Below are 70,597 nucleotides of genomic sequence, written 5' to 3'. Positions count from 1 at the left end.
ATAACAGCTGTGAAAAAATATGATCCTACACATCCAAATGATGGTAGAGGAGTGGGGTTATTGTTGGCACTATAAAAAAAATCAAAGTAACTGGGGTCAGTCTTGCAGAAAGCAGTGAGTGAGACAGAGACTGTTTTAGGAACAGGCTGAAGTTCCTCTGATATTTGCGCTTCAGCAGCTGGAAAAGGAACAGGGTAGGAAGTGAGCAGGGAATGGAAAATGTTTGCCATTTAGCTCAACTTTAGGAAGTTCCCTCTTAGTTTTGTGAGGAAGGAAAGCAGTGAAATCACAGTGAAAGCAGCAGCAATCTCCCAGACGTGTGCAGGGTGGGAGATTTCTGTATTCCTCATCAGTCTGGGAAGGAGGTGACAGTTTTAAGTCAGTGCCAAGAGGAGACTGTTTGGTTTGTTTTTTTTTTTTATTTTCCACACTGCATTTAAACCTCGTGCACCAGGCCATGCCTGCTCTGTCTGAAGAGGTGTGACAGCTGCTGAGGGGCACACAGGGCACATCTGGCAGAGCTGAGCTGGCACAGTGAGGGCACAGGAGCAGAGGGGTGATGCTTTCCAAGGCAGGGCAGCTGGGGGGACCCAGGGTGTGCTCTGAGCACAACCCTCTGTGCCCAGGGACAGTCAGGGCTGGAGACTGGACCCCTCTTTGGATCAGGCACTTTGAACAGGTACCCACAGGAAGATTGTTGCAGACATCTTTTCATGAAAATCCTTTCCTTAGGATTTTTCCTCCTGAGAAGCTGGGAGGCCACAGGAACAAAATGTAAACAATGATTATCTGCTGCTGTGGAATGCAACAGGTGCATCAGGGATTGGTCTCATGTGGTTGTTTGTAATTAATGGCCAATCACAGTCAGCTGGCTCAGACAGAGAGTTTGGGACAGCTGCCTTTGTTATTCATTCCTTTCTATTCTTAGCTTAGCTGGCCTTCTGAGATGAAACCTTTCCTTCTATTCTTTTAGTATAGTTTTAATGTAATATATATCATAAAATAATAAATCAAGCCTTCTGAAACATGGAGTCAGATCCTCATCTCTTCCCTCATCCTTGTACCCCTGTGAACACCATCACACCTGAGCTCCTTGAGTATTCTGAGTGGTGTTAAAGTGGTTCTGTGTGGATGCTTGGGAGGCACCCCCACATCCTCACTTAACCACTTCTAAAGCAAACCAGAGTAAATGGCATGGGCAGGGTGGCCTTAGGAGGAAGGAGTGCTGCCTCCCAAATGCTCAGCTTGTGACTGTAGTCTTGCAGTTCAATGTAGCAGTCAGTGTAAATCACTGTCTGAAATTCCTGTACATGCCTTATCAACCGGTGACATCTTTATTTACCCTGACTCCTTATTTATCAGAAATCCCAAGGTCAGAGAAGAATCCTGCATGTTTTCCTTCAGCAGTATAAAACCCCTTCTCTCCTCCCTCAGCTACATGCTTCCCAGTGGGCTGTAGGTCCGCAGGGTAATTCTGGTGCTTTCTGGGGTACTAGAAAATGCTCTGGTGCTCGTGGGCATCCTGCAGGGCAGGGTTTGCCACCAGCAGCTTTCCACAGCACCCCCCTGCAGCCAGAGCTCTGCTGTGCCCCTTGAATCCTGTACAGCACAGGGAGCAGTCCCTCCTGGTGCCCAGAAGCACAGAGGATGTGGCAGCACCAGGGCACATGTATAATCTGACCAGCAGAGCCTGCACTGTGCAGGACAGTGGGAAGAGGGAAGGGTTTTGTGGATCCTGGCCCACAGGTGTAACCTGTAGAACCTAGAGTTCAAGTATTTTATTTTGGTTACTTTGATGCCTGGAGAGGCTGCCTGGAACAGAGGTTAGACGGTGTTAAAGGAATAAAGTAGGGATTTATTTAAAGGCCTTCAAAGGACACAGCTTGGGCTGCACAAGAGCCTGGCCAGGGCTCCACCCAAGGTGGATCCAGGGTCAAGAGTTTTCACACTTTTAATAAGTTTTGGTCCATTTCCTTGTTGGGGTTAATTGTCCAATTACAGCTGCAGGTTATGCAGTCCTGTCTCAGACATCTTTTATGAAAAATCCTTTCTTTAGGATTTTTCCTCCTGAGAAGCTGAGAAGCCTCAGGAGCAAAATGTAAACAATGATTATCTGCTGCTGTGGAATGCAACAGGTGGATCTTTGATTAGGCTATCTTAGATGTTTGTAATTAATGGCCAATCACAGTCAGCTGGCTCAGACAGAAAGCGAACCCACAAACCTCTGTTATCATTCTTTGCTATTCTATTCTCAGCTAGCCTTCAGATGAAACATTTTCTCCTATTCTTTTTGTATAGTTTTAATGTAATATATATCATAAAATAATAAATCAAGCCTTCTGAAACATGGAGTCAGATCCTCATCTCTTCCCCAATCCGAAAACCCCTGTGACCATCATCCCACAGTCCCATCCTCCCAATTTGCTCTCCTCAATTTGCTGGTTTTTTACACTTTTTGGGCCTGAAGCTGCAATGGTGTCCTTGGTTCTGGGCTGGAAAAGGATTGTTCTGTGTGACTGAGCTGTGAGGAGAACTGCTGACACTTCATATGAAGTTCAGAGTCACACACCAATGCAGTACAGAATGTGGAAAATATGAAAGCTCAAACTCAAGGCATCAACTCTGACAAGTTACACTGCTGAAGTTTCACAAGGAAGTGCTGGCTCTGTCCTGCACCATGTGCACAGCATGGGGGGAGCCACACTTCCAACAGCAGGGCTAAAAATCTATCTGGGTGTGCTGCTTTTCATTCTGTTTTTGCACTTTGTGAAAAACAGAGTCCACTCCTTAGAATTTCTAAAAGCTTAATAATAGAATAAAAAAAGGACAATATTCCCAGCCCTGGGGTGCTTTTGATGAATGGCCAAAGAGCACAGCAAAAAACTTAAAATCATGTTCTCTATATACAGTTACATTGCTGGGGTTACATGCATATTCATTAGCTTATACATTATTTAAACATTCCTGAGAGCTTTTGATGTTACTAGGACTCCTTGTGTTTAGGTTTCCCATGTGACTCATCTGCATGACATCCTGAGATCAAGTCAATAAATTTTATTCCTTCCCGTGGTTTCATCCCCATTGTTTCACACTTTTCTGATAAAGAGGAGTTAATGAGCTCTTCTCTGAGTCTTCTCTGGTCTCAGGTCACTGTTATCACTTGGAGAGGTTCAGTCCATGGCTGGATTTACACTCTTCTCTTAATTACACAAAATCCTTTTCACACCTTATGTATTGTGGTGGTGTTGGGTCCCCAGAACGAGGTGAGAGATGAGAATTTGACTGCATGTTCTCAGAAGGCTGATGTATTATGATATGATATTATATTAAAATAAATTATATACTAAAACCATATGAAAGAAAGAGAAAGGATACACCAGAAGGCTTAACAAGAATTTTAATAAAATTAAAAAAATTTAAATAAAAACCTGTGACAGACCAGAGTCCCAACACAGCTGGACTGGAATTGGTCATTAATTAAAAACAATTCACATGGAACCAATTAAAGATGCACCTGTTGGTGAGCAACCTCCAGACCACATTCCAAGCAATCAGATAATTATTGTTTTCTTTTCTGAGGCTTCTCAGGAGAAAAATCCTGGTGAAGGGATTTTTCAGAAATGACATGGTGACACTAATGTTTTGCTGAGGTCTATAGTACAGTTTGTTCATCACACCACTATTTCTATAAGTGATACATAGATATCATATTCATTACACTACTATTTCTATGAGCAATACAGGGCATACTTAAGCTGATGGATTATTATATTATATTATATTATATTATATTATATTATATTATATTATATTATATTATATTATATTATATTATATTATATTATATTATATTATATTATATTATATATCATATCATATCATATCATATCATATCATATCATATCATATCATATCATCATATCATATCATATCATATCATATATCATATCATATTGTTATTAAGCAGCTAAAAAAAGTTATAATTTTTACCATATCTAAATACTTATGGTGAATGACAATACATAAATGCTAAAGCCAATATTATCTGGTCATTTTTAACAACCTTTTCTTTCCTGTTTTTGAAATGAGAAATCAGAAGTCACCTGTACTGGTGCTGCTGGGTGAGTCCACCAGAAGCATAGTGAAGGACAGCAGTTTCTCTAAAACAAGCATCATGCTGTGAATTTTAAAGACAGAAAACAGCGACAGACTGTGCAGCGACAGACAGCAGTAACAGACTTTTCCCCTGAAAGTATTTTGGAAATCATCCCCCAAAAAGTGCATCTTGATATTCAATTATAGTAATAGACTGACAAGCTTTCCTGACTACCAACCTCCATGGTATGCCTCTAGCAGAAGAAATTCTAGATATTTTATTAAATCATGAAGCTGTGGGGCTCAGGGTGAGCATGGTCCCAGTCCCCAGTTTGTCACGTCGGGGCTCGTGTGGAGTAAATTTTGCTGTGGTCCTGCCAATGCAAGCAAGCTTCACAAGCATTGTCATTCCTGGAAAGTGCTTTTTCAGGCACTGCTGAAGTGGGTGCTGTGTGAGCGCTTTTTGGGCCTATTTTGGACACAGTTGAAAAAGTCAGCACAGCAGAGAGCTGCATCCTGTTGGATACCTCCCCTATTGTCTTTTCTCAAACAAGAATTCAAAGCATGGGCACAGGACATGCTATAATCAGTATTTACAGCACCCTTACAATAACTTCCTCCTGCACTTCTGGAGGAAACCAACATCAAGGCTGAACATGAAATAATTTTATTTGTTGATCTTAAAATTCCCTGAATGGGAGGCTCCAGAATTTGGAGGAAGTACACTTGAATTTCCTAAGAAATGTCATAAGATGAGAAACCAAATACGTCTCACCACTCCAGACAATTCTCTGGAAGTCTTAAAAGTGCAGAATTTGCACTTTTTTTTGTTAAGCAACATCTTGCTGGGACTGTGGGGTGGAGCTTCTTGCCCACAGGAGTGTGGATCAACAGGGTAAGGGCTTTAAAATGTGTCCCTGAACTTGCACATTTGTGACTTGAAAGTGCAGTTATTTATTTTGCATACCTCAGGACGAGGAATTCAGCATCCGAAGGTGTAGAGTGTATTAAGGAGCAGGTACATATATGAGAATAAAACTGTACCCAGGGGAACCAAGGGGAAATTGCAGACTTTTAATGTGAGTGACACATGGCAAAAATGTCCTGCTGCCTCCCTGCTAGGGGTGGTGGAAAGCCTTTAGCCCTACCCTTACCCTTACCCTTACCCTTACTCTTACCCTGCACAGGGTTGCTCAACATCAGGTAGCTGATGACTGCAGGAAGAAATGCCACCCTTCCATCATTCAAAGCACAGTTCTGATTTACAGGAGGAAGGCATAGTGCAGTGTTTGTAGAAGCAGGTGGGGATGTGTGTACTTGGACATGAGCTGGCTTATCACGAGTTCACTAAAAGGGAAGGTAAGCAATAATTTCTCAGGTTTTGCCTAACAGAAGCTGTAATTTCACCCTGCTGTGGTGAGCCAGCCAGATGGGAGCACCCTGCCGAAGTGAGCATGCAGCCTGTGCAAGGCCCCACCAATGTCTGTTTGCCAGGGCCAGGCAGGAGCTGTCACAAGTGTCACCCTCTGGTCAGCACAGCCCAAAATCTCTGGCCCAGCCCAAAGCACTCCCTGCACAAGCTGGGGTCACAGGGTGGGTACAAAAACACTTCATGGACCAGAGGACACTGAAAATGGCAGTTTCTGCTGAGGCCACCTTTCTCTGTTCCGTGTGTGCTGAGTTTTGGTGCATCTTTAAAGGTTTATTTGAATTACTGGGCCGAGTTCAGCTAAAATAATCCTAATTCTGCAGCTCCACACAAACATACAACAGATAGGGTATGAAACAGGGAGTCTGGACATGCTGTTTCTTAATTCTGGCCTGGACTGGAACACCTCTGTAGGAGATGTTTTATCTGTCCAGGATTCTGAGGAGTTGAATGTCCTGATGAGAACGACTTTAAAATGTTTTCTTGAATTTATTTTTCCAATTAACTAACCTTTTGCTGGTTGTTTAGGGTGGAGTTTTTTTTCCTAACAAATGTAAGAAAAATATTTTTTTATTAAATTCCATCAATAAAAGCACTTTGAATTGAGTGGTTTTCATGTTGGAGTTTCTGGTTTTCATTAAAATGTTCTGTTACCACTAATGGCAGGTGCTGACCAGAGTGGCTGAATTTTTTTTCAGGGTCTGACTCTGGACTGCCTTGTAATGAAATGTTTGTTTTTTGTGCACAGCCTAATTACTATAGGCTGACAATCAAACAGGATGACTCAGCCAGCCCCAGACCAAGCTCATTGGATTTTTGAGCCATGTGGATTGTCTGCATGTCACAGGGGACAAAATTATAATATTCCTGTAAAAGCAACTTCTGGCTCAGAATATTCCTCTGGACAACAAAAGAAAGACCCTGCCCAACTTCAGGGCGCTGTGACCTGTGATGGATTACAGTAAGAGAGGAGAGGGAGAGGGAGAGGGAGAGGGAGAGGGAGAGGGAGAGGGAGAGGGGTTTGGTGTGTTACTATTTCAGGACTGTGCAGTTCACCTTCATGGGGAAGGCAGTTGCCTCCCCCATCACTCCTTTCCCCACCCCTACAACCCCCAAAAAATTTAAAACAGAAGTGCCAAAACACAAACCCAAACCCTTCAGAGACCCCAGAGAGTGAAGGACCAGAGCCTGTGGAAGCTCTTCACTTAAATGCAAAGTCAGACAGATTTGGGTTGACTTTGCAGAGAAGCAAACTGCCACTCTCAGAGCTGGGCAAGGGGGATAATCCAGAGCTACTCAGAGTCTGGATTGCCACGAAGACAGCAAAATTTTGGGACTGTCTTCAACCAAATTCTGACTGGGGACAGCTGATGGTGGTGTCTTGGCTGTGACAGCTGCACCCTGCATCTGCAGGGGGAAGGGCAGCTCTCCTGCAGGCAGGAAATCTTTCAAGGATGGGCACTGGCCTCTGCTGACCCCCAGGAATGTAAAACTGACCATGGACTGGCTGCAGTCAACTGCACTCTTCCTGCCAGCCCAAAAAACCCAAACATCCAGAGAAAGAAACGAGACTCTGCACAAGGGCTCCTCTTGCCCAAGAGCCTGGGCTGGGGAACTCTGCTCTTGTGCAAGGAAATTTCCCTTGCTCATCTCTTGACCTCCCAGACTGTTGGCTGTGCTCCAAGGAAGACATCCTCCTCCTCCTCTTCCAGAGCACTGCTGGGGCTGCAGCAGCCTGACTTCCAGGAAATGTGTTAGTGCAAAATTCCCAGTGCTCCCCATCCCCTTCTGCCTGTACCAGCTTCACCTGGGAAATGCCAGCTGCCTCCTGCTGCTGCCTCAGCAGGTTATGGCTCACAGGGCAGGTGACACTGGACTTCCACATTGCCTTAGATGTGCAGGCAGGAATTTAAAGATGTCTCAGTTACATTCTTGGGGTGTTTGTGAGGGTCCCCAGGACGAGGTGAGAGATGAGAATCTGACTCCATATTCTCAGAAGGCTGATTTATTATTATATTATATTATATTACATTACATTATTATATTATGAATACTATACTAAAACTATACTAAGAAAGAGAAAGGAGGCTTAACAAGGATGAATAATAAAAACCCATGACAGACTCAGAGTCTGACACAACCTGACTGTGATTGGCCATTGATTAAAAACAATTCACATGGAACCAATCAAACATTCACTTGTTGGTGAATGTCCAAGCCATATTCCAAAGCAGCAAACACAGGAGCAGCAATCAGATAAAAACCTGTGACTGACTCAGAGTCTGACACAGCTGGCTGTGATTGGCCATTAATTAAAAACAATTCACATGGAACCAATCAAACATTCACCTGTTGGCAAACAATGTCCAAGCCACATTCCAAAGCAGCAAACACAGCAGCAGCAATTGGATAATTTTTGTTTTCGTTCCTCTCTGAGGCTTCTCAGCTTCCCAGGAGAAAATCCTGGGCAAAGAGGATTTTTCAGAAAATATCATGGTGACACATTCTGAACTTAACCAGTCTGCAGACTGGTCTTTGGAGGGTTCTGTGGCAATATGTGGTGGGTTCAGTGCTGGCCAATCACCAGTGCACTCACCAGGATGTACTCAACCATTTCCTGCTGTGAGGCAGGACCAGGAAAAAGGCAAAGCATGCTCAAAACTTTAAAAGGGTAAAAAGAAAAGTTTATTAACAGTAACTAAAAGAAAAAGTAATAAGCATCAGAACAAGACCTTCAGGACACTACTCCTCTCCTTACAATCTTTTCTTTCCCAAAGACAATGTAAAAAAAAAAAAAAAATCTGAACTTTCAGTCAGTTTATCACCTCTAGAATAGTATTTCTTCAGTTCACTTAGGGAGAGAAGTCCCTCTTGTAAATGTTATGGAGACATCTCCACAAGAAAACAGTTCTCTTGTGGCTCTCTTCATGAATAGCAGCCACTTAGGGAAATCTGCAATTGTGAAATCCCTCCCATTTTCAAAAAGGTTTTCCCACAGGTGTGTTTATGGGCCATGTCAACTTATGGGGTAGTGTTTTAAAGATGAGCTGTTCAAAGGCAAAGGTTCTCATTATCTGTTTCTGAAATCATCTTCTTCCTGGGGGCACAGAATTTTCATCACTCATCTTTCCTTCTCTGTTCAAACTTCCCATAGCATCACAGCTGCTTTAATATCTGCTTACTTTGGCATAGAGGCATTTACTTGATATCAGTTTGACTCCTTCATCTCTCCAGGGTTTCATGTGTTACAGAGAAACAGAGTCTGATGTATTAATTACATCTTTCTCCATAGATTTACAAGAGGATTTCAGCCCCAAGATCAAGACATCTCCTCATCCCTCCCATCTGGGACTTGACTTCTCCTTCACTGTCCTCAGTGTCTTCATGTTGCTCCTCTATATTGTTTGCATTCTTGTTCCTTCTCTCGGTCAAGGGAGGATGGAAGCACTGAAGGAGTTAATATCTCACCTGGGGCCTGCAGATGGTCACCTGTCACTGCCCCAAAGGGAAGTTCCTGGGTTTCTTATGTCTTTAACATGTGCTTTTCACAGAAGTGTGTACAGCTTTCCAGTGGCTGGAAGCTTTGTATCACTTCTGTAAATGATTCTCAAGAAAAACCACCACATAATAACAAGAGCCTCAAGTTCAGCTGCTGATGTTGTGTAACCTCCGTGATCTGCAGAAAAGGATTTCCTTATTTTCTTTGTAGGAAGGCTAACATGCTGCCTCTCTTTTTTTCCTGACCGGGATCAAGATAATGTGCAAGGCTGAGGAAAAAAATGTCACTTGTAATCTGATTCTGCTAAGCTTAAAAGTATATGAGTTCCTTTCTTGCCTAAATAACTCCCAGCGCCATTTTCTTCCCCACTTCACAGTCTCAAAGGGCTGAAGACATCAGCAATGTACATAATCATGGGTGTTGGTTGCAGGAATCATTCTAGGTCTTCATTGTTGAGACTTCAATCCCCTCTACTGTGTGAAGAAAACAAAGAAAATTCTACCTGCAGTTTATTTTTAGCTTGACTGGAATATAAAAGCAGAGGGAGTGGTGTGATTTTTCTCATTGGCACGTTGCTGTGCATCATCATCTGGCTTCAGAGCAACCTCCTCCAGTGCCAGTGTGGGAGGAGGTGGGAGGTGAGTGGGGCTGGGTTACCTGTGTCTGCATTTGCTGTTCTGCCTCACTGCTGTAACATAACAATCACAGCCCTGGGAGGTTATAAAGCAGCAGACATGGGGCTGTGCTGTGCCCAGAGCAGGGCGTGGGGCCCCAGAGGCAGAGGAGCAGTGTGGTCAGTCCCTGTGACCAAAAACCACACCTGAGAAAGCCCCAGCTGCCATGACTTGCCACAGTGGGTTTCACTCATTCTGCAAAGATTCCCACATCCTGCCAGGCCTTGAACTGTGCAAAGAATCCAGCCCCCTGGCAGGGCCTGGTCAGTGCAGTGCTTGGGCAGAGCAAAGAATGACTGCTGTGTTTGATGTGTGCTGTGTACTCAGCCTCACACCTTCCCCCCTGCCCTGCCCTGCTGCTGTGCACAGAGGCATACCTGGGCTGTGCTGACAGGGAGCTGAGCACAAGGGCATCCCTGCTGAGCCACATCCCAGCTCGGGGTCTGGCCCCCTCTCCCTCCTCTGACTGATGAAGGGAGGATGAGCTGCTGTGCCATCCAACCTCTGTGCTTGTGCTGGTAGAACTGGAGAAGAACCCGTGGCCCACAGGCTGCTGGGATTTGTGGTGACCCGTTCATTTGCAGGCAGGATCCTAGCTCAGAGGGAGATATTGCTTTCTTCCATAGGAGGCAACTCAGTGACACAGAATTTTCCAGCCCAGAAGATGGGATCTGCCTGTTTTAGCTTGGGCTGTGTGTAGACTTGCATGTGTAACGTCTGCAAGTGAGATCTGAGACAATTGAACCTGCCTAATTGTTGCAGTGTGTGTGTGCCAGCATGGATTATCCAGCCTCCTTTCCCCTTCCTCCTGCTGCCTGGGGTGTGCTGTTTCTGCCACACTGAAATGTGTCATATTTTTATTGAATAGCAACGTCCCAACCAAAGAGAGAAATACAACACAGGCATAATGAATCATGGGCTCTGTGGCCTCACTCAGCCCCAGGAGGCTGGAGCAGGCCAAGGGATGAAACACCGTGGGCCAACTCTTGTTTTCTTCACTTTTGCCTGCAAAGTGCACCCCAGGGAATTCACAAAACAATACTCATCCTGCTTGTACCAGAATCCAAGGATCCTAAATAGGCCAGGAGGAAAAGCATGTGCAGGAGGCAAGAGGGCCAAGTGGCACAGTGCTCCTCTCTGCACAATATCCTTCCCTGAGGAGGACTCTGGCTGCTGCTGCTGCCTGGGGAGCCTGGCCACGGCTGGAGGGCACTGATGTTACCAAAAATCCTTGGTGAGGCTGAACATGAGCCTCTAATGACACTCCCACTCAGAGAAGAATAAATGAAATGAACAATACAAACAGAAGTACACTTGTGCACTATTGTATTTGCTGGGAATGCACCAACAAAGGCAGGAATGATGCAGCTGACTCCATGTTCTCAGAAGGGTAATTTATTATTTTATTATACTATATTATATTAAATAATACTATATTATATTAAAGAATACAGAAAGGATACTTACAGAAGGCTAAAAAGATAATAATGAGAACTCCTGACTCTTTCCAACCCTGATTGGCCAAAGAGTGAAAACAACTCCCAGCAGAATCCAATGGAACAATCACCTGTGGGTGAACAATCTCCAAACACATTCCACATGAGCACAACACAGGAGAAGCAAATGAGATCAGGATTGCTTTCTCTTTCCTTTTCTCAGCTTCCCAGGAGAAAATCCTGGCTGAAGGGATTTTATCAGAGAATGTGAATGCTACAGTGCACAACATGCAAGACTTTCCAAACTCTGCTCAGGGCAGGGCAGGCTTCAGGATAGATGTCAAAAGATAAAGCCTGACTGGGGAAGGACCAGAGACGGGCAGCAAGGACAAGTGGAGGACTTGGAAACATGATCTGTGAGGGCAGGGGGAATGAAGTGGCATTGGTTAATCCTGAGGAAGAAGGATGGGGAGATGAGTTAAGCCTTTAAGTGTATCAAAGACTACCACAGAGTAAGGCAATAAATCGGCCTCCCACTGGGGATAAGGGAAAATTACAATAATATTTTGGGAAAGACATTGAGAGAGACTTTCCAACTGCAGGATAAATAAGGACTGGAAAAGATACAGGTTGGCATATCTCCACCAACAGATGTTTTTAAGACCAGGTTAGACAAACCTCTGTCAAGGATGCAGGTTTTGGCAGCAAGGAAGGACAATGTGAGGTGTTAAGATTAATTTCAGTAATTTTTGTTAGCTGATTTCACTGTGCAGAAGCCAGAAGCTTCTGGAGAAAATTTCTGCCATGGCACAGGGTGAAGGTATTCGTGCATATCCTGAACAGGGTGGGTCTTCCCTGGAACTGCTCTGCCCAGCATGTGTGCTTTCCCTGAAGTTCAAGGACAGTCAGGTCAGGCAGTCAGGGAGGTGGCACCTTTTTATCATAAAGCTACTAGAGCTTTAAGCAAAGAGCTAAGAAATTGAAGATGCAGCAAAATATTTTTTCACGTAAAAGCCACTCAAACCCACCTTTAGGGGCCTCTCAGTAAAAGAAGGAGTCTTTGAGGAAGATTTCATTTAAAAACCCCATAAAAACATAATCTATTGTTCTCGAGCTTCTAATATTAGCAGGCCCAGAGCATAAATATTAATCACTTCATTGAGCTGTGATGTTTCCAGCACTGCACAGGTAAGTGTGCTCCTTCCCCAATGATTCAGTCATGACTGGAAGTCACAGAAATATAGCCCAGAAAATCAGTAGTCCTGGCACACAGCAGCAGCTGCCAATGCTGGGGGTGGTACAGGAATCCCTGAGCTGGCCTGGGATGTGGCTGGGACAGGACAAGAGCCACCTTTATATGCTGCTCTTCTGACTCTGCCCATCTCTTTAGGGTGACAAATCCGCAGGGGTGACTATGACTCCCAGCACTTTTCCCTGAACTGCTCGTTCTGCAGCATAGGAAAAAATGACTTGGACGAAGATGCTGATGCCAGCTTTGTTCTCCAGAAAGAAGCTCTGCTGGAAGGTAGGAGTCATAAGCCTGAAAAAGCCAGCACAGCTCAGCACAGCCCTCTGGAATTTGGATGCTCTCCCTCGCTCCCCCTGTGGTCTCCTGCTGCTGCTTGCCTGGGGGCATGGCAAGGTGAGTGGGCGAGGTTCACCCCCAGAGGCTCCTGGGCTCCAGCACGTTGCTTTTGGTTATCTGCAGATTTTCCAAGAGTTTCCAAAGGTAGAGGAAGGGCTGTCTGCACCATGGGTGGTCCCTGTTCACGTACCCTCATGGTCTGAAACCTCATTACAGCAAGAAGGGAGGGGGTGAGCACTTTGTGTGTGTGTGTGTGTTGGGGAAGTGTTACAGTGGTTTGGGGATTTCTGTACCATCCAGGCAGGTGAAATTGTTAAATTGTGCTTCTTCCTGCAAGCGGCACAGCACAAGGGGAATCTGAGATGGAGTCAAGGAACTGTGAGATGGGGACTTCTGTGAGAGGAGAGTGGGTAGAGGGAAGAGACAGAAAGCAGGCCCTGTGTGTTCCTGACCTGAAAGGGAGAGCAGGGGGCTTTTGTGTAGCCCCCTGCTGCAGGTACCTACCTCCACACGGTTTAAGTACAAAAGAACTGAGAAGATGCTGAGCGAAAGATCTCAGCCCAGGCTAAGACCTTTCTGAATAAACATCCACATAAACATACCCCAATTAGTGGTAAGTGTGGGCTGGCCAGCTGCCCATCTCACTTATGTCCCTACTCAAGAGAGCCACAGGAACTCATCTGCCTTCGGGTTCAGCACATATGTAAGGCTTAACTAGCTTTTAAAGGCCAGGAAATGCCCTAAACCACTTTGCCTGTCCAGGAAAGTGTCTGCCTGCTGTGAACCCCCAGCCTCAGTGCTCACGCTCCAAGAGCAGCACTCTCAGCCAAGGCTCTGAAGGGCACAGGGTGTGTAAACCCACCCAAGACCCAGTCCTGCTCCTTGTCCAGGCAAGCAGGCTCTGCCTCCCTGATTCTCCCGGGCAGTGCATCAAACAGCTTGCAGGGAACATCCCATCCAGCCCCTCTGCAGCCAGGGAGAGGCACCAGGAGGCATGAAAGCCACAATTCTCCAGCCACAGCTCTCCCTCCAGCACCTGGCTCAGACAGGTACCAGCCGTAAGGGGAGTACCTGGGGAGTGCATGGGGTTGCAATGTGAACCTCAATGCTGCAACAGCTCTGGGGGCTGTTTATTTTCTGAGGGTTTATTCTGTAATTCTTTATGTATCCTTGCAGGTGTTTCATGTTCTCCGATGTTGGAAAGCCCCTGTGAAGACCTTGCTCTGTCCCGTCGGAGCAGAGAGAGGTATATTGTGCGAGGGAACATCATCTGCAGCCAAGGTGGGAGTAATGCACAGTGAGATGCTGATTTTGGACACAAACTTTTAGGATATAACCCCACACTAGATGCTGACTCCTTTCAAATTGGAAAAACATGGATGAACCCCAGAAACAGTTTACTTGCTCTTTCCAGTTAGCATTGGAAGCACAGCAGCCAGGATAGGCACAGTGGTACCATGTCCTGCAGCCCCAGTGGGAACTGGCACTCATTTAAGCAGGGCATTTGTTCTGGCTTGCATGGTTCAAAGTCTGAGCTTTTATGATCACAATAATCAGGTTGCCTTGCCTGCACCCTGATTAGTTCATAGCTTGGCAAAACCTATTGCACGCACTGTTCCCTACTTGTGCTTTTGCTTGGCAGAGAAGAGGCCAGAAGCGGTTTCAGGCAGTAGCCAGCTGCAGGCAGGCAGGCAGTAGCCATGTGCCCCATTTTCCACGCTTTGGACATCCCTGGGTGTGCAGGAGTGCGCTGAAAGTGCCATGGCCCCGAGGGCTCTCCTGGGCAGCACTGAAATGGGTGCTGGGGGCAGCTGCCTGCGGCTCGCTAATGAACTATTGATGTATCTGCAGTGCAAACTCGAAACGAGCCCACAGTGGAGTTAGATAGCAGCTCTGCCAGCGCGGGGCCATGCCGTGTCCGTGACGGGGCACGATCGTTTTCTTTCCCCACACAGCTCCCCGGGACAGTCGGGCAGGGCAGGGCCGGGGCTCGCACCGAGGGTGCTGCAGGGTGTGCGCCACCGAGCCAGCCCCGCGGATGGAGCTGGGGCTGCCATCCGCCCTTCCCCGGGCCGGGGCTGGGCTCGGGGCTGTCGCTCCCGGGCAGCCGCTCCTCCTCCTCCTCCCCGCAGCTGTGCCGTGAGGGGCGGAGGATGAGAAGGGCGAGGAGGATGCCCCGTGCCCGCCGGGCTGGCGGCGGCGCCTCCCCCGCGCGGCGGCCCCCGCCTCCCCTCGCCTCAGCGCCTTAAATGCCTCGGCCGCGGCGGCAACAAAGGCGGGCGGCGGCCGTGAGTGAGGGGCCGGCCGAGGGTCGGCGAGGCGAGGCGAGGCGGGGCTGGCGGCGGGTGACTGAGGGTCCATGGTGCCTGCAGGGCCGGGCTGGGGTAGCGGTGAGCGACTGAGGGGCAGCGGGACGGGGCTGGGGTAGCGGTGAGTGCCTGAGGGGCAGCGGGACCGAGCTGGGGTAGCGGTGAGCGACTGAGGGAGCAGCGGGACCGCGCTGGGGTAGCGGTGAGCGACTGAGGGGGCAGCGGGACCGGGCTGGGCTAGCGGTGAGTGCCTGAGGGGGCAGCGGGACCGGGCTGGGCTAGCGGTGAGTGCCTGAGGGGGCAGCGGGACCGGGCTGGGCTAGCGGTGAGTGCCTGAGGGGCAGCGGGACCGGGCTGGCGGTGAAGGAGCCACCGAGGGTCGGCGGTGGGCGAGGCTGAGGCGCCGCGGAGGACGGCAAGGGCCGTGCCCCGCCGTGCCCGGTCCCGCCGCCCTCGCGGGTCTCGGTTGTGGCATGAGGTGGGCTCCGGCGTGCAGCGTGGGGCGGACGAGCGCCAGCTCCGCTGAGGAGTAACTTTTGTTATTTCCTATAATTTGTGTTTATAACCCATCAGTATAAACTTCCAAGAGCGGCAGATGTGTATGGCGGCAGCTGCCCGGGCTGCCTGTCCCCCCTGCTCTCCCCGCTCGCCGGCGCTTTGGCAGCACAGAAATCCCCGGTGGCTGCGGAGCCCGCCCGGCGGCGGCTCCGAGCAGAGAGGGTGGGCCGGGGATGAGGCGGACAGACCCCGGCCCCTGCCTGCCTCCGGCTTGTGCTCGCCCTTGCCTGAATTTGACAGATCCCAGCTGGCCTGGGTCAGCCCGCAGGGACCCGCCAGTCCTAGCAAGGGATTTAATCTGTGAGTAATTTTAGAAGTAGCTGCATTCGTCTCTACTAGCGCACAGCAGGTCAGGCTGCAGAGAGAATAAATAATGTGTAGCGTGTTTTTTGTGCTGCCGTGTACTAGTCTTTCAGGGGAAATCTCTGTTCCTGCATTTATGAGCCCCTGGTAAATCAGGGCAGTGAATGGGGACCAGGGGCTGAAGGAGTGGGAGCTGCTGCTGCTTTATGCTATTTCCATATCTGCTTGCTGCAACTGGATCTAATCACTGACAGTGTCAAAACAGAAATATCTGCAAGGGGAAAGGTGCCATGGCAGAGCAGCTGGATGTAGCAGGAGATTTTCTTGGCTGTGAGGGAGTGAGAAACCAGAGCTGCCTATTAATGTGTGAAGAATGAGTCTAACTCTCTCTGTGTGACTCCTCCTTTAGTGGCACACTCGCAGGACTGCACTTGCCTAAACACTGGTAGCTAACCTGGAATACTTTTTCTGAGCTGGGATAACTTTAAATAAATGGGAATGCTATGGTGCAAGGCTGCTCCTTGCGTCCTCCTGCTCTCAGAGGGGAGAGTGGAAGGAGACCCCAGCAGAATGGGGTAAGTGTGCATAAGGTGGGTTACTGAGGGGGAGAGGGACAGCTTTCTGTCCTCAGCTTTTGCTGCTAAAACTGAGTATTGTACTGACCTTGGTAGTGCATCTTGGAATGTCCCGCTCATCTCCTGGTGTCCAAAATATAAATATTCAAACGCTCATCCCTCCTGTTTCATCACAGTGCCCTGGGTCACTGCATCAGGGAAGGTTTAGGTGGAGCTCCAAATGCCTGAGGCACTCATTATAGATATGAGTGATGCTAAATCTTCCCCAGGAGGAAGAATATTAGCAAGAAAAAATCTTCCCCAAAAGGCCTCTGGGACTGAGGCCAAGAGTGTCTAATGAGGCAGACTTTTCCTGTTAGCTGCAGTTCTTGTGGGAGGGTGAGGGCCTGGGGCTTGGAGTGAGCCCATGTGGGGATGGATGTTAGGGGGCAGGCAGCCCATCCCCAGGTCTGCTGTGGGCACCTCATCACCCACTGCTCTGGAGGTGATGCAGCTGCTGAGTCAAACAAATCATCTGTTTTCTTCTGGTTCAGCAGATAAATTGGTTTGGTGATGGTGCAGCAGGGATGAGCAGCTCTGTTGTGCTCTGACAGTGCTGGGGACAGGACAGCCATGCAAGGCTGCAGCTTGGCTCCAGAGAAATCTGTCCTCTGCTTTTCTGCTCTCATTGAATGGGTGCTTCTCTTAGGTAAGCTAAATACAATGGAAGGAGCTGTGTTTGTGGGGTCCTCTGCCAAAATGTGTGTCTCTGGCCAAAATGGTGCATGGCCTGGAAATGGAGATGCTCACATCAGTGAGCTGCCCCATTGTCACTGGAGCTGCAGCCTCAGCTGGGTGTGCATGTGTCTCCTGCTGGCAGCAAATGTGTGGTTAGGTTTCAGAAAAGAGGGATATCTGATCATATCTACTGAATTCCTGGACACAAAAATATTTGTTGATGTGGTTTTGAGCAGGCTGCCCACTCTGGTGGCTGCTCTTTGTGTGCTCTGTAACTTGGTTGAAACCAAAGAGTGGAAATGCAGTGCATTGTTGTTCATGGAGACCTAGTTTCCTAGGGACAAAATAGGTGAGTACTTAAAGCTTGTTTTGCAGTGACTGCTGGCAGAGTGCTCTCCTGCAGGGCTGGGAATGCATGAGAGGAATTAGAGGTGCAGGGGTGGTCTAACAAAGGGCAGAGCAGATGCATCCAGTGATGTTCTGTGTCTTGGCTGTCCTTGAGCCAGTGCTGCAGAGGAGCTGATTGCTGTGCATTCAGAGTTCGTGTCCTCTGTCACGCCCTGCCCCCAGGGGTGTGTCCCCACACCCCCACAGGCACCTCAGGCACAGCACATCTCACCCAGCTCCTGTCCTGCTCCGGGCCACGCTGTGTTGCCCTTTCAGGCTGGCTGATGTGGAGAACGTGATTGAACTCAAGTTCTTTGCCCACCAGGGCTTCTCCTCACACCCTCACCCTGCTGCACTGGCAGCGTGTGGAGGGGCAGAAGTGCTGCTGCAGTTGTGATGCTCAGCCCTCTCCACAGGAGAGCTTCAGTGCTGTGCACAGCCACCAGTGAAAATGGCATTTTCCTGTGCTCTACTCTACATTTGTAAGGATCACTGTAATAGGTCTGACAGAATTGTTTTGATGATCTTGTTCAAAGTATCCAGACCTTTCTGTAGCCCTCAGATTTTGGAAGAGGGATGTAAATCACAATCCTGCACAGGATTAGCAATCACAGAGCATTATGAATCAATCTTAGTCACAGCCCTTCTTAGAACGCTGACCTACATATTACAGCTTTCACTGTAACTTCTTCACCAAGGACAGGCTTTGCTTCTTTCCCAATGTGAGGTGGTCCAGTGGCTGGACATGTCTGTGTTTGAGGGACATTCCTGGTGGCTTCAGATCTGCTTGATGTCTGTGCTGCTTGACTGGATAACTTGTCAATGAAGTATGAAATACAAGTGGTTCCTTTGAATGTTCTCTGAATTATAATTGTGCTGATTAAAAAAGCTGGAAGATGAAATGAGATGCTTTCTGTGTAAAGCGCTCTTAGATGTTGAGCCAGCAGGGATCATTGTTATCAGATCCTCTAATCACTTGTGTGATTAAAAACCTTGGAAAAACTTACATGTTGTAAGTAAAAATGAAGGTTTATTACCTTTTTGAATGTGTGCTGTGGCTCAGCCTTTGGTGATCTGTGAACCCAAAGCTTCTGTAAAGTCCCTCCCTGTGGGTCACTGATGGCACTGAATATGAATGCACATCTGCTGGCTCCACTTGCAGATGAGTTTTCCTGCCGATTCCCAGAGCAGCGAGATGAAGGATGATGAAAAGGAGAGTCCAGAGCAGTGACTTGGCTGATTTAAGGCAGCACTTAAGCCCATTTCTGTCACTATGATTCCAGCTCATCTCCAGACTCTGGTAGAGTCTTTGGTTTGAAGGATGCTGGGAAGCAATGACAAATCCATGTGCTGGTCTGTGTGTGTGCTTCCCAGCATGTACCAGGACCATGGTGAAGGTCCTTCTGGGTGAGTGTGTGTACAGCAGCATGTTCACATGCACATCTTGGGTATGGAGCATATTTGGCTCTCTGGGTGTCCAGGAGCTCTTCTGTGAAACCAGAACAGAGGAAGCCTGCCTTGTAGTTTTTTGTCTCAGCAGGTTGCAAGAGGTGCCTTTGCTCAGCTGGGGTTTGCTGGTCCCTCTGCAGCATTTGCAAGGTGATGCGTTTCCCTGGGGTGCTTGGCTTGGAGTGTCTCTGAAATGAAGAGCTCTGCCACCAAGTCATCTGGTGGTCTCCAGGGTTTGCTTGTGGTGTGTTGCTCACAGGTTCCCACAGCCTCTGTTCTCAAGCAGAGGTTGGTGTGGAAAGCTGCAGCACAGCATCTTGCGGTTTCTTTTTCTATAAATAGCTAAAATAAAAAGCTCTGTTTGTGAGATTGGAAACATTGCACATAGTAGCTCACCTTCTAACAGCAGTGTGCTGGTGTTCAGGGAGGCCTCTGCTTTTCTGCCTCGTGCCCCACACTCTTGTGCCTGGGGATGGTCTGTCTGTGCAGGCAGAAGGGAGCTCTGTGCTCTTTCTGTGTGCTCCTGATGTGTGTTAACTCTGGGAGCTGGCACCTCCTGAAAATGAGCTGAGCAAAGCTGCTCCTGTACCTCAGTGCTGCTGAGGAGAGCCCCAATGCCCCCAGCACAGGATGTCTGTCTGTCTGTCTGTACATCCCACACTGATCCCTGGGCACTGGTGGGCATGTCTGTCACACAGCCCAGCTTGTGCCTGTGCCTGGGAACTGGGAACAAGCTAATGCTCCCTTGTTTCATATTGCATCCACTCTGCTTCCAGTGGCTGCAGCAGTTTGGATTTTCAGCTGTAACGTTTAGCAGAAAAAGAAGAGTTGTTGACAGCAGTGATGAATTTTTAATATGCATTGCAGCTTGCCCTTGGTGTCTTTGTGGTACAGTGTTTGCTGATTAGGAAATCAGAGGGGTTCCAGTCAACCTCAGTGCTCAGTGGATTTTCTGCAAATACCCTGTGTGTGCCAGCAGAGTCCCAAATGTGTGGGAACAGTGTGATAACCCTCACTGGGATGGAATGACAATAGAAAATGCTGTGGCAGTTGTGCAGCAATGACAGCTTTCTCAAATGGATCTCCTGTGGGCTAAAAGACATCTGGTCCTGGTTTCCCCCTGGTTATCTCAAGGACCTGCTTTTACCTCGAAGTAACATTTGATGTACAGCATCAGAGTAATGACTTTTTTGTTCTAAATTTGTTTGTAAGGCAGAACCTTTAGGAAAGGCTGCAAGCAGAGCTCTGTCTGAGCTGCTCTCTTCTGGAGGCACAGAGCATCTCAGAAGCAATTAGTTTATATCTTAAATGAATAAATTAATAAAAAACTACTCAGAGAAAATGCTGTGAGCTGCATTGCCTTACATGAAAATTTGGGTGTGATCCTTTGTTAACTAAGTTGGATTAAAGTTTATTCATTTGGTTGGTTTTTGTTCTTATCTCCTTTGCTCACAGTTTAGTTCTTCCTAAATACAAGATTTTACTTTTGTCCAGGGATAGATTACCACTGTGTTACTTCTTGGTTATCTTTGTGACCTGTGTTCCTGCTATTCTCTGTGCCTGCAAGGGGTCTTAAAGAAATTAAAAATTTCGATGTACAAGACTGTAATTGTTTGGATAAAATCTCCCTGTTGGTGTCATGAGACCCCATCTGGAGGGCTGCACCCAGCTGGTCTGGGGTCCCCAGCACAGGAAGGACATTGGCCTCTTGGAGCAAGTCCAGGAGAGGCCACCAGGGTTGTTAAAGGGATGGACACATCTCCTGTGAGGGAAGGCTGAGAGAACTGGGATTGTTGAGCCTGGAGAAGGGATCAGGGTGAGCTCATTGTGCCCTTCCTGCAGGAAAGGGGGACAGGGACTTTTTACAAGAGCCTGGAGGGACAGGACAGGGAGGAATGGCTTCAAACTGGCAGAGAGTAACTTCAGATTGGGTATTAGGAAAATTTCCTCCCTGTGAGGGTGGTGAGCCCTGGCACAGGGTGCCCAGAGAAGCTGTGGCTGCCCCATCCCTGGAAGTGTCCCAGGCCAGGCTGGATGGGGATTGGAACAACCTGGGATAGTGCAGGGTGTCCCTGCCATGGCAGGGGGCTCGAACAAGATGATCTTTAAGGTCTCTTCCAACCAAAACCTTCTATGATGATTCTATGTTACTTTATATTTTTGGGTTGCTTACATTTTTATATACATTTATATTTGCCCTTCTCCAGCAGAGCTTCAGTGTAAATAATTGTTGGAGTTGGCCACTTTGTGAGTGAGGTCCATTAGCAGAAATGTAGCAAAGATGGAAAAGCTGTGTTCTGGCTCCTCTGGGCTGGTATTTCACAGGCAGGTCTGATGAATACTTTATATGTTTTATGAGAGTCTGGAAGGTGCTGGATGGGTTTAGCTGTCATCCAGATGATGGTGTCTGTGAATATGGAGCTTGTTTCTTATTGACAGCCATTCTTGCAATCCACTTTTCACAAATGCTTCTGTCCATGAGAGTGTTGCTTTCTTGGGAAGATCATCAGCAAGACTGATTAACAAGTTTGTTCCGGTGCTGATAATGTTTATTTTGTGAAGTCTGTGGCTGCCTGGGGAGCTGCCTTGCACCTTTCTGAACAGGGAAACCTCCTCCCCAGGAAGGGATGTGTTATGACTTCCTTCCAACAGATGCTGCAGGGGCAGGTTTCAGTTGGACAGCGGGATTCCCAAAGGCAAAAATGGAATTGGTAGAAATAAGTGTTGCTTGTGCCTGTGACACGAAAGGGTATTTTTAGAGCCATGGGAGTCCCCAGGCAGACAGGAAGGAAGAGCAGTGGCTGGAATGCCTTGTGTGATGGCTCAGTCTGCTGATGGGACAAAGTGAGGGATCACTGGCAGTTTTTGGCTCTTCAGATTTAATTAAATAGTTGTTTAGAGAGCAGCTGTCCTGACTGCTGCAGCCTGAGCAGCTGCCTGTGGACTGAGTTTATGAAAAGGTGATGGAGCCTCGGAGCTGGCAGCGCTCCAGGTGCTGAGAGCGGGGACCGCGGCCAGGCTGCTGCTTTGCCGCGCAGCACAGCCCTGCGGGAGCCCTGTGGATGCCGTGGAACTTTCTGCAGATTTACCTGCCGATTTTCAGAGCAGTTGTTACTTGTATCTTCTGTTTTATTATTGTTATAACACGGTGTGGGGGTGGAGTGGCAATTATTTTAGGTTCTGTGGATGTGGCTCAGCAATTTTAAATGTGGTTAGAAGTGCATTTTTAAAAATTGAGGTGAACTCCTTAAAGTCTGCGCCTGTGGTAACAGTCAAATTAATTTTCAAGTCTGATATCACTCCCCTCTCCTCTTCCACTCTCAATTTTGAAAACTTCTTACCACTCTGTAAATCACTTTGCAAAAGACCCATCTCTTTCAAATGAACTACATGTTCCATGGTTAAGAAGTTTGCCTTGTTATTAGGGGAGTGCAGTTGGGTAACTATTTATTAGCTAGTCATGGATGAATTGTTTAATTAGATAGATAATCATATGCTTGCAATCTAAGGAGAAAAAAATCAGAGAGGTTAATTAAGGAATGGTTAGAAAATTTGATGTCAGAAATGGTGCTAAGTTTCAGCCTGGGCCTCTTAATTAAAATTAGTTAAATTCATGCTGGAAGTGAATGGAAATGAAGGAAATTTAACTTTACCATGCCTACAGATGTGGGAGTGTACCAAGGTCAGCAATGCATATTAACTCATACTTTTAAAATTAATTTCTGGCACTAATTTGGCTTGATTTTTTCCCATCTGTCTTCATGCAGACAACACTGTGGAAGCGTCGCTTATCTGAGGTATTGCAGAAATGCCTTTCCCCCCCCCCTGCTGTTCCTTTGTGACCTCTGAGCTGAGGTTTCACGCTGGGTGAGGACGGCAAGTCAAACCCTGCAGGTGATGCTGCAGATGCTTAATTGTGCACGTAAACATCTGTGAGGTGCTCTCGGGCGTGACGGTCGCGTCCTGCCGCCCGTGGGGTGGAACCAAGGGCAGAAACACCCTCCTGAGTGGGGTGTGTGCCTCCTGGGGGCAGGAAGGGGCGGCTCTGTCCCCGCTGCGTGTCCCAGCTTGTCCCAGTGTCAGCGCCTCGGCCGGAGCGGGTCGGGGCTCAGCTCACCCAACCCCGCTGCTGTCAGGACAGCTCTGCTCTTCCTTCCCACATTCTGCCCACGTGGATTTCCCCTGGTTGCTGCAGCTCCCTGATCGGGAGGAGAACAAACGTGGGGTGTGGTTAAACGCCAGGCAGGGCTCTATTGCATTCGTATTGCTGTTATATTATTTCTAGAGTCCCGTACCTTACGAGCAGTTCTTCTCAGCAGAGTTGTTCCTGCTGCTTCATCAGGGCTCTTTCCAGGCTCTCCCTGACCAGAAAGCCCAGCCCCTTTTATCCCAGTTATCTTCATTAGCTACAGCTGCAGCCCAATTAAGGACATCACAGCTGAAGCTCACTTAGAACAACTAGGATTGGGGCACACACAATACATATATTTTACAAGGACTCCTACTACAGGGCTCCCCATAAGTGGAGGGAGCAGCTGTGTGTGTTGCCAGCCTCCCACATTCCCCTGAGTGCTTGTGCTGTCCTTGGCCAGCTGGTGCTGGAGGCTGCAGGATGGTGCTGGTGACTTCTGGAGAGTGTGGGCCACCGTGGCTGCCCTAAGCCCACCTGCCAGGGTTTCAGTAACCACAGGCTGCTTGTGGCTGGCTTTTTCCAGCACTGTTTTTTCTGAAGTGAAGAACTCAGGCTGTGTGAGACAGTGATCATATCCTGCTTCCCCTCCTCTTGAGATTGCCCCAGAGGAGTGTTTTAATGCAGTGTCTTAAAGTCTTGAAGTTGTTTTGGAGCATTTCCTGTGGCCAAATTCCTGGCTAAGCACATGCTCCTAGAAGCCTTCTCATCCTTCTGGTATTGCTCCTTGGAGCCTCCTTCAGCTCCTGCCAGATTCCTAAGCAGCCATCTCTTAGACAGCTTTCAGTCTCTCTGGTTCTTGAGCATCTTTTATCCCTCCCACATCCTTGGCTTTTTCTCTTAGGTTTCATGAAAACAAACTCTTGTTAAAAAAAATCCCAAACCAAACCCAAAAATACCAGTGAAAACCCCTACCCACTCTCCAAATGTCCAAATACATTCTGCCTCTTTTCCCTGTAGTTGCATGTATTATTTTTCACAAAACTGAATTTAGCTGTTGGTGTTACCAGTAGCTCTAATGATTTTTTTTTTATAGCCAGTTACCAGGAGACTACTAGCTGTGTGTTTGTGTCAAAAAGTAGGTGTAATGGTTCAGAGCAGATGAGCTGCAAAAACTACCCCCTTAAAAAAGGCCTGTGGAGAAGCCAAGTTGGTGTTGCCTACTGGAGAAAGAGATTCTGTGTCTCTGGTTTGGGGTGGAGGCTCAAGGAAGTTCAGTTCATCTTGAGCAAGATGGGTTTGAAATGGAAATATTGGTATTTGCAGTGCTTGGGGAAGGCAGTGAGAGAGTTGGTAGGTGTGGGAACAGGATCCTGCTGGGGCATTGCCGGGGCAAGGCTGTGCTGGGTGAGAGGTTGGCTCAGCCATAACTGGCACAGGTCACCTTTGTCCATGGCTCCTGCTGGGGCTGTGGGGCTTGGCAGTGTCCCTTGTGCTGCATTTGTCCTGAGACACAGGGGACACCAAGTCCTGCTTCAGCTTGCCTTGCAGCAGGTGAGGTTCTCTGTTCCTGGGAGCAAAGAACAGCAGTGAGGGATTTCCTCTCTAGGGTATCCCAGCAATGTCCTGGTAACTGGGCCTGTGTTTCCCCAGGCCTGTGGCCAGCCCAGCAATCAGGAACTGCATTTTCAGTTCCTACCCTGCTCTGGGTAGCAGAGGCTGAGGTCTGGCTGCAGTGATCCCATCAGTCTCACATCTAAGATCACATCTTAGATCCCTGACCGAGGCACTGCCCAGGGTCCTTTGCTGCTCTCTGTGCTCTTGCTTCCCAAGCCTCTCCTCTGCAGAAGGGATGGTTTGGGGTTTCTTGTTCTTCTGTGGTGCTGCTGAAGTTCCAGTATTTGCACAGAGCCAATTCCTCTGAGATGATAATAATTCTTCTGTTTAAGCACAAGCTGCCAATTTACAGAATTAACTGCCAGTGGTCTGCAGTAGCCCTTGACTTGCCCTAGAACTTGCTTTAATAAAAGAGAATAGGTTTTTAATGAAAGTGGAAGGACTTCTGTGTTTTCTCTGGAAATACTGAAGGGGCTGCAAAGCCAGGCTCTCAGAAGACAGGAGAGTTTTTAAGTTATGGAGCCCAAATCTGACCTCTGTGCACTGCAGGTTCTGATTGCTTGGTTCCACAGCTGCTGCTTGGCTTGATGCTGCCTTGCTCAGTGTGCATCATTGATCTCTATTTGCACTTGTTAGGTGGGGTTTCATTTTCCTTTTTGCAGCTCTGAGGTTGTGCTTTGCTTGTGTGCTTCAGCCCTGCCCCGAGAACAGAAACCCGAGCTGCCCAATGGCTCCTCCGTGGTGCTGCTCATAAACGTGTGAGCAGCTGCAGTTCACGGTGAGCTGTGGGAAAGCAGCTCTGCAAATGGGGAGCTGAGGCTCCCACAGGGCACTCAGCCAGTCCTGGGTGCTCCTTGGGGAAGCTGCCCGGAATTCTCTCCATTTCTGATGTCCATGAAGTGCAGTTCTGTGGCTGAGAGCTCAGCCCATGTGCAGAACTGATCGTGGTTCTGTCCTTCTGCCACTGGCAACTAAGGATGTGAGAAGTTTATTTTAAGGTTTGTTTGGTTTCATAGCAGCTCTAAAAGAATCAAAGCAGGAATCACTTTTTGTCAGCTTTGGTTTGCCTTTCTTGAGACTTTATCTGGCTTTTGTACCTTATTTACTACAAATTAAAAAAAAAAAATCTGCTGGAAAAACCCCACCCAGGTAAAACATTATTTCAGTGCTGTCGTGCATTGAGTGCTTCTGCTGAGTGAGAGGAGTATGCTGTGACAAAATGAGAGGCAGGATTAGTTTTTTTTTTTTGTGTATTTTATGGAGAGAGGAGGGAGCTGGGCTGTCCACCACACAGGCTTATCCTGCCTGAATCATCCCCAGGCATGGGGATGAAACATGGACAATGAAACATTGTCCTCCCTGTGGAGGAATTGCAGACAGGATTTGTTGGCTGGGTGACACCAGCAACCAGGGGAAGGAGCCATGGGCTCTGGCAGTGACCTGAGAGCAGGTATTTATTTGCTCCAGTCACTGCTTCTCTTCAGGCTTGTTCCCAGCCTGCCTTCAAGTCCTTGCCTTGGTGGTCTTCATGGACCATCCTGGTGTGAAGCTCCTCAGCATCCCATCCCACCTCTGCTCTGTGATGTTGTCTGGGTTTCACATCCTGCTCCCCTGTGTCTGACAGACCTGCTCTATCCTGGCTTCCTTGTTCCTCACATTTTCTCCTCTGACCGATGTGACCAGGGGTTACTGCTGTCCCTGCCAGGGCTGGGTGGCATTGTTCGTGTCCCTGCCCCCAGCCAGTGTCTGTGCCCCCCCAGCCATGCTGGTCCCCATCTGAGCCTCTCTGCTGTGGGGCCTGGGGCATTCCTGGCTGGTGCTCTGCTCTGCAGAGCTTTAATGATTTTCCATTTGGCTGTGATTAACCTGACAGGCAGGGCTTTGCTTATTGCATTCAGGAAGAGTTGTGGTGGCAACTCTTTTTTTCTCTAGCTTTAGGATGAATCAGCACTAACAAGGAAGCAGTAAACAAATACAATTTATTTTACAAGACGACAGACAGCAGGATGTTTTCCTCTGCCAAAGCATCCATCAGGCTGTTGGTTAAGCCGTAGCTGGGAAGGTGGGAAGGAGAAATAATTCCTCACTCATAGAAAAAAGATAAGTCATAAGTCTCTGACTGCCAGTGGGAGGGATGCTGAATGACTGAGGAAGCTGGTGCCTCCTCCTCCTCATGGTCCCACAGTCTGGTGATTACTGGCTGGTGGTGCACAGCCCTGTCACATTGGAGCCTGGATGTTACTAGAGTGTATTAAATGCCTTCAGGCAGACAAACTCTGGGCTGGTACTTAATTTACAGCACTCTCCAGGATCGTTCCATATAGATCTCTGTCTTAGGAGGGAAGAAGAATTAATGATTAATTAATGAAGTCTTTTACATTGTTGTGAATCTGGGGGTAATTTTAGGCCCTTACTTTACCTTGTCCATCTTTCAAGCTTTTGCTTCTTTTAGTAATTATCTGCTTGTATTCCTGATGGTTAAACTTGCCACATAGAAATGTTGTGTTGATGAATTCCTCAGATTCTGATTTGACCAGAAGGCAAGGAGATCTGATCCCTCTCATGCTCATGGCTTTCAGAACTGGTGCTGAGAGCTCAAGCTCTGCCAAGGGACACTGCCCACCCTGCAGCTGTGGCTCTCAGCACCCAGCACAGGCTCTGTGCACATCTGGCAGGTGCTGGGCTCTCAGGGGTGCTCTGAGCTGGCACTCCTGCTGTCCTGCTTTGTTCAGGGACACATGTCCCCTTGGTCCTTTTGCCTCCCAGAGGTGCTGGTGAATATTTTTGAGCCCTGTTAGCAGGAAGGAGTGGGTGGATGGCTGGGAAGCTCCAGTGGCCCCAGCCTGGCTGCTGTGCTTCCTCTTATAGCTCTGTGGCTGCCCAGGCTCTGCCACAGCAGAGATTGCATTGTCTCTGGTGGCATCTCTGGGCTCACTTTGCATTCATCTATAAAGGCAAAGCTTCAGCAGGGAGCAGGTAGCCAGGGCTGGATTGTTGTATGTTTTGAAAGCTGCTGCCCCTGAAGAACTGCTGCCTGGCTGGATAACCAGTGTGCTGGCCTTGTTCAGTTGTCTGTGCTTCTCTCCATCCCTTTTATCTCCCCTTTGCATCATTTTTCTCACTTAAATGCACCCTTTCTGCAGGCCACAAAGGCTGGTGTGAGCACAGCCTGCAGCAAGGGGATCCTGCTGAGCTTGCAGGCTGGGGACTTCCTAGTCTGCCATGTGAAAGTGCTGGGGCTGGGGCTCACCATTACTCACCAGCCTTCCTGGGCTGCCTTACAGCTCTCCTGGGGGTCTGCCTGTGCTCATTCCCTCACTTCTTGCTCAGTAAAGTGCTTCTCCAAGATGGAGCCATGCTGCGGTACTGCTGCAGGCTGGCAGACACCAAGAATGTTATTTTTCAGTCTAGCAGGTAGCTGTTTCTGGTTTTTTCCCTTTTGACCTGACCCTCAAGTATCATTCCAGCTTCACTCTCTCTCACCTGGCAGGAAACTTGACAACCTTAGTGCTTGAGGTGGGGCATTGTGTGCCAATGTCTCTTTGCATGGGCAGCACTCCTCTTTTTAATATATTCCTCCTTTCTTGCTTTTTACCTCTCTTTTCCCCTATCTTCCTCCTTTTCTTCACCACACAAAATGCATCAAGCCTAAGCTTACCTTTTTCCCACTGCTTTGCTTGCCCTGCCATGGTGTGCTGCTGTGGGTTAGGGTCCCTTGGATGCTTCCAGCTGCCAGGAATTTGGGATATGGACACATTGGGACCTCTCACAAAGCTGTGAGTGCTTGGGGTCCCTACTGAGAGCAGAGAGCTGAGCTGCTGGACTCGAGGTGGAGCATATGCCAGGCCATGCCCATGCACTGGAAACATGCCCAGGGCAGGATAATTGTGGGAGGCAGTGTTTCATCAAGTGGACCGTGTGCTCCTGCTTGCTAAACAGTCTTGTGATTAATATCTCAGTTAAGAGGATTTTAGGACATGTGCTGCAGTTACACAGAGTTTCTTTCAGAAGTAGGGGAGAGGTTAGGAATATAAACTCTGTAAAGGCTCTTTTGTGTTTTCAGCAAGGGTCACCAGGTAATTGCAGTGCATCCCTGCTCTGCTGTGTCAGAGTGGGCAGTAGCTTTTATTATGAGTGGTTCAATGGGATCTTTGAAGAGCTTTGCACATGTTTTTGTACAGGCTGCATTCTTGAGATCCTCCTTAGGGACCTGTAGTTCCAGCACTAAGGGTGAGTTCTTCTGCCCTGATTGTCAGCATTACCAGCTCACCCTGGCTTCTACCATTAGATTCTGGTGAGTTCTGCAGCCAGCAGGTGTTCACCAGCAGATTTTGCCTTCAGAACAAGGCTCTGTGGGGTGTTATACTCAAGTAATGTTTCAAGGTGTCAGCAGCTCGACTGCTGGCCTTATCCAGGACACACAGTGTGGACACAGCACTATCTGCATGCTCTGGGTGTTTCTGTGCCACTGCTGATTTGCTGTATTGTCTTGGCTGGTAGTTGTAGCCTCCTGTCCACTAGTTTCTGATCAGTCTGATGTGGCTGTCTGACATCTTCACCCTAATTTCTTTCCTAGGCTGGAGAGCTCAATGAAAAGGGACATGGGAGCATGAAGAATTGCATGGAGAGCACAGATGTGCTGCCTGTGGTGGCATCTCCTACAGCTCTCACCTGGCAATCTGCTGCTGCCTGGAAGGGACTGACAGGAACCTCTGTGGCTAGCAAAGGAACCTGGAGATGAAGGTGATGACCATGGCTCTTAATCTTTTTTTGTTCCCTGTCCCTTTTATCACTTCCCCAGGGCTGCTGTCAGCGTGACAATGCCACATACATTGAGGCATGGCTATTTGCACTGGGGCTATCTTGTGTTACCATCTGGAGGGATAGTAAAAGATAGATAAAGAAAACAGGGAGGGTTCCCTGATACTCCCTTAGCAAATATCCTATATTTCTCTTTTAAAGCAAAATAAGACATTTATTCTGCTTCTTGTGGGAGCCCTTGTAGAAGCTGCCATATTGGTTGTGCACCAGAGAGATTAGAGTCTGATATCCAGTGTTTATTCTGACTTGCATAACATGAATGAGATGTGTCCTGGGGCTCATTTTGGTAACGCTTTCCCTAGAAGCCCTTTGGGGACATTTCCTTTGGCTCTAGGTTGGAGTGATTAGCTGCCTGCTTACACAGCTGACCTCTGCTGATCATGCCTGAAGTGCTGCTGCTGGTGGTGCCAATACTTTTATCACTCTTCCCCGCTGGCCTGCCCCTTATCACAGCACTGCAGTCCTTGGGCTGTGCCCTGGAGGATGATGAGCATCATGTGAGGCACTGCAGTGACTGTTGCTGATGCTGATCCCTCTTTCTCTCATGCATGGGAAAGCTAATTTGATAGGAAACACTTTTAGAATAACTGCAAATGTAAGTTTTGGGTTTATGGCTTGTTTCATGTGTGAAGAAGCTTTGGGAGGACCTCATTGTATAGCTGCTTCTCTAAATATTTAACTTGCTGGTATCAAGAGTGCCAAGTGTTGCTCCTTACCTCCTCTTCTGCTGGAAACATGCTAATGTCCTCTTCTCCACTTAAAACCTGATCTTCAATATGGAAACTGCGCCACCCTTTCTTACTTTCTGGCTGAGCAACATTTCCCTGTGCCAGTGTTGTGTTACCTTTAGCATTGCAAACTGTAACACTTGGGCAAGGGTGGTGGAGTTCCAGCAGGCTGCTTGCCTAGGGCCTGCTGGACTTCTCATCCCAAAGAGGGCAGAGAGCAGCCAAAATCTGCACAGAGGTTAAGACAGAGCAGTGTGGAGCCTAGGGAGCATTGGCAGGAGTGGGAATGCTCTGCTGGAGGTAGGTGAGTAGAAAAGAAAAAGCATAGCCCATTGCCTTGGATATCTCTGGCAGCTGTGTTTTTTCATGGGGAAAGAAGAAAACTAAGCTGGAGACAGCTTGATTTCTTTCTGGTTAGGTGAGATTTGGGTGGACAATACAGGATTAAAGAAGCAGGTCAGCCAATCCTCCACTGCAAAACTTCTTGTTTTGGTTGTTGTACAGAAACAAAGAGTTCTTTAGTTCTGGTTTTGTTCCTTGTTCCTCTGTGGAAGTCTGCTCGCTGGAAAGATACGACTTGAGATGTGGTGCCAGGTGAGCTGTGAGGTGGTTGGGTCTCATGGGGACATGGCAGCAATCCTCTCTGAGCCTGTGGCAGCACAGGGCACATCCACGTGGGTGTGCAAGCACAGATAGGGGACAGGGACTGCTGGCCTTGACTGAGTGCCTGCTGTTGGGACAGCTGAAACCCAAGGCCAAGCTGACTTTTCAAGCTCAGATACAGTTTTTGTGTGGAGATATTCCTTCTCTTAATAAGCACTGGTAGCACTCAAGAGTCACCTTCTGTTTGGGCCAGAACTAAATCCTGAGCCCCATTTGAAATGCTCAGAAGGCTTCCTTGTCAAACAGTCAAACCCAGCCCTCTGTTACTAAGTCTGGTTTCAGACTAGGGAGGCCTGATTAGGTCTGGCGTGCAAGATGGAGGAGATGGCTGTTTGAAAACCAGCAAAGGGATATATTTGGTCTGTAATATCTGTATCTCTGTCCAGCCCCTTCCCAGCAGTTACATTGTTCTATATGTTAATATCTGAAGTGGAAGAGGGACTTTCCTTTGAAATAGGGAAGTAAAATCAAAAATAGGCACAGTCCCCTTCATGCCCCAGTGTTCCTGGGGCTGTGTGGGAGCCTCTACCCCCTCCTGCTTTAGAAAGGGGCAGAGCCTGCCTGTTGGAGCAGAGGGTTTGTTGTGTGTTGGGCACAGATGGGCAGAGGAGAGGATGGGATGTGCTTTGGTGTGTTGTGTCCAGCTTTAGGAGTGGCTTTCCAAGGTGGCTGTCCAGGCAAGTGGACACCAGCAACAAAGCCTTTGACCATGCACTGAAATAGTTTCCCTTCAGGATAATGGGATGATGCACATGGAATGGTATTGTGTAGGATTAACAGCACAGTTAATTCCACTTGTGCTGAAGTGCAGTGTGAACCCGTCTGCTTGGCTTGACTGCAGTTTCATGTGTGCTTTAGGGGAGTCCCAGCAGTGCTATCAGTGTTGGGCAGCTCTGTCAGGAGCTGGGTGTTGGTGTATGTGGCTCTGTGACCTCTCTCCACACTGGTGCCCACTCTCTTTCTGTGTACCCATGGCCTGTCCTCTCTCTGAGGTCAGTGCTGTGGCAGGTGACACTCATCTCAGACCCTGCTTTGCACTTGAAGGTTTTTGTGGGACTTGTGTACAAGCTCTGAAATGCATTGGTGAGCAGAGGCCATGAGCCCAGAAGAGGCACTGCATGCAGTGGATCTGGGAGAGGTGGGGGAAAAGCTGACCAAAACTCAAGAAAAGGGAAGGACTTCCAAGAAGGAAGGTTAGTGGAGGGTGGAGGTAGGATCTCTCCAAGGCAGGAAGGCAGCTTCTGGCTGCACTTTGGGGAAAGGCCACAGAAATTAGGGCATCCCCTTGTGCTGTGTGGATGCTGGAAGGGACGTGAGAGTCTTAGGGGAAGATTTCCCAGGAGGAACAAGAGAGTCCTGGAGATGCAGACAGTAGGAAAACACTCAATTTCTCGTGGCTAGCACCTCCTGCCTCCCTTCCCTGCTCCCTGTGCATCCCTGGACTCTGAACGCTGCTCTTCACGAACGTCGTGCTTGGCCACGGGTGTTCGGCACGGCTCGGTGGGGCCGGGATGGGAGCAGAGCCCGGGGCCGCTGCTCGGAGGGGCCGGGATGGGAGCAGAGCCCGGGGCCGCTGCTCGGAGGGGCCGGGCAGAGCAGAGTCCGGCGCTTTCGTCTGCCCGGGCAGCAGCAGCAGCAGCGCCGTGGCCACGTCCAAGGCTCGGGAGGAGCCGGCGCCTCCAGATGAGTGTGTGGGGAATTTCTGCCCTGCTCCCCCGCTCTCACGCAAATGATTTCTCACCTCTTAGGGCCGTAATCTGCGGAGATCTCTGAAAGTGCTCTGATGTTCAGTCAGCTTTTAAAGACCTCCCAAAAATGGCATGGGAGGTTTGCTGCAAGAACTGGTGTTTCCCCTGTTTGAGATGCCTCCAGATAATGTTGTACAGAGATCCAGACAAGACAAAGAACCTATGAACTAGGGCTGGCTTACTATTTTCAGCCTTGTACTTTGGGGAAAATACCCTTAAATTGCTGTTCTAGCAGACTTCAGAAAATATTAATCAGGCTGATGCATTTTAACTAGTGATTTCTATATTTACTACTTTGGAGCGAGGAAGAAAAATTCAGAGCTAATGCCATGTGAAAGTAATTTCCCTTGACAACACACAACTCTGGCCTATATGTGTGTTGGACAGCTTATGAAAAAGCTTTTATTTCTGAAATGTCACTGTATTATGAATGCAATATTCTTTAACTCAGAAATAGAGGAGGGTATGTATGTAAATATGTAAGTACATGTATTCATTACAAACCCAAGAGAGAGTATATGTTTCAGTGGAACAGAACCACTTCAGCTGAATTGGCCAGGTTCTTCAAAAGTAATTAGAAAAAAGCCCCAAACTAAAAAAAAACTCCACACAAATAGACCAGTGAATGCAAATTAAAAATCCTAAAATAGTTTATGACAAGTTTGCTAGGCTGCTCTGCTGTTTTTCTTTGCTTTAATATTAAAGTGCTGTGGTTCTTCTTATATGAGGAGTTATTCTAACCAGCATATCCAGGGCTTGAGGATTCTCTGTCAGTTTAGCCTCAGATACAGCACGAGGAGGGGAAAAAAACTGTGTGCCACTTGTCAGGAGGTATCCAGGACTTTTTCATCCAAGACTGCAGATACCTGTGCAAGCTTAAACCACAGTATGGTAGCAGGCAAGTTCCCATCCTGTTAACCTGGAGGGGAGGTTGTGGAGAGGAGAGTGAGGTACTTTGCTGTTGAGGATCCTTTTGGCAGGAAAAGGAAGATGAAGGGTCACCTGAGATCAGCTCCCATGTGAACTTCCCATCTGAAGTGCCTAAAAACTTGTCTCTTAGCAGGTACATAGATTTGTTTAAATAAAATTAATGAGTAACTTTTAACCTGAAACTTGGTTGAGTCAGATCAAATTGTTTAATGTTCAGTGAACTTTAAGCCCAGTACTTTTCCAGTTTTTGCTTGGATTGGATGTTCAGCAGCAATGAGAAATGTCCTTGTGCAAGAGATGACATCAGATCCTCTCCTGGTCCGGAACTCTGTGGGATGCTGTGGCACTGAGTGAGATCACTGCTGTTGGAAACACCCAGCAGCTCTTGCTCTAAAGCTGTTAGGCATGGTGTCCCCCCAGGGTGTCCTGGGAGTCATCCCAGCCTGTGGAAGATCTCTGCTGGGTTTCTGCAGCCTCCTGCTCTGCACTGGGGTGCATCCATTGCAGGCATGACACATGCCTGGTGTCTGTGTCTGGGGAGAGTTCCCTTTCTGAAGGAGGAAGTCTGGTGTCTCTGTGGCCAGGTGGCTCTGGGTGGCCAGAAGGAACTGGCTTGTGGGCAGGAGTCCAGCCCTTGGCAGTAACATCCTCCTGCCATTCCTCCATGTATCATCCTCAAATATTGCATCCATCCTTCTTCACATATCCCATCCATCCTTCCAGCAAAGGGCTGCCTGGTTGTAGGAGAAGATGAGGACCTTTCATTGCTCAGAGAGCTTTTTAAAGTCTTGCAGCCTATTTTTGAGGCTGCAGAAATGTGTTGTACTAAAGGCAGTATGAGAGCCAATATTGAATGGAGAAGATAAAAAAAAGTCTGGTGCCTCCTTTACTGCTTTAGGGAGTAACTTCTGTTTTTGTTGGAGTTATCTGTCTATCTCAAAGTCTCACATACATAAAATGTCCTAAATACCAGAGGGCAGAAAGCTGCCTGCCTCAGGGAGTGGGGGTGTGGTTCAGATCCATGATGATCCATCCACTTGTCATCTGCAAGCTCTGCTGCCAGACTTGGTTCTGGAGTGCTGGCTGTAGGGAGTGAGTGATGTGTTTGGGAGCTGGGTAGTGCTTTCCAGGCTTCACACCTGGTTTTCTGGTGGTGAAGAAAGCAGGCTAAAAACACTGGGAGGAGGTGATAAAAGACATTGAAGTGGCCTTTATTGCCTTCCTGGCCTCTCAGAACCCCAGTAGCTTTACATGTGTTTCAAGCATGGTGTTTCCCTCCCTCCAGCAGCTATGTAGACTTGTTATGTGTCAGACCAATTCATGCCATGCCCATAGCAGGAATCTATCGCTGGGATGCTGGCAGGGTGTGTAAGTAGGGAAGAAAAAAGGGAATTCTCTGGCTGTGATGTATGTGCACCATGGAGCTGCCAGATGGGTGGCATGCTCTTTTTGGGTGCTCACAGCTGGAGGTGGTGCTAGGCTTTGCCAGTCCTCCATCCCACCAAAGAGTGGGGATTGCACATCAGAGAGGCACCTGCTTGTTCCTGCTAAGTGTTCTCCATGCTGGGTCCTTAAGTGGAGGCCACAATCTTGGGTTTGGGTAGGAGGTGCTGCTGAGCCTGCTTTTCTTTCCTGAGCATCTGGGAGGATGCTGAGGAAAGAAAATAGCAAGGAGGTTTCAAATGCAGGAAGGTTTAATGCAGCCTTTCTCAGGAAGGTTGCAATAAAGTTTCCTGTTCTTCTAAATAGGTACATGAAACTTTGAGGGTGGAGGAGTGTCTTAAACTCTTTAAATGTCTTTGAATATGTCTAGGCACCTAGTTTAGTGCTATGCATTTGTATTGCCTATAGTTTATAAAATTGCATTGTATTTAGGCAAGGTTGCTTCCCTGGCAATATTTTTGTGGGCTTAATGACAGTAGATATATTTGAAATGCTGATACAGGGGCACAGTGTTCCCAGACAAATGTCTGCTGCTGTTGCTGAAGTTCAGCCACACCAAGAGCTCCCTGTGTGAGAAGGTGACTTGATGTGCTTTGGCAGGAGGTATTTGACATCTCTACTGCAGGTACTCTGACTTTTGAGAGCCTGGCTGCTGCTTCAATAACAAATGGCCCCCAGGATCATGGGGTACACTGATTGTGTGTCTGCTGCCCTGGCTGCTCTGCTGCAGCCTGACACTGAGCTTGGACCTGGCTTTCTCAACAATTGAGTTATACCTGGCTCTCCTCTGCTTGTTTCAGTCCCACTTTAACCAGTGGAAATGCTGATGTGAGGCAGAAGTGCTATCAATTAAGCTTTCCAATTGCTGTGGTTATGGAGACTAAAACCAATTGGTTTTGATTTGTAGAAAAACATGGGGTTTTTTCCTGCCTCCTTTCTTATCAGAGACAAAATAATTAACTCTAATTTTGAAGCTTCCATTTTTCCCCCATGCCTCAAGTTCCTTGCATGGAAAGGAACTTCTTTGATTTTTGTTGGATAAATAATTGAACTGCTTGTTACATGTTTGGTTTTACAATTTCTCTGGTAGTTATTTCCTTTCCTACTTTCTAGTAGGTGTCCTTTCTAATGCTCTTTTAATTGCCTCTAGTTGCCTTTCTCTCAGGTCCTGCCTTTTTTTCATCACCTGATACTTTTTGATAAACAGTCTTCATAGCTTTGGATGTCTTTGCATTATAAAATGCAGATTTCTTAGTGAAAACCAATTTATTTTAAATGTAACAGAGGAGGTGTTTTGCTTAACATAGAGTAGTTTGACTAGGGCTTTCTGAAGTCAGTGGTGAGAACTGCCACTGCTGCTTTCTTGCAGTGAAGTTGGTGTGGTAGAACACTGCTGTTTGTCAAGTGCCAGCCCTGCCTTCCCCAGCAGGGATGAACTCTGGCTATGTAGAGAAGAATAAATCTTGGCAGTGCTATTGGACTGAAAACCAGCATTGGTAGAGCCAGACTTGAGCAAGTTTATTTCACTTAGTGAAAGACTAGATCTGAAGTTAAATTGAATTAGTCTTCTTTGAGCAAGTCCTAAAGAGTTCCTGCATTGTCCTTGAGCCATAACGATGTCCCCACTTGCAAAGGGCTGGTGTCAGATGTGTGATCCTCAGGGGTGGTGCCTGCAGCTGGCACACAGGGGATTTATTGTCCTGGGGCCACAGAACAGCAGTTTCATGGCTTGCCATGCCCTGATCTTTGCAGAGGTGTTAGTGTTGACCTGCCACACACTGTTAATTTCAGATAAAGGAGCATCCCCCGTTCGTTCTGAAGGATGAACATCACAGAGGAACACATGCTTGGGGGGGAAGGATTGAAGGTGTAATGTTCCATGTAAAGTAAATAGCCACAAATGAGCAATTGCATCCTGCTCTTTAAAGCTGGGCAGGGTAGGGGGATTTTTGCTGCCTTCAGTGTAGGAATGGCTGTGATAAAGCTGACTAATGATGAAATCCTCACTTGTAAAGCCCTGACACTGGGACTCTGGGTGCAGAAGAAAAAGCAGTATTTTCAGGAGTTGATGCTGTTCATGCATGTACTTTTCTCTCCAACTGAAGGTGAAATTGGCAATTTTAGAAATGGAAAATGTTTGTTGCTAAGCAGGTTCTCCAGGTATCTTGCTGAGTGAGACCCCCATGGGTGAGTAACCCAGCAAAGAGGATGCTAAGCATGGTCCACTGCATTCACTCTTTATTTGGATCAGTATATTTCATAACTGGAATCCATTTGATCAGCCACTAAAAGCACCCTCTGTAGCAGGACTAAAACATAAACCTTTAATTAGATGAAATGCTGATAAGTCTGATAGCCTGGATTTATGTGGTGTCCTGTGGCTCAGAAAGCAATTTTAACTTGTTGTTGTTATCATTATTATCATTATTATTTGCTTTCATGGTAAAACTCAAATATATGTATACCATGGTTAAGTTACTAGATCCATATAAAATACTTAGTATATATTTATTATATATAGAAAAGCTGCTGCCTTTTAATGAGGGCTGAAGGGGAGGCAGAGTGCTAGGTTACAGCCTCCCTCCAAAACCAACATGGCATGTAGAAAAGAGCAAGAATAAAGGGCTGACACAGTCAGAAATGAAGGCTTCTGACTTTTATTAAATCCCAGTGTTTGACATGTAGAACTGAAATGAAACACATGCTTAAACTTACCCCCATGCCTGTCCCCAGAATCTGCCTCTCCTGTTCTCTTGGGAAGACTTTTTTCAGCTGTGACAGCAGCATATTTTCAGTGGCACATGCAGAGGTTTTTAATGCAGGCAGGGCTAACTGAATGATTTATTTAATTACAACTGACCTGTATAGCTCCTCAATGTGTCACCTGAAATGTAACCATGTTTCTCGTGTAAAATACTTTTTTTCCCCTTTAAATCTCTTTGTAAAGTTTCCTCATTTTCTCCTTTCTGTTTTGTTCTGTTTGGTGGCATTGGAAATGCCTAAATGTATGGCTCAACAGATGTTTTATTTTCACAGCACAGTGATATTTTGGAAAGAAACCAAGAATTGCTAAAGCAAACCTTCCCTGCTTATGTATTTACAAAATCATGATACACACAGTTGAATTAGCAGGCTGGGCTAAACTTGGCTCCAGAGGGACAGACCTTGAGCTTGGAAAGTGTTTTATCACCTTTCACCTGCTGTATCCTGCATGTGGAAACTGCAGCTTCTTCATTTGCCAAATGACATGAGCATAGTTTGTTTATTACTATTTAGGGTCTTGATAAATATTATTTTCCTCAGGACAGAAATAGGGGATTTTAAGAGCAGATACAGTTTTGAGGTTACTTTTTGAATCCACATTTTTTCTCATCTTAGGTTTCCTTGAGTATGCTATTTTGAGCAGAAGAATTCAAGCCATACATTTCAATATCTTACTTCTTTTCTACACACATGGGAACTCATTCACCCTCTGGTACCAGCCTGCTCTTTTCAGAGATGCTTTACAGTGGCTGTTGGGTGGAGGAAAGGGTTAACACTGAGAATCTGTCAAAAAAAGAATAGGAAGGTGTAGTTAAATATAAAATCTTCATATAGGGCAGCATAAAAACTTTCAAGAATACATCAGCAAAAGTTGGTAACAAAGATTTCCTACTTTGTGGGCAGGCACAGCATAATTGTAGGTGCAGATGGATATGTATAAATGAAGGAAATGTGGAAAGAAATGTAAATGCTCTGGGTTTAAATTTGAAATACTTATCACATTATCTAAAAAAAAAAAGGTTGAGGAACAACTTGCCAAAGTAAAAAGCTTTTGTGCATCCATCAGAGAGAGGAAAACTGCAGCTGAATTATGGTGATGTATGAATGGCAGGATCAAGGAGAAGTGTGGTAGACCAGGTGGATGTGATTCCTGCATATCCTGTAATCCCCAAGGGAATTAAATTAAATTAAAGGTGTTACTTGCCATGGTTATGTTTGAGGGGCTGTGGTAGGATCCATTTCTTCAGACCAGTAAATGTAATTAAAATGACACCTGTAGAATATGTAAGACCTAATGAAGAAGTCTCATCATGTGTTTGCAGAAGGGTCACATTTCAAATCCATTTATGTATTTCCTCTTCTGTCACAGACATCTTTCATGGAAAATCCTTTCCTTAGGATTTTTCCTCCTGAGAAGCTGAAAAGCCTCAGGAACAAAATGTAAACAATGGTTATCTGCTGCTGTGGAATGCAACAGGTGCATCTGGGATTGGTCTCATGTGGTTGTTTCTAATTAATGGCAATCACAGTCAGCTGGCTCGGACTCTCTGTCCCAGACACAAGCCTTTGTTATCATTCCTTCTTTTGCTATTCTTAGCCAGCCTTCTGATGAAATCCTTTCTTTATTCTTTTAGTATAGTTTTAATGTAATATATATCATAAAATAATAAATCAAGCCTTCTGAAACATGGCGTCAGATCCTCATCTCTTCCCTCATCCTCGGACCCCTGTGAACATGGTTACACTCTTCTCTCATTTTCAGAAGGTTGTGAACATGGAGAGAGAGAAACCTTGAATTTTCAAGGTTTTGGTGAGAATGCTCACCAAACCTCAGAAAAGGCCACCCTAAGCTGTGGTGGGATGAGAGGGTTCCTGTCCTGGATTAGTGGCTGCCTAGCAGGTAGGAAAGCAAGAGATCAGGTTTCATAACATCACAAGGCCCTCAGGGATTTTCTGGGGTCCCCACTGGTGGATACAGATAAGGGATCTGCAGAGGAGAGAGGAAGGGCTGAGTTGTGAGCTTGGCTGTCTCTGTCACCAGAGGGGCTGCTGGAAGCGGGGGCTCTGGTGATCCTGGGGCAGCACAGGGGCAAGGGAAGCTTCTGCTAGCAGGGGAAGAGAATGCTTTCAGGTGGGTTTAGTCCTGCACCAGGGGCAGCTTGCAAAATAACCTGAGGTCATTGCAGATTGCGTAGAGATCGGGGCTCAGAAGTGGTCAGGAGGGGAAATAAAGGAAGGAAGTTTCACGAGGAGAACAGATCAGCCCCATTGTTGCGCTGCTGCTGCACCATGTGGCCGGAGCGCGTTCAGCGGGGGTGCTGCCCCGAGGGACGGTCACGCCCTGCGGATGGTGCTGGGAGGCTGAGCAAGGGATCGGAAGGGTGGGAAAGGTGCTGTGCAGGGGGAGCTGGGACAGAGGCTGGGAAAGCGGAGAGGCGGGGTTGTGTGTGCCTGTGTGCAGCTGCGCGCAGAGTTCATTGCCTCGGGCTGTTAGGGAAATGTGAGCGGTTCCAAGAGCCAATTTAACAAATGTGCAGAGGATGGGCATCGGTACAGCTGATGACACAACTTTGGGGAAGCTGTGTGCATTTCCTGGAAGAAATGTATTCATACCTTTGTCCATACTCGTGTGGTTTCTCTGTGTACCGGCTGTTGGGCGCAATAGGAAACAGGCACGGGCTGTTTGAGGTGAGGATACTTGTTAGCATTTTTAGTGTAAATCTGCTGTGGGATGTGGGAATGAGGATTGCTGGATGTTCTCTGCTGTGGCATTGCTGGCTGCAGCTCCTGGGACACCAGAGAAGCAGGATTTTCACACTCTTGTGTACTTGGCTGGTTTAAGACCTGAGACCAGTGAGATAATTGGACAATAAAGGTTAAGAGTAAGTGTGTGGACAGAATGTGACTGCCTTGAAGATGTCACATCCCTCACTTGTTCTCTGCACAGGATTAATTTATCCTAAGAGGACTTGCTGTGTGGGCTTAACATGCCAGCCAGTGCTGTACCCTACAGCTGTGTCTGGTTCTGGATTTCAGGGTGACAGCTATTTGTTTAAGTCTCAGCTCTGTAAGGTTCTGTGTTTCAGGGCCACTGCTATTTGTTTAATTTTTTTATTTGTATTTTTCCGGGTTTGGGAGATTTTTTTTTTTTGTCCTTTCTTTCCTCATACTCATAGCTGACACCTTGTGTTTTGTATATGTGGCAAGCTTCCAACACCTTCAGAAAAGTACCTTTGCACTGACCACTGCCAGACAGAAGTGCTTGCAAGCAGTCACTTGTGGGCCATCCTACTTTGCCAGGAAAAGCAGATTCTTCTGTTCTCCACAACAGAGGTTTGGTATCAGAATGCTTGAGGGGGACCCCTTCTTAGGGCACTGCTTGTGCAAATAAAATAAAATTATGTGAAGTTGTAGTAATAATTAAGCTGAATTGCAAAGTATCCATGGGGAACAGAAAGTATCTTGAAATGTTGTGGCTCTGCTAAAACATGTTTGCAGAGCCTACTTTGCCAGCTATAAAATCAAAGCAAGCTAACTGTTCACATTGCAGTGGCGTGCACAGTCAGAGGTGGGGATAATTTGTGCAGAAGATGAGTCCTCCAGGTGCCCTTGAGTGGCCTGGAAAGGAGAGGAGTTGTTGTGACTTGCTGGGCATCCTGAGCTGTGCACCACCACAAGGAGTGTCTCAGCAGGAACTTGTAGAGAGCTGCGAAGTTGTTTCACTGTAATGAACCTGTTGCCTCCCTTCTAGATGATTCAAGTGTGAGAAGCAAAAGCTGATGGTTACTGAGATGTGCCTGCTGCCACCTCCACCTGGAAACCCCTCAGGAAACGTTTTTGAAGGCAGAGTCCTTCAGGGCCTGGAGCAAGGAGCTCTGCTCTGCAGGGTGGGAGGCTGCTGGGGCTCTGTCCCCCCTGCACAGAAGTTCTTAGTTGGGTGTTTTGGAAGCCAGATCCTTGCCTCTTGTAAAGGGATCCAGCGTGGATAAAGTCAGCCTGGGGCTGTGTGGAGCTCACAGGGAGGTGACTCAGTTTGGCACGAAGCTGACACTGGAGAGCTCTGCTTTGGTGTTCTCTGGGTTTGGAAACCTTTGCTGTGTGTATCCTAAGATAGGAAATGCCAGGTCATGATGACTGGACCCTAGAAGCCCCTCTCCCTGCCTTTGGACCCTTGCTTATCTCTCTGTAAGACTATAGATCACTTTCCTTTTGACCCTTACTGTAGGACAATCCCTAAAACCCCTGTGCCCTATATAAAGAGCTACTTTTGCCCAGTTTAGAAGATGCTGTCCCTGAGACCTTTGCAGAAGACAATAAAGGACACCTCTGTGGAACCTCACACAGCCTTCTCCTCTCTCTCCCTGCGTCTGCCAAAGGCGCTTTGCAAGCCAAGAGCTGAAATCACCTAATGAGCTGATAATCAGTAAGAGCTGAAATCTCTGAAGAGCTGAGCTTGCTAAGGTTGCCTGCGGCTGGGAGGCGGGCAGGCCGTGCCGGGCAGGGCTCTGCTATCCGGGCTGAAGGCAGCCAGCCGGGGAGACCCAAAACCCGGCCGAGGCTGCCTTGGTGTGTGCTTTGCCAGCAGAGCCTGGCGGTGTGGGGGCACTCGGCACTGCTTTCCCCATCAGCACATGGCTCTGCAGGCAGCTGCCTCCGCATGGTGCCTTTTGCTGTCTGTGACAGGCCCCGGGTGAGTTGTCCCTGTGGGTCCCAGCTGCAGAGGGGGAGGCTGAGAGCCCACAGCAGGACAGGAGCCATGAACAGCATGGGGAACCTCACTCCTGACAGAACAGAGCATGGGGTGCCCTGCATCCCCTCCTGCTGCCCCACCTCTCCAGACTGCTGTACCTCCCCTGGTTCACACTTCAGTGTGCCCTTCTAGTGCATTTGTACTTAAAGAAATGAAAATAATGAAAATTTATACACTCTGTCAAGGCAGAGTAAGTGACTTCAATAAAAGCTGGAACTACTTGTATTTCTTAGATATTTTTGTTGCTGTTGTTTAAGAACTGGAACGCAGCAATATTTGCTTTTTCATTGTGGAGTGCTCTATGAAAAATAATTTTGTTCCTTAATAAAGTTAAAATACAAGTTTTCAGCATTAGGATGCTTTAATAATTTAGTATTTAGTCTCGTAAAGAATAGCATTTGTAATTTAGCTCATGTGTTATCGTATTGACTCAGACTTCCTGTAAAAGCAAGCTACTTTCTTGATTTCTCAGCCAATGCTGTCAGATCTTCCTTTCTCTTGCTGCATTTCCTTGGCAGAGTGAAACTGTAAAGTCTAAACCCCATTTATCTGTTTTGTGAAGACTTATGGATTAAGATATGTTTTTTAAATCAGCTTTCCATGCTCCAAAAGAGCAAGGAGTCTTTTCTGCACGAGTGCCTGAATTACTCAAGGATAGGCAGTAAGGTAGTTCCCTGGGAAAAGCAGCTTTTTCTTTTCCCCTGTTCACTGTGTGAACCACCACCATCAGGTTATTTCTCTCCCTGTATTTTGGGTGTATCCAGTGCTCAGGGTGGATCTGGTTGCTCTGGTGGGACCAGAGAGCAGGCAGCCTGGGAGTCTGCCCTAGCTGGGAGCAGATTTCAGACAAAGAAGAAAGATGTCCATTTTGAGTGGGCATTTAGACATTTAAAATGCTTATGTGGTGTTTAATGTGTTTGCTGCTGTCCTTCCAGCCCTTGGTAACAGCCCCACAGGGTTTATCTGAGGCAATACTTGCTCATCTCTAGAACCTTGAGCTTTTCCTTAATATGTTTTTCTGTTTTCCTCTTCTTTTTTGCAGGTATTTCTTGAACTCTTCAGCACATCACAGAACTGCTGTTTTGGGATATCCTGCTTAAGCCCTTGGAGGAAAATCTGCCAACAGCCAAAAATGACTTGAGTTGGAGAGCTGCTGCTTTATCCCCAGGTAGCGTTTGCAGCTCAGTAACATCTCAGCATTGCAGGGTTTGCTTTCAGCAGGTTACTCAGGGAGGAAGTTGCTGCTTGTGCCTCTCTGGGAACAGCTGTGACCTGAATGTGTTTGTCTCCTGAGGACACCTGGAGCCTCCATACTGCTCCATGCTTTTTGGACACATCTGGAGCAGCCATGTAGGGAAATGAGCAGCTCCTGTCCTGGCTTCTGTGGTCCTGTGTGCTGCTTGGGAGGGGTTTATGCATCAGTGTATATTTTATGCACCAACCCCCATAAATCAGTCTAATCTGAGGTGCTTTTTGGGCAGTCATCCTGTTGGATTCCCACTTTTCTGACATGTTGGGAGCTGGAGCTATCTGCTAGTGTGAGGCAGTGCTGTACAACAGCATCTGGCTTTGCTTTCTCCAGAGGTAACTTACCTGGAGTAATGTTCATCCAAGTGCATTTATGAGCCCAAACATGTCCCAAAAATACTGGGGTTTAATTGCCTTCCATCAGGTGGTCAGTGAGGTTTGATGTTGACGGTGCACTCAGCCCACTGCAGACTTGCAGCAGTTCCCTGCAAAGTCACCAAAGTATGAGGCTGGTGAAGCTCCTGGTGCTCATAAACTCAGAGCTTTTTTTTTCTTTCCAGTTCTATGCTTTATCATGCTCTTCGTTAGTTCTTCAAAGCTTGTGGTCAAGTAAAAACTCACTTCTGGAAGTGCATTTGTTGGCATTTGGATGTTGTCAGGGATGGGAGATGAAGCAAAGCAATGAGGAGACTTACCCTGCTTGCTGGTATGATACTGGCAGTGTTAAATTTGGCTGTCACTTGTGGAAGGGAGTAGAAAAAAGGTTTGAGTGGCAGTGGCCTGAGGTCACCATTACATAGCATGTGATGGCTGATAGCCAGCTCAGGTCTTTGTTTTGCTGTTTTATGTGGTAGACTTTGAAATGAGATCTTTGAACAGCCTGAAATTTTAGCATTACCCTGATGTTGTCTCTCCCCTCCCACTGCAAACAGATCTCCATGATTTTACCTGAGCTGTTTCCTTTTCCCAGGGCCAGCTTCCAGTGTCCCAGCTGGGGATGCACCGTGCACTATGGTTCACATCAATGTGTTGAAAAAGTTCGTGTGTGTCCTTCTGGTGGTCCTGGTGGCACTGACAGTTTGCCTGTGGAGAGAAACCAGAAGAAGCTACTATAATCCTTTGAAGACCAGGAATGATGATTTGCAGGGGCACAGGGGCTTGGAGAAATGGAACACTGTTAAATCACAAGGCCTTTTCCATGAAGCAGCCAGTGAACTGGGGCAGGTATCCAAAATATGGCTTGGTACCCAAAACAAAGTGAAAGGCAGCACCTCTGAAACAGCTGAAAAGTCCAAGAAAGCAGCCATTGGGAAGGTATGGGATAAGGACAGCTCATCCAGAAATCTCATACCCAGGCTGCAGAAGGTCAGGAAAAACTACCTGGCCATGAACAAGTACAATGTGACTTACAATGGGAAGATGAATGCTAAGCTCAGCCCAGAGAAGCTGCTGTGCCAGCTGCGGGACAGAGTCAATGTGACCATGATCCAGAGGTCAGATGGGCCTTTTGGAACCTCTGAGTGGCAGCAGTACCTGCCAGGGAAAAGCTTCAGTGAAGCAGTGGGACAGCTGGGTCGCTGTGCTGTCGTGTCCTCAGCAGGCTCTCTGAAATCATCTCGCCTGGGACAAGAGATAGGTTGGTATCTTTCAGTTTGCATGAAGTCAAATGTTGTTGTTTATAACTTGGGTTGGGTAGAAGTAACCTGCTGTCATGCTCTTACTGATAAATCTCTTGTGGTCAAAAGGTGTTTAAAACAAGTGGAAATGTTAAACTTCTAAAGTCAGTAAATATTTCAGCCTAGCTGGAGATGGGAGTAATAGGGAGCTCTATTTTAGCAGGTCCTTTTGATTTTTTGTGATCCTGTTGGCACCTATCTCTATAGGACACGAAAGAACACAAGCTCACCACCGTTCTCAAGGTGAAGGAAAAAAAGGGAAGTTTATTCTCTGACTCCAATATTTATAGTTTTACAAAAGTGACAGCGGATTGAAAGGTGACAGTGACACCTCTCCAATGACACTGGTCAAACCAGCAGTCCATCAACTCTCTCCTCCTCCATAAAGGAATGCAAAACAATGAGTTATTTACAGAAAGTGTGTGAGAAAGTTCACTGCAAGAATGTCAACATCAGAAGGCTTAGAAAATCTTAAAAAACCAGGGTGACAGGCATCACTGGAAGGTCACATGAATATTGGATACCAGAGAGCAGTCTTGGTTTCTCAGGTGTTTGTTTCTTGAGAGGGCTTGGGGTGGGTTGTGTAATGCTTCTGGCACAGTCAAAAGAAATTCATACTGCAATATATTTTCAGAGAAGAAATTGAAGAAAATGGTAAAGGGGAAAAACCCTTTGGACACAGCCCTGAGCTGTGTGTGTTGAGCTGAGGGCTGGGCACAGACAATCTTCAGAGGTCCCTTCCAGCCTCAGTGATTCTGTAATTCTTGCTCAGGGCTTTCCAAAAGTGCTTCTGCTTCATTCTGAGCCATAAGGCAGCTGGCTGAATTTGAGTGGCCCAGAAGACCATTTGCAGTCTCATCTGACCATATGTACCTGAAGTTAATGCATTAATTAATAACTGCCAAAGCTTTGGTCATTTACTGTGAATTATAAAGAAGCATGTTTTGATGCCAAAGTGTTTTGTGTCTTTACAAAAGCAGCCTGCTGGGGAAACCAACTCTTCAGTTAACTCAGGATTTTGTACCAGGCAGAAAATTCTCCAGAGCCTGCAGCTCCCTCAGCTTGCTTCATTTTTTGGTGTTTGGAGCTCAGTTAAGGTTCATGCTTTGCTGAACTGTAGCTTCACTGAAGGAGAACTCTTAAGGTCTGGGAGTTTTCTCTCAAGTGGAAATTGTTTGCAGGCTTTGGTGTATTCATAAGTTGTCTGTTAGCTCAGATCCTTTGGGCCTGCACTAAGCTCTAAGTAGCCTTCATCTTCTGAAACAGCTAGATGGATAGATTTTAATGCATCATTCATGAACAACTTTGGTGAAGCCTTCAGAATCATATCCCTCATGGGAGACAGTGTTGAGTACTTGCTCAGAAGTTCTCCCCCAGACTCCTCTGTGTCCACAGGCAGGTGAGCAGGAGCTAGAGTGAGGTTGAGCAGTTGGTATGAAATATGCAGTGAAGACCAGCATTGCCTCCTGGTACAAATTGCAGGTGAGAGTTGGTTGGTGTAATTGTTTCTGCCTCTTAGGAGTGTTTGAAGTGAGATGAGTCAAAACTTGGGAAAGCAGTTCTTCCTTTTCCTTCAAGCACCTGTCTCAGGTTGTTTGGGTGCCTCTTGGAGCTCAGAGCTGAAGGTTTGCCCAGAAGTGCCCTCCTGTTGAGCAGCCTCCCCAGCTCTGCTGCCTTGTGCCCAGGGCTGGCTGTGTTAGGCTCCAGCACTGCTGCCAGTGCTTGTTCCTCTGGAAGGAGACCCTCACAGGAGTGGGAGCTGATGGAATGCAGTTCCTGCACCTCTGCAGGGGTATGGGAGCAGCCAAGTGGGACAGGCTGTGCTTTGGCACAGATGTCAGACAGGCAAAGCCCTGTCCTTGTTCCCACAGCCACTCTCTGAGCCCTCCCCACACTGAAGCATTGGTTTGTTGCAGATCACAAGGGATGGATGCTGGGGAGGTCACTGGCAAATGCCATTAACCCCTGCTGCTGTCCCTGCCCTGTGTTTCTTGTGCCTGGGTCACAAACTTTCACCCTTCTGTTCAAGCAGTGCTTCTGCAGAGTTTGAGCACTTGCAGCCTTGAGCTAGGCAGGGGGACTATTAAGAATTCAGGAGCATTCAGTGTATTTCTGTACAGTTTTCCCCACTTTTTCCATGTAGGAAATGTTGTGGTGGTGTTGGAGGAAGTTATTTAAAAGGTACTAAATGAAGCTTAAAATGAAGTATTTGTGTAAATGAGCACAATGGATTGCTGAGTAATAACTCCATGAAATATTTGTTCTATCCAATCATGTTAAGATACCAAATGAGCAATTAGGTAAAGCAAGGGAGGCTGGCAGAGCAGCACAGGGTTGTAAACAACCACCTTTTACTGGACTCTTGGTATTACTGAAGGTTATAAATTGCCACTGAAAAATGTGATGTGAGAGATACCAAGGATAGCACAAGCACCTGGGGACAGAGAGCCAGATACTGTGCCTGAGCAGCCACTAAACACCCTTTTCATGTACAAACCTGGGGCATAGGAATGCTTGGTGTCTGGCTGAAGTTACAGATGGGGAAATCATAACCCTGGATTGTGTTAGTGCAAGGCAGGATGTGGAGCTAAGGGTTTGTAGTGGAAACTGCAGAGCCACTGCTCAGCATGGAGATACTTTTTTCCAGAAACATCACCTTCCTTGGTTTTGGATGGTGCTTTGGAAGGGCTCTTAAGAAGTCCCATTGTCCAGGAGAACAGAATTGAGAAATCAGTCTTTGCTGCCAGGGATTACTGATCCTCCAGCACTGCCTGTTAGAACACTTCCATTTTCAAGAAAATGATCTCAAAAAGAGCCAGTTCTAGACCAGGTGGGTCCTTCTACCCTGGAGCTTGGCAGTTCCCACAGGCCCTGCTGCAGGTGCTGTGTGTTGCAGTCATGTGGGCTCAGTGTGAAGGCAGGAAGGATCACCCTGCTTCCCTAACTCAGCCCCTCTGATCACAGGGAGTGTTTCCTACCCAAGTGCAGCCACAAGGCAGGGAGGAGCCAAGCTGACAAGCACAGCCTCCCTTGGAGTCACAGCAGCAGCCTGACTCCAGGGTGTTACAGTGGCCTGGCTGGCTGTGCCAAGGCAGAGGAGGGGGCTGGAGGAGTGCTGTGCTATCTTAAGAGATGATGCCAGCAGAGGAAAATGCAGTGAACCCCAAGGCATGTAAGAAGCTGTGTCTGTGGGAGGCACAGCAGTGGGAGGCATGCTGGCAGGCTGAGGACAGCTTGGCTTTGCACTGTGGTTTGTGTGCATGTTTCTGGAGCTGGTCAGCCTCCAGGCTGGAAGGGAGGATGCTGGCTTGCCACTACTTCCTAGTTTCTTGGTTTGCAGTCAGCCATGTGGTAAATTAATTGTGTGTTGGTCTATCTCATGGTAAAGTGTTTGGAAGGAGGCAGAGGGAGAGCAAATGCTGGGGCTGTGCTCTCAACCTGGCAGCTGGTTGTAGTTTTAGAGAGTAGATTTTTAAAAGAGTATTGGTCATAAACTTTGAGCCACATCTTCCTCTAAAGAGGACTTGCTACTTCTGACTTGCTACTTCTAGATGTTGGGTTGAAAGCCAGGGATTTAGCAGACTGCATTAGAAGTGCAGATGAATAATGTCACTTGGTGGTGGTGTCACTCAAATCCAGCTGCTGGCTCACAGCTTTTCCCTCTCTTGGCTTTCAGACAGCCACGACGCCGTCCTGCGCTTCAACGGGGCTCCTGTCAGGGGCTTCCAGGATGACGTGGGCCAGAAGACAACAATTCGTCTTGTCAATTCCCAGGTAGGTCTGAGCAGGGGGCACCAAGCAGGCCAAGCATGGCACAGCTGTGTGGCTGCACTGTCTGGGAGCTGGGAGGGCTGTCCATCTGATTTCTCCAGTCCCTAGCACATGGCTGTTCTCCTTGGAATGGGGACAGTTGGTAAATCTGAGGTGGCTGCAGTGGCACTGGCATGCACTTGCAAACTTGCAGTGGCCTGCTTGTGATTTACAGCAGGCCCAAGGTAATCTGTGTTTGTCTTTGCTCAAAGGCTCTGTGAAGGCCAGCTCCATGCTGCTGCTGTGTCTTTGGAGTGAGAGGCAGGAACAGTTCAGCCAGTGCAGGTCAGCAAGGAGAGGTGTGCCAAGGGATGAGTTGTACCTGCCCACAGATGGGTATGAAGAACATTTATGTGGTTGTAATAAAAGAACAGTGTTTCTTTACTGCCAACAAGGCTGCAGACTCTGTAGGTAACACATTAACCAGGCTGCTACATGGCTGAAGACTCTTGACAAAAGACCCACCTGTAAATCTGTAGCCTGTGCACAGCCAGGAGAGAGATGGGCTCTAGTGGGTCCAGGGCCTCATTGCAGAGCATGGCAAAAAGTGCCTTTAATGCAAGGCCTTGCTCACAGAGTTACATCTTCCCTGCCTCTGAGAGCTCCATGTTGGCACCAAGGTGTCCCTTTGCTGATTGCCTTTGGCCAGACTGTCCAGGGTTAGCACCCTGTGCCTCAGTGCATTAGCAGAGTCAGTCTGCCCCTTGTCCAGGAGCTGAGTGAGACCCTTGCTCTTGTAGGCACATCTCAGAGTGCTTGCACCTCTCCTCCACAGACCTCTTACCCTTCATGGTTGTCCTTTCTGGGGGGAGGAAATCTTCAAGTGTAGATATGCAAGACAAAAGAGGAAATCACAGTAGGATGTGCTGGTGAGAGAATGGAGCAGGACTGAACAGGCCAGGAGACATTTGGTTAAAGGACCTGGTGCAGCACTGAGTACAAGCATCTCCTCCCCCCACAAGAGGAGGAGGAAGAGGAGGCTGTAGGCACATGAAGGCTGAGGGAACTGAGTGAGGGAGAGATGAGTGGCTGAAGTGTAGCTTTTGTAAGCCTGAACCAAAAAGGCAGTTTCTTTTCCTTACCCCAAAGCTAAGATTTTTAGGAGTGCAGTTTTCTCACCTGCCTCTGTGTGAGGAGAGCATGGATGCTGCTGTGTAACAAAGTTTGAAGTTTCTCAAAACAGCAGCAGGAGGTTGACCATCCTCTTCAAAGGCAAGACAGAGCTAATGTGTAACCAGCTTGCCTCCTTCATTTTGTGTGTCTTTTAAAAGATTCTTGTTTCTTGTGTGACTGTTTTTGCTACCTCTTTCAGCTCTTGGGCCACTTTTCACTTGCTGCTGTGCTCTTTGCTGTTGCTTGCTGCATCTCATTCCTCTGCATTAAACCTCCAGTCAGAAGGGTGACAGTTTGTCCTTTCTGAACCAGTCTGGTTTGAGCAGACAGATCTGGCTGCTGACTTCTGTGCCCTGTTTGACATTTTTCTTTTTTTTTTTTTTTTTTATCTTTCCTATCTCTGTGTATTTTTCTAATGTCAGATAGGTGTTATCACTTAAGCAAACTTTCTCTGGAGGATGTGCTCATGGCCAAGCTTACAGTGATATGAAAATATGTGCATGACCTCTGTGCTGTCAGTGTTATCTGCTCAGGGAGGAGGGTAACTGTGTGCTTGTACAGCTGTGATAGGACTCTCCATGTGGATTCTCCTACTTTGGACCAAGTGGAGTTACAGCCATGTCATTCCAGTGCTTCTGTTCTCCATGAGATCAGCCTGCAGTCATGGGTGATGTTCCCTCTGAATGGAGAACCCTCAGGAAACTTCACTTGCAGGGAGAACAATATTGCTGCAGTTTGTAGAGGCTGAAGTTGACTCAAAAGGCAGCATTGATCTGGCTGCTGACCAGGGAAAAGATGTTTTCCATGTGTGTAGTGCAGGAGTCTCATCTGGGGTTTCTAAACTGAGCAGCTCTGACTGCAGTTTGTTAACTTCAGAGACCATTGGATTGGAAGCCTGATTTTCTTACATGTTTTTATTTGCACTTTGAATGGTTCAGTGCTGTTTTCAGTCTTGGTGACATCATTTAAACCTTCTTGTTAGTGGGGTGGCCTGATCACATTATCCTTTTAGCTTTCTGCAGGAGCTGTGCCTTATCTTGCCTTGCCCAGAGCTCTTACAGACATCAGGTACTGGACAAGCTGTAATTTGTTCTTGTTCTGGGCTGGCTTTTCTTGTGTTATAACTGGGAAAAGGAATGGGTTTGGGGCTTGGCTGCTTTTATTTTGGCTCTCACTGCTGATCAACCTCAGTCTGCTGCCAAAGTGAAGGAAATGGGATCTCCTAAATCTGATCTGTCAAAGCTGGTCAGTATTGAGTAATATCCCTTTGGCACACATGGCCAGTGGCCCTGAGTTTCTTAATAATTATTTTAAGATAATTTTCTGTAATTTTCTGGCCAGTCTCTAGGACATACATGGGGACAGAAGTTTTTAAGAGTAGAGTGGAGTATCTTGTACATCTGTGTGCATAGGGAAAGATTAATGGATTGGTACTGACAAGAAGGCAAGAAATTTGGGAGCTCCAGATCCGAGGATATGCTTGTAAGCCCACAAGCTTCATAGTTGTTCTAAATAAAGAATTTATTTAATGTTGCCTCATTTATTTTCTCAGGCCTTGACTGGTTCATCAGTACTGCTGCTTTTTGAGTGGCATGTTTTCCTGCAGTCTGACACAAAGCATTGATTTGCCCTGGGAAACAGTCACATCTTGCAAAAACAAGGGCAGAGGTACATGTGAGGGGGTGCTGGTGTCATGCTGGAGGACACAGCTCCTTTCTGCAGAGCTGACCAAGGGCCACAGCACCTTGTTCTTCCCAGCCCTTGTTTCCAGTTCTACTGGCATGGCTTCTTGCTGTCACAGAGAGCACACTCTGCTTTGGCTGCCTTTGCTGTTATTGGCACTCACAGTCTGCAGGGAGGAAGAGAAAGGAGATAGCACATCAGTGGAATGGAGGAAGGCTGTGGTGGGAAAGGAGAGCATGTTTGGATTGCAGGACACTGATTGCTGGTAGCAGGAAGGAAGGAAATCATTGTGATGTGGCCAATAAATGTACTAAGAGGATAGGGACTGTATGAACAAGACACTGTTACACAGTGAACGGGCTAAAGAAGAAACCAGAAGACCAATAGATCACTTGACTAATTAGGATCAAAAATCTGGGCAAGACAAGTCATTCATGTAGTAATTTAAATGAATTTGTTGCTATTAAACAACAAATGGACACTGAGGGTAAATGGGGAGCGAGATTCCTTCAGCAGACAGGTTCAGTGACTGATGGCTAGCAGGCAGTGCCCAGAGCCAGCTCCAGTGTGTGGGAGGACACAGGCAGCAGTGGCTGTGGAGGTGCTTCCCACCTGGATTCTTGTCCCTTTGCTTTTGTGCCTGTCACAGCTCTCTCAGGGTTCGTGTGCCTCTGCCAACACACATGGCTATGGAAACAGTGAGATGAAAATAAAGTGCACGTGCTCCTCTCCATATCCCTGCCCCTGTGCAGTGCTCCATGCCACCTGTGCCAGCTGAGGGGATGGCTGGTGCCAGCTGCTGGGCCCCTTTTGCCCCTGGTGTCCACACCTGCAGCACTGCACACTCCTGCTGTCAGTGACCTAGATAGTTTAGCTACTGTAAGGAAATGAAACCAGGCAGTGCGTGGTCAAGGCCAAGGCCTAATCCCATAGAGTTAGGAACAGATGTGAGGAACCTTTTGGAATCATTCCCATCTGGGCTGGCTGCAGCATCCTTGTACTCTGGTTTTGGGGACAGCCATGCAGGCAGCCAGGATGCTCAAGGACTAATTGGCTAGCTCATAATTAGATCTGTGGAGATAATCAGGACAAATGGAAGCTGATTTGTATGATTTATGATTTCAGTGTTTACGAGCTGTGCCTGTACAGGTTATGGCTGTGGGTGGGTGGGGAGGACAGGAAATGAATAGTTTGATTAAAATTGTTTTCTTTCTGCTGCAAACCTGGGTTGCCCTTGGGTGTCCCAAGCAGTGGTGGTTATCTCTCTCTGTGTATAAAGAGAACTCTATTTGAAGCTTTTCTTCTCATTGCTGCTCTCAGATTCCAGCCTCCCCTGCCTGAGCCATCCCCTCCCTGCTCTACAGAGGCAGTGAGGGGCTTGGCATGAGGCAGGATTGGCTGGAGATGCTGTAGTCTCTCATCTCTTGCACTGATGGTCTCAGCAGGCTGCCAGGGTTCCTGTTGCTGGGGGGAAACCACCCACCTGCAGGCCTTTCTTTGGGTAAAATGAAGGCTCTTGGTAGATCCAAGAGTGTATTTGCACTAGGCTCTGCCTGGACTGGCAGCAGCTGGTGTTGTAGTGCTGGCATCCTCACACAGGCTGGGTCACTCTGCAGCTCCTGTCCTTGGTGTGTTCCTGGAGATGGATGGATGGATGGATGGATGGATGGATGGATGGATGGATGGATGGATGGATGGATGGATGGATGGATGGATGGATGGATGGATGGGAAACCTTGGGAAGCATCATGGCAGCTTCTCTTGGGACTCTCCACCAAGTCCTTTGCTGCCTGGTAGGACTGGCTTGGGAGTTGGAAGGGCATTGCTGGGGCTGTGTCCTTGCTGTACACATGCCATGCTCACTAACCAGCAGTAGGGTGGCTCTGGCCGTTTTCAGGTGTTTTATTGCTTGGCTGCCTGCTAATTCTGATAGTATACTGCATATCAATGTATCTGTTGTTGTTTTCCAAGCTTGTAACTGTTGAAGAGCAGCAGTTCCTGAAGGAACCATTATATAACACTGGAATCTTAATTGTCTGGGATCCAGCACCATATCGTACAGAAATTCATGAGGTAAGGCTGAGTTTTTAGTAAATAAAATCAGATTCACATGCTTTGAAGTGCTTCTGTTAAACCACTTCCTCCTAATGTGCAATCACTCATTCCAAGGCCTTTGTTGTTTGCCTTTTTGTTTTATGGATATATCTGTGTGTACTTCTGTGAGTATTCCATGCATGAGTGCTCCTAAGAAAACTCTTGCCTGCTACTGATCCCTGTGAAGGGCCTCAGGCCAAGGATGATGGGTCACCACCTTTACTTTCCCATGGGCTGATGGCACAGGGAGGAGGTCACTGCTGGCTGCAGCAGGTGTCTCATTATAGGATGATTCCCTCTCTCTGATGGTTAATCTAAGATTTGCTGGTGGTTGATGCTTGGATATTTCAAGCAGCAGTCAGCCATGGCATATACTTGATGCATTATGAATGGATTGGTAAACCCTCTGAAGGTCTGTGTCAGCTTTCACCTGTGGATCTGCAATCCCCTTGGCAATTCACTTTTGATTTTGAGTACAAAAAAACATTGTTTGATATGTGATGATGAGCTCTGGTGGCTCACAGTGAAAGCAGGTAGGAGTGAATAGTCCATTCTTTTATTTTAAATTCTGGCTGTAACTGAGAGGTCTTTGCATTCTTTCTTTGGCCTGCATTTCCTATTTCCTCACTGCTGTTTATTTCTGTGCCTTGTCCCACAGCTCCAGGAGGCATAAAGGGCTATAGACAGCATGTTTAAGAGTCAGTAACACCAGGATGAGCTATTTCTAACATTGAGAAAAAAAATCTCAAAATGACTTTAGGAAAATGTAAACCATTCCTAGTTTTTACTGAAAGGGGAAATTTAAGGGTGCAAATCAGCTCAGCCTGGTTCAGGAGGCTGAGCTGGGAAGACTTTCCTGCAGAATATGCTGCTTGTGGAGAAGGATCTGGGTCTGGAACATTTAAGGCAGAGTTCTCAACATTGTCTGCTGTTGGGGAGTGCAAAATGAAATTACAAAATTGAGATTTGGGGTTTCCCTGCTCTGTGTACTGAGTCAGCTCACCACAGTGACCCAAGGGGACAGTGAGTGAGGGTGTGCAGCAGGATCTTCTTCCCCAGCAGCAGCAGGTTGACTCATCTTTGTTTCCTGCTGGTTACAGTAGAGTGGGCCAGAAATAATCTGACCTCCTGATTCTCTCTTGCAGTGGTACAGAAAACCAGATTACAACTTTTTTGAAAGCTATAAGGCGTATCGCAGAGCACACCCAGAGCAACCCTTCTATATCCTGAATCCCAAAATGCAGTGGCAGCTCTGGGACATTCTGCAGGAGAATTCCCTGGAGCATATTCAGCCTAATCCACCATCATCAGGAATGCTTGGTAAGATATTGCCCTCTAAACTTCTGGTTCAGTTTGCAGGCAGGAGCTCTCCAAGATGCCTTCTTTCAAAGACAACTACAAATTTATGGGGCTTATCAGAGTGTTTTTACAGTATTTGTCCTGTGCCAAAATTTAAGCTTCCTGTCTTCAGAGCAGCAGCTTAGTTGTATTAAAGTAAGTGGTTTGCAGCACCCCTCTGAAACAGCAGTCACAAACATGGCCCAGTTCCAGGTGGAAACAGGAGAGCAGGCTGCAACACTGGGATGGCCTCTAGGATTTGTAGCTTCTAGTGCCAGAGCACTTCCCACAGGGTGCAAAAGGAAGGATGTGTCTCCTGCAGGCTCAGATCTGGTCAGGCAAATAAATCTGATTACTGTAAATGAATTCTAAGGGTGTGCCTGTTTCTTTTCCATATATTATTTATATATAAATATATTTGTGTATGTGCATAAAGACTTACTGGGGGTCTGTGGAAGGTCAGGCTGAATAGTTGCCCTGAAAAGGTCAGTGATATGCTCTCCTCAGCAAAGCAACTCCTTTTTACATTCTGCTGTTGCAAACATTTTCCTGCTTAGTGCAGAGCAGCTCTCATGACCAGTTGAATGAAAAGGAGTGAACCTCTGGGGAAGCTGCCATGTATTTGAAATCACAGCAGAGATGTAAAGTCTTGTTTCCCATGGGCTGTCCAACTGCTGTGCTTCCTCTCTTTGTCTGCTCCCACCTCTGTTCATCACTGCTGGGGCAGAGGCACTTTCTGTCTCTGTGTAAACAGAGCTGCTTCATGATTTTGCCAAGCCCAGCACCTATTAAATCATTGCATCATTGCTTGGATATGTGTAGAGCAGCTGTGCAACAGCACAGTCAATGACTTCAGCAGCAGAATTATTAACTGGAGTTATGGGCTTGAAGACAGACACGTCAAACAGCAGCTCCTCCAGGGCTTAACTTTGGGCCAAATCCTCTTGCTTTTTGCTTTGTAAAGCAAATGACCTTGCCAAATTCAAGGGCACAGATGAGTTCTAGTTTCCACCTCTGTGTTCCCTGGAAGTCCTGAGTGTGATGGAAATTTTTCATTTGAAAAGGTGAATGAAGACATGTTTAAAATATACTTTAGGTTCTTTTAATGTCTTACAGTTCTTCATGGTCCTTGCTGTCTCAGATACTGCATGAATTTTCTGTGATGTTACACACTGATTCAGTTTCTCTGCTATATTCTTGCTATTTCTTGCACTTTGAAGAAAAGTAGCTGCTAACTGTGGATTCCATCTGATCTGGCTGTGCCCAGCACTGCCTGATGTCCTTGGGTGACAAGACACAGGAGGGCAGCACTGCTCTGCTCCAGGAGCCTGAGGAGCAGAGGCTGCTCAGTCCCTGAGCATCTCCCAGCACAGGCCCTTCCATTTCCCTGCACTCACAAGAGGCAGCTGGGACAAATGTGAAGGTCTCATCTCTGCTTATCCAGGCAGGTTTGAGATGGGCTGTTCACATCAGCTAATTGCAGTGCATGCTTGGCAGACACCCAAGTTTCCATGAAGGTCACAGATAATGGTAGCACTCTTAAAAATTGTCCTTTTGGCATGGCTGTCAGTGTAAACAATCAGCTGAAATCACGTTGATCGTACACTTGGCAAGGGAGGGCTTCAGAAAAGAGCCCTGTCTGGCCAGACTTGTTCTCTGCCCCTGTGCTCTGAATGTTAATAATGGAAACCCTTCCCCTGTGTCCTGGGTCAGAGCAAATTTTGGAGAGAACCCCTGAAGGGCTCCTCTAGGAAAGCAGATTCAATCAGCCCCTGCCACCAATTGGTCCAGGAGAAAATACCTCTTTGGAGAAAAGTGGAAAAACCCTGTTTATTAAACAATAAAACATAAACAATATTAAAACCCCTTGCTGCTCCAAAAGAGATGACAAACTGAGACAGTCCCTCCCTGGGTTGCAGCTCAGCTCATTCGGGCTCTGATCAGTCCCTCAGTGCTGGAAATGTCCAGGCCAGGCCCGGCCCGGTGGCCACAGGTGCAGCTGCCGGTGCTCCCCTGGGTGTTCATCCAGAGCAGGTTAAACAGGGCCAAAGAAAAGGGAAAAAACCCCACAGTCCAGGGAGCTTCTCTGCCTCAGCTAGCTAAACTAACTAAAAGCAAAGGAGAGCTCTGTCCTGCTGTCTGTCCATCCGCAGACAGCACAGTGCAGGAGCAGGAGTGTGGAGGAGTGAGTGCAGTGTCTGAAAACAAACTGAGCTGCTTCTCTCCCCCCTTCACTCTCTAGAACAAGTCCTAAAGGTGCAAAACTCACTATTCAGCATAAACAGAACAGAGAACTGGGGATAAAAGCATCATTTAGTCAACCCAGGACACTCTGGGATTTGCCTGCTCCCTGTTGGCTGCCTGGAGTGTTGAACACTGTCTCTGGTGTGACTGGGGTTAATAACAGAAACCCTTCCCCTTGGAGCTCCCTGCTGGCTGCCTGTCCCTGTGGGGTGTTTCATGCTGTGTGTGGTGTGACTGGGGTTAATAACAGAAACCCTTCCCCTCGAGCTGCCTGTCCCTGTGGGGTGTTTCATGCTCTCAGGTGTGACTGGGGTTAGTAACAGAAACCCTTCCCCTCGAGCTGCCTGTCCCTGTGGGGTGTTTCATGCTGTCTCAGGTGTGACTGGGGTTAATAACAGAAACCCTTCCCCTCGAGCTGCCTGTCCCTGTGGGGTGTTTCATGCTGTCTCAGGTGTGACTGGGGTTAATAACAGAAACCCTTCCCCTCGAGCTGCCTGTCCCTGTGGGGTGTTTCATGCTCTCAGGTGTGACTGGGTGCCGCTCTCTGTCCCCCCAGGCATTGTGCTCATGATGACGCTGTGTGAGCAGGTGGATGTGTACGAGTTCCTCCCTTCCAAGAGGCAGACAGACATCTGCCACTACTACCAGAAGTTCCACGACCACGCCTGCACCATGGGAGCCTACCACCCCCTCCTGTTTGAGAAGAACCTGGTGAAGCACATGAACCAGGGCACGGATGAGGACATCTACACTCATGGCAAAGTCACCCTGCCTGGCTTCCGCAAAGTGCAGTGCTGACAGATTGGTTTTACTGGGTTTAGTTTTCCTTGACTTTCGAAGCACTTTTTAAATCAGGGTTGTCAGATTTGTTAGGTCTAAGCACTGGTGTGTTTTGACAGCTCTTCCACGTAGCAAGGCTTGCTCTTAGGACTTTGTTGAGCGACTCTGAGCTGTAAGGCTCTCTGTGGTACAGCCACTGAGCTGCATGAGTCACTGCAATAAATGGACTCTCAGTGGAGCCAGGCTCTTGCAGCACGTGGACACCTCTGGCTTCATCTCAGCTGATGACAGGGTAGGGGAGGCACAGGAGAGGCTTTCTAAGCAGAGATTGCACAAGTCAGGATCATGCAATGAACATGGGTCGATTTGCTTCAAAGGGGCTGTGACAGCCAAAATCCTGGGCCATTGGGAAACGTGAAAAATTGTTTCATATTTGTTCCCATAGTCAGGGGCTCTTCAGATTAGGGATGATTTATGGAAATGCTGTCAAACTGTGTAATGATAAGTGACACTTCTAATCCAAAATATTTGATTTTATAAACAATCTGTGAACTTCCTTCCAACTTGTAAGACTTCTGAAACCACTCAGGTGACATTTTTGGCAAAGGAAGGGGAAAGTAATTCATAATTAGTGAATCTTGCAAGACCTTTTAATCTTCTTACTTTTTTTTTTAATAATTTAAAATAAATTTTAGTAATCATTTACTTTTCCAGTACAGTGCTGGGCTTGGTACAGAAGAACCCTTATGATCAGAAAGGTTTTGGGAAGATACTCCAAGGCACACGTGGGAGAATGCACTGGAAGTTGTTGCCTTTTTCCAGCTCTCTGCTGCTCTACCTTTGCAATTGTTGAATTACTTGCTGTACCCATTACCACAAACACCACAGAGCTGCTGCTAGATGAGTTCCAGCCCTCTGCAGGCCAGCAGAGGGGATCTCTTGACTGCTGTGTGCTTTTCTGCATAGGTGGGGAGCAGGTTTGCCACTTCCATGCTTCAGGAGTGGTGGGGAGGGAGAGCATGCTCTGCTTCTCATGCTCAAACACAGGCAGAGCTGAGAAGGGCAGCTGCTTCTGCTCCAGGGACTCCTGTGGAGCAGGGTGGAAGGGGCAGCTCTGCAATCTCAGGTGTTGGTGAGAACACCTTCCCTGTCTTCTGTACTCATGTGTTTCATCAGGTCTGTAAAGAAAGCTTTCTCCTGTTTTGAATAAATCCTGTGAAGTCATTGGCCTGGTTTTGGTGAGTGTTAAATGTCTTGTCCCATGGCCTTGGGGATTTGTAGCAGCCTTGTGTCACCACAGGCACAGCTGCTCCCTGCCCATTCAGCCCTGCTGCTCCTCCAGCTCAGGGCTGCCTTTCTGCACAGCCATCTCTTGGCATGGATTGGATCTGTCAGTGTTCACAAGCTTCATACAGATAGAAAGGTCCAGGTCCTTGCAGCACTGCTCAGGAGCACCACATTCCACTATGGAGTGAAAGGAAGGCAGCTTGGAAACCATTCCTTCTCACTACCAGGAGAGGAGGGAGCTTACAGAGGAAAAGCCATGATGGGTTGCTTTGGAGAGCCACAGTAATCCTCTCCCATCTCCACTATTGGGTTTTGACAGCCCTGCCCTCTGTTCCTTGGATCAAGGAAGTATCTGCCACAGCAATTTGCCTTCTTACTGTGTGTTTAGTTGAGATTCAAATAGCTGCTGACTTTTTTCCTGGGCTGTTTAATCTGTTAATTCTCACAATATTTTCCCCCAGCTCCCCCACTGTGCAACCAGCCCAGGCACCCTCCCTGGCTCGGGCTGTGTAATGGATGGATGGAAGCACAGTCTGCCTGCTGCTCACCTGGGCTCCCAAACCCCCCTGCTCCTCTCAGGGCTCCTACAAGGACACAAAATTCCCAACACATTCCCCACATCTCTCAGAACCCTTGGTTACATAGGAGCAATAGTCTTGCACTGAGCATGGCGTTTCAACTGTTATGCTAACAGTTTTAGCTACATCCAACATGTGATTCATTTACAGTCTAAACAGAGTTTTACAGGAATAATGACAGAGCTTAAAATAAGCCAGTGATAACGCTCTTTTTTTTCCCTTTTTTTGTTGGTCTAGATTGAAATCTAGTATAATGTTCAAGTGATGACAAATCTGGTATTTAGAAGAGCCAGTTGTAGGTTAGTGGGCAGTAACAGCTAGATTGCAACAAAAGTCTTGTTCTGCAGTCTTCACCATTCCAGAGTGAACAGCTTTCTGTCCATGTAGAAAGGGGGAAAGGGCAACACTGCCCTTTCTAGTGAGCCACTGAAGGACTAAGGACTGGGAAGGATGCTCTGTAATTACATGGAAAAGATGGAAAATTTCCAGCTGGAACCTGCTTTTACTCCTCTTTGGCTTTGCCAGGGACATGGGTGGGAAGAGATTATCTGGCCAGAGGAGGTGAGTGCCACTGTCAGCAGTTCATGGCTGGACAAGGAAGTGTTTAGGTGATGTGGAAGGAATGACAGGATGTTACTGGCAGTGGAACACTGGACTTTGTTGTCATTAAAGATTTTTCATTGGCTGGGCTAACAAAGCTGCCTGTGGCTTTTTGTGGTTTGCTTTCACTGAAGAAAAGAGGAGAAAAGTCCCAGAAATTCAAGCTGTATGCACCTGAGTCAACACACCCATCCTGGGTGCCCTGAGAAGAATGGAGTGGGTGAGTGACAATTCGATCTGACAACCCACAGTAAATCAGCAGTGATGGTTAAAGAGATACACGGTGGCACTCCCTGAAAAGAAACAGGAGCTGCCCCAGCCTTTGTTTCTGTGCCTGCAGGCAGCTGAAGGTGTGGGCACAGGCACGATGGCTCATCCTCCTCCTCTCTGTGAAGTCTGACGCTCTTGCCCAGAGCTGTGGGTGTCTGATTTCACTTGTGAATTGTACCAGCCTGGCAGGGAAACTGCAGCACTCGCAGCAGGTGATGGCACAAGGCACGGTATGGAAGCATCAGGCTTCACTTTGGAGCAGATAATTGGTGTGCATGGCTATCCACACCTTAGTTCCTCTCCATGTCCACTGATAGGAGAGGTGAAAGTTGGAGTTTGTGGGGTTACCTGGTTCAGCAGGGCATCCCTTACAACTCCTGAGCTCCTGGGAAATTCTGGGAGCAAGCTGAGACCCAGCTGAGTTTGTGCCCTGTAGGAATGTGCCCCCCGTTGAGGGAGTGACAAAACTATCCTTTGTCCTCTTAAAAAAGAAAAAAGCCCAGAAGTTTCTCTCCTCAATGGTAAAAAGCCACCTCATAGGACCTGGGGGACTTCACCTCAAACTTAAGGATAGCCAATTGGACAGGAGCCAAAAAGTCCTGCTCAAGCAATTTACTAGAAAAAGAAGAGAACCAAGAAACTTATGGCTTTTATCAAGTGTATTACTAGGAGCAAGAACCTACTGCACCTGGATTGGTTTTTCCCTGCAAAGAATTTGTATTTTGCCTTTTATAAAACTTTTTTATTTCCAACACTGCAACAGAAGCCATCCTGCTGATTTTATGCCTCCAAAGGTAGCTGAGCTATCTTGGGTGAGTTAATAGACCTCCAAGAGCTTATGAGCCCTAGCTTGAGGAGGCTCCTATTACTGTGCCCCACTCCAGAAGGAGCTACAGATCCTTTTTGACGACAGAACTTGAAAGGAAGAGGATGTGCTTATTTCTAGCTTGGTTTTGGAAGTGCAGATGAAGGTGCTGGGGTTGTTCTAGAGGGTTGCAAACATAGCAGTGCCTGCACTGAGAGGGGAAGGAGCCCTTCCAGGGGCCAGCCTTGGCGCCTCTCATCTTCCACCAAAGTCCTGTGAAACACTTGCCTCTGTAGGGAAATCCTTCCCTCTGTAGGTAGGTGGCTCCTCCTGCTCCTCATCCTCCAGGATGTCACCACTGCAGGGGTCTGTGTCTCCTAGTTTTGCAAGGGTTTGCATCCCTGTGTTCATTTGGTTACAGTTAGCTTGTAGCTTCATGTGTGATAAAGGCAGCAGTTCATTTAAATTTCATCTTTTGACAGCCAGGTGGATGTGAAATTCTCTACCCCTAACTTGTGTTCAGTATACAAGGAAGAAGATTAATTTAGGGAGAAAAATTAAGCAATGAGTATTTGAAAAAATAAAAACTCCTCAGTTCAAGATATGTTTTAAGAAGGTGCATGGGTGTTTGCAAAAGCAGAATGGAAGATGAGCAGGGAAAATCAGGCCTGAGAGATAGCTTGAAAAAGTGTTTGTTTAGTGCAATTTGTCCCAAATAAGTCTCTTAAAGCCAGAGAAGGGCAGGAGCAGAGGGAGTGGACAGAAAGTGCTTTGGAGTGAATGACTTCTGGCAGAAGCTAGATCTCTTGGAGCAGAAACAGACACTTCCCAAACCCCAGTGAGCTTGGCTTGCTGTTTCCATCCATGTCTGAGTGTGCTGCTGGTTTTGGATGTCAGTGTGCATGGAAAGCTGTGCCTATGGGAACAAAACCAACTTGGAATGTCTTTATTTCCATTCCTGCAAATCACCTTGCAGTGCTTTTCCTGCCTGGCCCTGGCATCCTTTACAAAAACAACAGCGAGGTGCTTCCATGGCCAGCACTGGCTCTAACCTGTGACAAACAAAAGGGTCCTTGTAACAAGGGGATTAAAGCAGCCAAACTTTGCTAATCCTGCTCCAGGACAGCTCTGCTGGGTGTTATCTCCTGTTCCAACCCCCAGCAGTTCACACAGAGCCCTCCATGGCTGCTTACCTTGTACCACTCTGGTGTTGGTGAAATATTGTATTTGCTGGGAATGTCCAATGAAGGCAGGAATGATGCAGCTGACTCCATGTGCTCAGAAGGCTAATTTATTACTTTATTATACTTTATTATATTAAAGATTACTAAACTATACTAAAGAATACAGAAAGGATACTTACAGAAGGCTAAAAAGATAATAATGAAAACTCCTGACTCTCTCCAGAGTCCTGACACAGCTTGGCCCTGATTGGCCAAAGAGTGAAAACAACTCCCAGCAGAATCCAATGGAACAATCACCTGTGGGTGAACAATCTCCAAACACATTCCACATGAGCACAACACAGGGTGGGCCCATCCCAGGGTGGGCCACAGGGCCTCCTGCTCATTCTGCCCCCAGATGGAGGTGACACAGCTGTAGCTGGCAGTGGTGCTTTGCACTCCGCCATCTGACTGCCCTGCTGCTGAGGGATGCAAAAGAAGAGCCATAAAATGGGTATATTTCTATAAACTGAGCCCACACAGTCATTGCTGGATGGATTTGTCACTGCTGGGACACTGGGGTGAGGTGGGGAGCTCTGGGCAGACCTGCCCTGCAGCAATGCCAGCCTCTGTGTTTGTCACTGGCATGGAACTCAGAAACTTGCCCTGGGTGACGGAGCAATGGAACCATCTCCTCCTGCCTGTGACCTCCAAGGAAGGAGGGAGGTCTCTGCACATCTCAGCTCTTGACATGTGTAAAGCAAACCAAGGCAGAATAAGTGAGTGTCAGTGGCTCTGGGGGGACACCTGGCTGGAAGCTGGGCCTTGGTGAGGCTGTGCTGCTCCAGACATGGTGGGAATTTCATCCCTGTCCCTGGTCTGATGCCTTCCTGCCTGCCTCTAGACACCCAAACCTGTGCCCTGAAGGAATTCTGATTTACCCCAGCTAAACGTTACACTTTTAGTTAATAAAGAAATATAATGATGGTGCTATAATGCAGCACTGTCATACATGGCAGAGAATGGAAAAAATAGCAAATGAGTAGCCCTGATGGTATGTGTGAACAAGGAAGTGGTGTGTCAAGAAATCAGCTATTTTTACCACTGTTTGCCATAAAATGAACAGTGCAGGAAATAGTTTTAAGCTTGGTTAATTTTCAGTTCTCCTGAATAACTATTAATATTAAAACAAAGCTTCTGTTGCAATGGTCATGCTGGCACCCAGATTCCTGCTCCATGGAGCAGCTGTGTCCCCCCACTGCCCCTTCCCCTGCCCCAGAAAGTCTCCAAGGGCTGGAAAGGGACAGTGATGGCTGTGGATTTCTCCTTTATGAAACCTCTGTGCTTCTTTCTGCAAGCCTTGTGTACCTGTGGTCTGATCCCATCCCTATTCTCTCTCCATCCTTTCCTGGGAGCAGATGGTTTCTGTAGACTGTGCTTGATATTTCCATAGCCTCAGCATGACAGGGGTGCTTTTATTCATTAATCTGCCAGTGTAAGCAGTAAGGCATCTTTGGAAAAGCTGATACACAGATTAAAAGCAGCTGAGCTATCCCACCACCTGAAGTCATGCTTTGTTTTTCTGCAGAGTGAGATTTGTCAGCAGGCTTAAATTCCCTCTGTGCCCAGCTGTCACTGTGTGTGAGGGGGAGATCCTTACAGGGGAACTGCTTGGAGAAAAAACAACAAACACAGCAAAGTTCAGCCCTGTGCTTTGCTGCAGCTGAGGGTGCAATGCAGCAAGAAGCTCATTGAGGGTGAGGAGAGGGATGCACCCATGAAGGAATTTTACAGTGCTGAGCAGGAGACACCAGCATTGTACCAAGTGTGTGTGGGAGCTGAGCACCACGCTGCTTTCAGCACAAGGACACCCCAAGGGCAGAGTTGCTGCATCTCTGGTACAAATGGAGGTGGATACAGCTGGTTTTGTGCCAAGTGTTTTGTTACAAAATCCCTGGACTGCAAAGCTTAGCTTAATCCCTCCCAACTCCCCAGAGCCCTTGGGAACACCTGGGTATCTTGCTTGAGGTTTTTGGTTGTGATGAAATTGCACTTCAAAGCTCTTCCATGGATCAGCAAATGCCAGAAACACTTTCCATTTTCCTTTCAAGCAGGAATGAGCCTCCAGTGACTGCTCAGTGCAAGCCTGAGAATTGCAGTGCTTGTGAAAACACTCAGTTGGTGACATCTGTCTGACCTGGTCAAGTTAAAAATTTCCTCTCTGTTTGTTTGCTAATGTACCTTTTGCTTTGATTCATAAAGATAGTGATCTGAGTGCAGTATTTCCAGGAACACAGCTCTTAAAAACAGCTCTTCCTTTCAAGTCAGAAGGTGATTATTCTACCAAGAGCAGCACTTGACATTTGTTCATGGCCAAACAATAACAAAACTTACTAATCATCAGGGAAAGTAACTAGGAAATGGCATGTTGGGTGAGAATGGGAAAAGTTGTGCAATCAGTTTCAGGAAATTCTACTTAATAAACAAAACAAAAGCCCCAGAGTGACCTTACCAGCAGCATATGGTAAATATGGCAAAGCACTTGACAAGGCACCTTCCCACTTGGCAGTCACGAGTGGCCTGAGTCAGTGGGATTTTGCTGCATTATAAATATTTTAAGCTCCTTTACTGAACCAACTCACAGGCTGTAAGAAATCCTGCAGAGCCCCAGCAACTTTGCACCTGCAGATGTGACCAGGTCCAATTTGGCACCTGCAGATGTGACCAGGTCCAACTTTGCACCTTCAGATGTGACCAGGTCCTGGCCTGGTGCAGAACTGGAGCATCTCCCTGGGGTTTTTGGGTTTTTGAGGAGCCTTGGTGCTGCAGTGCTGGAATCCTTCCCCCTTTGCCAGAGCTCTGCAAAATTCCATGGGATTTGAGCTCTTTGTGCACCCCTGGGACCCTGCTGCCTTTCCATGGGATGTTGAACATCAGGGGAAGAAGCACAAAACTGCGGAGTGAAGCAGGGGTGTTTGAGCAAGAATGGCAGCAAGAGGGCATTCCTGGCTTTTCCAGTATTGGAAAAAATACCGGAAAATTAATAACCAAAAATGTTATGGTTTGATGTTAGTGTAATGTTAGTGTTTTTATGGAAATGTATTTTTTAAAATGTTTGTTGTGTGATTAGAAATAAAGTAGGTTTTAGTTTAGGAATAAAGGAAAAAACTCTAATAACTTATAATATGAAAAAAGGAATATACACAACTTAGAATGAGATTTTTAAAATATTTAAAAAAATTTTTTACTATTACACAAAATAGAAGTATTCCTGGCTTTTCCAGGAATACTTTCCAGTACTGGAAAAAATACTGGAAAATTAATACTGGAAAATTAATAACCAAAAATGTTATGGTTTGATGTTGGTGGAATGTTAGTGTTTGTATGAAAATATATTTTTTTTAATGTTTGTTGTGAGATGTGATTAAAAATAGAGAAAAGTAGGTTTTAGTTTAGGACTAAAGGAAAGAACTTTATTAACTTATAATATGATAAAAGGAATACACACAACTTAGAATGAAATTTTTAAAATATTTTTAAAAATTTTTTACTATTACACAAAATAGAAGTATTCCTGGCTTTTCCAGTATTGGAAAAAAATACCAGAAAATTAATAACCAAAAATGTTATGGTTTGATGTTGGTGTAATGTTAGTGTTTTTTATGAAAATATATTTTTTTAAATGTTTGTTATGTGATTAGAAATAGAGTAAAGTAGGTTTTAGTTTCAGAATAAAGGAAAGAACTTTATTAAGTTGTGATATGAAAAAAGGAATATACAGAACTTCAAATGAAAATTTTTTTACATTTTTTTTAATTTCTACTATGACACGAAATAGAATTTTAGCTTTTTAATTTAGTTATTACTTTTTAGATAATTGACTTTTAGTTTATTAATAAGAAAGGAGGGTTTTTTATTATAGGCTCTTTTAGGAAATACAATTGAATTTTTTTTTGTGGTTTTATGTTATGTGGTACTGTTTGGAGAACATTTGTTATTGTGATTTTTTTTTAATGTATAGTGTTTTTATTATTGTGCATGGATTAGAGTTGGTTTTATGTTGTTTTTTTTAAGAATGTTTTGTTTAGTTTTTAAAAAGTAGCAGTTTTTTATTTCCAGGACATTAATTTATTTTTTGGAACTGAGGGGTTTTGAGAACAGAGATTTTTTTTTTACTGAAGACAGAGGATACTATTATTTTTTAATTTGTTTTTGTTTATGCACTTTTTTATAGAACATTACCGTACTTCTTGGTTTTAAGTTATTGGGGTTTTTTAAATGCAGTTTTTGTGTTACAGGAAAAATGGTTTTGTTTATGGTTGTATAATAAAAGTTTAGCTAAAGGCTATTTTATTTTAAATTTAGGATTTGTTTTAACCTAACAGTTTTGAGGATGGGGCACAGATTGGAATTTGGGAAGTGGAGACATTTGCATGTGCTTCAAAATGTGAGCAGGTGTAACCAGCAGGGATCCTCACACTTCAGCTGGAGGCTGTGTGTAAATGAAAATGAGTTTCTTTCATTCAGCTGCTGTTTAATGAACTTTGCCTGCCTTAATTGAGCTCTCAAGGTCGATGCTTCCAGTCCATTCAGGTTGTCAGTGCCTTTCCTGCCGCTCTTTGCCTGTTTAGTTTTGTAGTATTTGAGGTTGTTAAAGCCACTGGTGTAGTCTAAACCCAGCTTTGGGATGTCTGCTGCCACAGCTGTTCCTCAGTTTCTCTCTCAAGACTGATTCTTTTAGATTATTATTATTATTATCATTATTATTATTATTATATCTTTTAGATTATTATTATTGTAATCTGATTCTTTTAGATATCTGTCTGGAAGAAAAGAAATCAGGAGAAAAAAAAGGCTTGAATATATCAGATGGGATAAAATCACAACCTCCTCCCTCCAGCTGCAGTAGATACTTCCCACAGTAAAGTACAGACTTAAATTAAAACAGCCTTTGGTACAAGAGGCTTTGGTATAAAAACTTGTACAATTGCAACTGTCTCATGACAAAGCTAAGGAACTGAGTATTTAAAATTGAATTGTTTGAGGAAAAATACCAGGATTACGGAAATACCTTGTGGTCTTCTCATGTAAAACAATTTATTGTCACCTCAGAACAGCACTTGTCCATGTCTAGGGAGTTTCCTATCCCCAGTTCATTGGTTTGTGTTCAATCTCTGAAGTGCTCCTGTCCCTGAATTCCTTGGGGTGAGTGGAGCCAGCCCAGGGGTGGGACAGCACTGCTGGGTGAGCTGGACCATGGATGGTGGGGAGAAACCGCACATGATGGATTCGGCCATCTTCTCCTGGGGCTGTGCAGAGGAGAAGGGAGAACAGGGAATGTGCTGCCTCTGGGCAGGGACCTGCTGGGGCAGCAGGGATGTGGCTCCCGCTGCCAGCAGGCTCTCAGGGTGGGAGAGCTCCCTCCTCCATGGGAGATTCTCTCTTGTACAGGGGCAGGACACTGTACAAGAAAAATGTCTACCTTTCTATCTCAACCATTTCAGTATGTGCACGTGGCTTTCCCCCTCTTGTCACTATAGCACATGAAAGAACACAAGCGCACACCGCTGTTCTCAGAGTGAAGAAAAAAAAAGTTTATTTTCTGACTCTAACACTTATAGTTTTGTAAGAGTGACGGTAGATTGGAGGGTGACAGTGGGTTGAAAATTGCAAGGCAGGATGTTTTCCATTCCCATCTGTATGGCAGATTATCTTTTGTCAAGTGAGCAGTTTGCTTTATCTCTCTCTTTGAATCACCACATTCACACCTCCCTCGGGAGGGGACATTGCTGATAACAGATATTGAATGTCACTGCATGGCTGATAAGAGCTACAGCATCCCATTGGGAGATGTGAGCCCAGAGGGAGGAGCCAAGCATTCCTACCCAGATATAATCCAGAGGTTTTGAGACAGCACGGCTTCTCCACTGGATTCCCAGAGGAACAGCAGCTGCCTCTTCTCCCACTGGATCCTGACAGCTCAGACCAAATCAGGACTTTCAGACTCAGCTGAGGATGTTTTAGCACTGGAAAGCCTGTCTGATTAATCTCATTCTCATTGATTTACCACTGTGTCGTTGTCTGGTTTTTAATGCAAAGTGGTCGGGGTTTTAGGCAAATTATATTAAAAACCTCAACATGTAGAATTAAGATTGAATGAAGCTCTTTCTGTTGCTAACCAATCTTCCTTTATGCCATGAATCTATTTTTATGCAATCATCATCATATTGGATTGAAGGGAACATTTTTGTTATTTACCATATTTATACACTGTTGAAACCCTGCTTGCTGAGAATTTTAGAGTTTCTGTGCTGACAGGCACTGACCCCCAGGAGAACACTGCATTGACCTGAGGCCGTGGAGAAGGTCCCAAACTGATTGATGGAACTGGGATTGTGGCTGTGGTGTTTGAAGAGAAGTGTGTAATATCACATGGTGGAAAACTTAGAGATTAAGGTATAACAATATAGTAATATCTGTAAAGCAAGATGGAGGTTTTAGGGCAGAGGCTGCTCCTTCTTTACTTGTGGAGTAATCTTGATGTTTTTCTTTTGTTTTCCTCTCCCTTATTTGTATCTCAGTTGTAAGATCTGGTTTCGTCTTTCAGGATGAAAACCACAGCTGACGTTGGGCTTTAGACGTGGAAAGCCCTGCTGTGACTGGAGGGTGCCCACTGGATCTGAGGGGTCCCCCAGTCCTTGGCATGTCCTGTAACAACCTGAGCTGGGCACGGGGTGATGGTGATGGAGGTGCCCTGGTAGGGTCTCCTGGGGGAGAGCTGAGCCCTGCTGTGTGATGGTGTTCACAGGGGTCTGAGGATGAGGGAAGAGACACAGATCTGACTCCATGTTTCAGAAGGCTTGATTTATTATTATATATATGATATTAAAACTAAACTAAAAGAATAGAAGAAAGGATTTCATCAGAAGGCTGGCTAACAGTAGAAAAGGAATGATAACAAAGGCTTTGTGGCTTGGCTCTTGGTCCAAGCCAGCTGACTGTGATTGGCCATTAATTAGAAACAACCACATGAGACCAATCCCAGATGCACCTGTTGCATTCCACAGCAGCAGATAACCATTGTTTACATTTTGTTCCTGAGGCCTCCCAGCTTCTCAGGAGGAAAAATCCTAAGGAAAGGATTTTTCATAAAAGGTGTCTTTGACACAGCTGGGGGAGAGCAGAACCCTGCTGGGGAAAGGGCTCTCCATGGAGTACTGAGGTCACCCTTGGGCTCCCACACAAAGGGATTTTGTTATTTCTGCAACATACTTGAGATCTCAGTGGTTTTCATGCTAAT

General features: G+C 46.8%; 1 protein-coding gene across 4 annotated transcripts; it reads left to right on the top strand.

The window, feature by feature from the left end:
• Positions 1-14,893: 14,893 nt before the first annotated feature.
• Positions 14,894-59,818, top strand: ST6GAL1 (ST6 beta-galactoside alpha-2,6-sialyltransferase 1). Of its 4 annotated transcripts, none has more exons than XM_059479310.1 (8): positions 14,894-15,006; positions 29,339-29,505; positions 43,651-43,776; positions 44,827-45,492; positions 49,209-49,306; positions 54,110-54,211; positions 55,378-55,552; positions 58,371-59,818. In XM_059479310.1, exons 4-8 carry the CDS (start codon positions 44,868-44,870, stop codon positions 58,610-58,612), a joined length of 1,242 nt encoding a protein of 413 aa, XP_059335293.1. In that variant the 5' UTR covers positions 14,894-15,006; positions 29,339-29,505; positions 43,651-43,776; positions 44,827-44,867; the 3' UTR covers positions 58,613-59,818. The 4 variants fall into 4 exon arrangements, with proteins under 4 accessions (XP_059335293.1, XP_059335292.1, XP_059335295.1 ...); XM_059479309.1 differs by lacking the exon at positions 14,894-15,006 and adding an exon at positions 15,049-15,108; XM_059479312.1 differs by lacking the exon at positions 14,894-15,006 and adding an exon at positions 15,211-15,229.
• Positions 59,819-70,597: the final 10,779 nt, after the last annotated feature.

The sequence above is a fragment of the Ammospiza nelsoni genome, chromosome 10 (genome assembly GCF_027579445.1).
Source record: "Ammospiza nelsoni isolate bAmmNel1 chromosome 10, bAmmNel1.pri, whole genome shotgun sequence".
NCBI classification, from domain to species: domain Eukaryota; kingdom Metazoa; phylum Chordata; class Aves; order Passeriformes; family Passerellidae; genus Ammospiza; species Ammospiza nelsoni.
This window is presented reverse-complemented; position numbering and strand designations above follow the sequence as displayed.

Bases quoted from the DNA above. Each gene is read 5' to 3' on its own strand.
- ST6GAL1 (XM_059479310.1), top strand. From the start codon at position 44,868: ATGGTTCACATCAATGTGTTGAAAAAGTTCGTGTGTGTCCTTCTGGTG. The intron at 45,493-49,208 runs GTTGGTATCTTT...CTTGGCTTTCAG, and splicing joins TCGCCTGGGACAAGAGATAG to ACAGCCACGACGCCGTCCTG. The intron at 49,307-54,109 runs GTAGGTCTGAGC...TTGTTTTCCAAG, and splicing joins TTCGTCTTGTCAATTCCCAG to CTTGTAACTGTTGAAGAGCA.